This window comes from Dermochelys coriacea, chromosome 5 (genome assembly GCF_009764565.3).
Source record: "Dermochelys coriacea isolate rDerCor1 chromosome 5, rDerCor1.pri.v4, whole genome shotgun sequence".
Taxonomy (NCBI): Eukaryota; Metazoa; Chordata; order Testudines; family Dermochelyidae; genus Dermochelys; species Dermochelys coriacea.
The window spans coordinates 36,552,385-36,624,473 of record NC_050072.1 but is presented as its reverse complement, the minus strand read 5'-3'; positions in this window follow the sequence as shown (position 1 = coordinate 36,624,473).

Below are 72,089 nucleotides of genomic sequence, written 5' to 3'. Positions count from 1 at the left end.
GGGTGTTCTCATTAGTTAGAGAAGTGCCTAATCCTTTTTTTAATCCTACTAAGTTTTAGGCTTCCGTGATAAGTGTGGCAGTGAGTTCCACAGGTTACTTAAGTGTCATGTAAACAGAAATTTCCTTTTAAATTTGTAGCCTTTCAATAGTAGTGAATGTTCCCTTGTGTTAAGAGAGTTAACAGCACCTGATTTAGTTTTACCATTAATTATTTTGTATGCTATATCTTTATTAAGATAGTGATCAAAGCACCATTGATTTCTATGATGGCATTTTAATCAAGTGTTGTCTCTCCAGGGCCTTATGTCACCAAAGATTTAGTTTACTACTTTGATCACCACTGCATATCTGATAAATGACTTCTGGTTGAGCTAGACTATGTGAGATCAATGAAGGAATCACTTCATGAAATTCTGTGGCCTGTATTATGCAGAAGGTCAGACTAGATGATCATAATGGTCCATTGTGGCCTTAAAAAATCTATGAATTTTAATGACAGTTTGCACATAATTGTTAGCAGCTCAATCATTTCATTCTTAAACTTCTTGAGAACTTCTAGAGGAATACTAACTGACCCTGGTAACTTTTTCTTTAATTTCTCAGTTTATTTTGACCCCTCTTATTATAACATTTCAATCTTTGATAGTATTGCATCTTTATTACTTGAAAAGAGTAGGTCTCTTTAGGTAAGACACCTCCATGATGGAGTCTTATGAATTTTTAATTTTCTCAGTTTTGACTTTAAGGTCTTTTCCTAATTTTTTTGAAGTCAGTCACTCTCCTTTCTGAAGTTTAGTTCCTCTGTGCTAGTTTTTGATCGGATCCCTTCCCTGATGTTGTTGAATTTTTAATTATATTATGGTCATTATTACTTTGTGGCTCAGATATAGCTACTTTCTGAATGAGCCCCCATGTGTTAATTAGATCTCTGGAATTTTATCATGATGAGCAAGACAATGTTTGCCTCATTAAAATAAAAATGGCGTAATGTGCTTGGATTTTAGTGGAAAGTTGTAAGCACATTTAAATATGAATATAAGAAAGGCCATACTGGGTCAGACAAACGGTCCATCCAGCCCACTATCCTGTCTACCGACAGTGGCCAATGCCAGGTTCACTCCCTCTCGGGCACCTAACAGGTAACGATCAAGTGATCTCTCTCCAGCCATACATCTCCACCCCCTGACAAACAGAGGCTAGGGACCTTTCCCTAGCCATTCCTTACCCATCCTGGCTAATAGCCACTAATGGACTTAACCTCCATGAATTTATCCAGTTCTCTTTTAAACCCTTTTATAGTCCTAGCCTTCACAACCTCCTCAGGCAAGGAGTTCCACAGGTTGACTCTGTGCTGAGTGAAGAAGAACTTCCTTTTATTTGTTTTAAACCTGCTGCCCATTAATTTCATTTGGTGGCCCCTAGTTCTTATATTATGGGAACAAATAAATAACTTTTCCTGATTCACTTTCTCCACACCACTCATGATTTTATATACCTCTATCATATTGCCCCCTTAGTCTTCTCTTTACCAAGCTGAAAAGTCTTAACCTCTCTAATCTCGCTTTAGATGGGACCCACTTCAAACCCCTAATCATTTTAGTTGCCCTTTTCTGAACCTTTTCTAATGCTAGTATATATATTTTGAGATGAGGAGACCACATATGTATGCAGTATTCAAGATGTGGGCGTACCATGGATTTATATAAAGGCAATCAGATATTCTCCATTTTATTCTCTATCCCTTTTTTTAATGATTCCTAACATCCCATTTGCTTTGTTGACTGCCGCTGCACACTGCGTGGACATTTTCAGAGAACTGTCCACGATGACTCTAAGTTCTCTTTCCTGATTAGTTGTAGCTAAATTAGCCCCCATCATATTGTATGTATAGTTGGGGTTATTTTTTCCAATGTGCATTACTTTACATTTATCCACATTAAATTTCATTTGCCATTTTGTTGCCCAATCACTTAGTTTTGTGAGATCTTTTTGAAGTTCTTCAGTCTGCTTTGATCTTAACTCTCTTGAGCAGTTTAGTATCATCTGCAAACTTTGCCACCTCACTGTTTATCCCTTTCTCCAGATCATTTATGAGTAAGTTGAATAGGATTGGTCCTAGGACTGACCCTTGGGGAACACCACTAGTTACCCCTCTACATTCTGAAAATTTTCCATTTATTCCTACCCTTTGTTCCCTGTCTTTTAACCAGTTCTCAATCCATGAAAGAATCTTCCCTCTTATCCAATGACAACTTAATTTAAGTAAGAGCCTTTGGTGAGGGATCTTGTCAAAGGCTTTCTGGAAATCTAAGTACACTACATTCACTGGATCCCCCTTGTCCACATGTTTGTTTGACCCCTTCAAAGAACTCTAATAGATTAAACTCAGGATTAAACAAAGACTGCGAATGGCTAGCCAACTACAAAAGCAGTTTCTCTTCCCTTGGTGTTCATACCTCAACTGCTAGAAGAGGGCCTCATCCTCCCTGATTGAACTAACTTCGTTATCCCTAGCCAGATTCTTGCTTGCATATTTATACCTGCCTCTGGAAATTTCCACTACATGCATCCGACAAAGTGGGTATTCACCCACGAAAGCTTATGCTCCAATACGTCTGTTAGTCTATAAGGTGCCACAGGACTCTTTGCCGCTTTTACAGATCTAGACTAGCACGGCTACCCTTCTGATACTCTAATAGACTAGTAAGACAAGATTTCCCTTTTGCCCAACAATTTATGTTCTTCTATGTGTCTGACAATTTTATTGTTTCAACTAATTTTCCCGGTACTGACGTTAGACTTACCGGTCTGTAATTGCCAGGATCACCTCTAGGGCCCTTTTTAAATATTGGCATTACATTAGCTATCTTCCAGTCATTGGGTACAAAAACTGATTTAAAGGGCATATTAATAGTTCCACAATCTCACATTTGAGTTCTTTCAGAACTCTTGGGTGAATGCCATCTGGTCCCGGTGACTTGTTACTGTTAAGTTTCTCAATTAATTCCAAAACCTCCTCTAGTGACACTTCAATCTGTGACAATTCCTCAGATTTGTCACCTACAAAAGACAGCTAAGGTTTGGGAATCTCCCTAACATCCTCAGCAGTGAAGACTGAAGCAAAGAATTCATTTAGTTTCTCCACAATGACTTTATCGTCTTTAAGTGCTCCTTTTGTACCTCAATCGTCCAGGGGTCCCAATGGTTGTTTAGCAGGCTTCCTGCTTCTGATGTACTTAAAAAATATTTTTATTACCTTTTGAGTTTTTGCCTAGCTGTTCTTGAAACTCCTTTTTGACTTTTCTTACATTTTTACACAATTTGGCAGTGTTTATGCTCCTTTCTATTTACCTCACTAGGGTTTGACTTCCACTTTTTAAAAGATGCCTTTTTATCTCTCACTGCTTCTTTTACATGGTTGTTAAGCCACGGTGGCTCTTTTTAGTTCTTTTACTGTGTTTTTTAATTTGGTGTATACATTTAAGTTGAACCTCTATTATGGTGTCTTTGAAAAGTGTCCATGCATTTTGCAGGGATTTCACTCTAGTCACTGTACCTTTTATTTCTGTTTAACTAACCTCCTCATTTTTGCATAGTTCCCCTTTCTGAAATTAAATGCCACAGTGTTGGGCTGTTGAGGTGTTCTTCCCACGACAGGAATGTTAATTATAATATTATGGTCACTATTTCCAAGCGGTCCTGTTATAATTACCTTTTGGACCATATCCTGCGCTCCACTCAGGACTAAATCAAGAATTGCCTCTTCCCTTGTGGGTTCCTGTACCAGCTGCTCTAAGAAGCAGTCATTTAAAGTATCAACAAATATTGTCTCTGCATTTCGTTCTGAGGTACATGTACCCAGTCAATATGGGGATAATTGAAATCTCCCACTTTTATTGAGTTCTTTATTTTGTTAGCCTCTCATCTTCTTTAACTGCTTATTTTCAGGTCTATTTTCTAACCTAGCCGTCTTCTGCTCATACACATTCACTCACTCATACAAACCCATTCCTACCGTATAGGCTGTGTAACCCATTAAGGTCAATGATGTTTCACAATGTACATCAGAGTGGGATTAGGCCCTAAATGTCTAGAAACTTTCAGCTAAACTTTCCTGTCTGTACTAATTTCAAAAACAGTTCTCTCTGTTAATGTTAGAGGAGACGCTGGGTTGTTTTTTTTACTGAGATACTACGAGCCAAATGGGGTGAGGTGAGAACAGGAGCAACCATTCTAAAATAGATAAATTTGGGGGGCGGGAGTGGGAGAAGCCTAAGGAAACTGAAGAAGAAAGCAAACAAGACACCTTCATGTTATAGATGTATACAGCTTTCCTGGGTCAGGGTCCTGACATGTGAGAATGGTAAAACTAAATCTTGTATATGAAAGCTGCTCAAAATATTATACATCTGTGAATGCACTTGAAAGACGTGACTGGACAAGATCAGAAGGGATCCCAGAAACTTTTTGCATCTGAACCACCAAAATCTGTTCATCTGATAATGGGAGAGGCTAGGTTGTCAAGAGAAGAGATTTTTGCATACAAGTCTCAGCATGAAACTTGACAGCATTTTGTAAACTCAGCGCCACACAACTTAGGCCTGGATTTCATTAGATCAGTGGTTCTCAAATGTTTGTATTGGTGACCCCTTTCACATAGCAAGGTTCCGAGTGTGACTCCCCCCCCCCCCCCATAAATTAAAAACACTTTTTTTTTAAAGATATTTAACATTATAAATGCAGGAGGCAAAGTGGGGTTTGGGGTGGAGACTGACAGCTCACGACCCTCTGAGGGGTCCTGACCCCCAGTTTGAGAACCCCTGCTTTAGATGAAATATTTTAAAGTTTGCAGAAAAAAGTCACAGCTTGTCTAGTAAAAGCCTTCTGCTTGTCTGCATGCAGGCTCTTTGCTTCTACAGGGAAAAAGGATGATCTGATGGTTGACATTGGGCTGAGAGTCAGGAAATCTGGGTTTAGTGCCCTTCTCGGCCATAGACTTCCTGTGTGGCCTTCAGCAAGTCACTTAAGGCTTGATCAAAAGCCCATTTAAATCACTGGAAAGACTTTGTTGACTTTGTTTGGAAGTTAATCCCTCTGTCTCAGTTCTCCATTTGTAAAGTGAGAACAATAATACTCTTTCGCCCACACTTTGTCTTGGATTGTAAATTTATCGGAGAAGGGCCTGCCTCTTACTTCGTGTTTGTACAGTGCAGAGCACAATGGGGCCCAGACCTATGTTGAGGCAACTAAATGCTACTGAAGTATAACTCTAACTTTGTCTTGTTCATCTTTTAACAAATAGAGATGGCACCAACAATCCCAATTCTGGGAACTTGTTACTTTGTACAGACTTGTCAGAAATGGGGTAAAACAACACACCCAAGAAATGCAGGCAGACTTCTTCATAGGGCTTGATATGAGGTTTTTTTTTTTTACTGAAGTTTACCTGGGCACTTTCTAAACACCATTGTGACAACAATCTTTAAATAAGACACTCCTGCACCATTGTACAGAGTTTGGTAAGCCTCCAAAAATAGAGCCATTAGTCTTGTCAATTATACATTAGTCTGAATTCTGCACAAAAAAACACTATGCTCTTGACTTTTCCATGTGGAACAAATGTTCTAAATGTTACAAATTTCCTTGTGCTTAGCCATCAGCTTGTCTAGTCATATGATCACCCAAAGGTTATTGTAATTAACCCTTTGCATATCTATAGCACCTTCTACCTGAGGAACACACAGAGCTTTTAACTGTCTCTACTTACTAAATTGTAGAGATAAATTAGTAGTATCCCCAATTTACAGAGTAGACAACAAAATTGTACAACTGAGTATAAGGAATGCTGCAGGGCTGCCATGCCCTACTTTAGCATTTATTGTTGAATTTCAACATGCACAAGTGTGTTCTGAAGATCTCAACATAGATGTCCTCTGTCTGTAAAGTGCCCTGCTTCTTTATGGGATGTTTGAATTAATATGAAACAGTGTAACTTTCAAAAAGTGCACATTTTTTAATGTGTGCTCTGAGTTTAGTCACACTTTCTTTATCTGAAAGGATTTAGCGGGTGAGAAGCTGTGGGATGACTCCATGTTTGCAGTTCAGTTACTCATTGTCCATGAATGGTTTAGAATTCAAATTTGTATCCAGTTTAGGGTTATTCTTACAGGTTCAAAGTCTGAGTTCAAAACCATTCCAGGGTTGCTTCTTGTGTATGTCTTCTGATGGCACAAACAATTAATTAGATTTCAGAGTGGTAGCCGTGTTAGTCTGTATCAGCAAAAACAACAAGGAGTCCTTGTGGCACCTTAGAGACTAAAAAATTTATTTGGGCATAAGCTTTCATGGGCTAGAACCCACTTCATCAGATGCATGGAGTGGAAAATACAGGAGCAGGTATAAATACATGAAAAGATGGGAGTTGCCTTACCAAGTGTGAGGTCAGTCCAATGAGACAATTCAATTGACAGCAGGATGTCAAGGGAGGAAAAAACTTTTGTAGCGGTAATGAGTGGCCTATTTCAAAAAGTTGACAAGAAGGCGTGAGTAACAGTAGGGGGAAATTAGTATGAGGGAAATTAGGTTTAGGTTTTGTAATGACCCAACCACTTCCAGTTTTTATGCAGGCCTAATTTGATGGTGTCCAGTTTGCAAATTAATTTCAGTTCTGCAGTTTCACTTTGGAGTCTGTTTTTGAAGTTTTTGTTAAAGAATTGCCACTTTTAGGTCTGTTATTGAGTGACCAGAGAGATTGAAGTGTTTGCCTACTGGTTTTTGAGTGTTAGAATTCCTGATGTCAGATTTGTGTCCATTTATTCTTTTGCATAGACTGTCTGGTTTGGCCAATGTACATGGCAGAGGAGCATTACTGGCACAAGATGGCATATATTACATTGGTAGATGTGCAGGTGAATGAGCCCCTGATGGTGTGGCTGATGTGATTAGGTCCTATTGTGTCCCTTGAATAGATATGTGGACAGTTGGCACCAGGGTTTGTTGCAGGGTTTGGTTCCTGGGTTGGTGTGTGTGTTGTGTGGTTGCTGGGGAGCATTTGCTTCAGGTTGAGGGGCTGTCTGTAAGTGGGGACTGGCCTGTCTCCCGAGGTCTGTGAGTGAAGGATCTTCCTTCAGGATAGGTTGTAGATCCTTGATGATGCCCTGGAGAGGTTTTAGTTGGGGGCTGTAAGTGACTGCTAGTGGCACTCTGTTACTTTCTTTGTTGGGCCTGTCTTGTAGTAGATGACTTCTGGGTACCCTTCTGATTCTGTCAGTCTGTTTCTTCTCTTCACCAGGTGGGTATTGTAGTTTTAAGAACACTTGATAGAGATCCTGTAGGTATTTGTCTGAGGGATCGGAGCAAATGCGGTTGTATCTTAGAGCTTGGCTGTAGACAATGGATCATGTGATGTGGTCTGGATGAAAGCTGGAGGCATGTAGGTAAGGCTTTGAGATGAAATTGTGAGGTAAGCCATCCTAACAGTTGATTCCAACTTGCCACTCTGACTGGAGCCCCCTGCTGCCAAACAGCATTTGGCAGGTGCAATAATTGGGGCATTGCAACCATAAGGTTGTAGCACTAGCACCCTGGAGTCATTGGCAAGTCTGCAGAGGATGGCAACTCTCGACTGTATTTTAATGCATGTCTTCCAGGGCTAAGGTTCCTTTTCAATGGTGACAAAATTTTGCTAGTTATCAGATTTCAGCCCAAAATAATTGAAAGATTGAGAGAGAGAGAGAGAGAGATTACCTGATCCCTTGAGATTTCCACCCTCTTGGAAACTCATTGAAACTGGATCCAGGAAACAGCTCCCTTCCACCTATGGCTCAGACCAGATGCAGAACTGTAAAAGTGGTTTTGGATCTGGGGATTCAGACCCAATTCAGGCTCCTCTCAAATAACAAATATTGGCCAAAATTTCCAGTCTTGGGTGCCTAAAGTTAGGCACCTGAAGCCATATTTAGGCATATGGGGCCTATGCTTCAGAGGTGCTGAGAACCCAGAGCTCCTGTTGAGTTTGTTGGGAGTTTAACAGCACCCATTCAGTCCCTTGAATGTCTTCATTCTTATGTATAATGAACTGTTTTGTTTTGTTCTCCTAATTTAGTGTCATTTTGACTGAAACTGTCATTCTTTGCTTCAAAAACCACAACAGTGTGGAGCTCAATCACCTACAGAATCTGTTTTGTCATAACAAAAGCAGTCACATCTCTGTAAAGACAACTTTCATGATCCTGCTGCACTTGCCTTCTGTGCTTACCTTCCTAGATCATAAAAAAATAAATCTCAGCATAGCTGCAGGCATTTGACTGCTGGAACAGAGGGCAGTTTTACAGAGCAAACAGCTGCAGGAAGAGTTTGGGAATGGATGTTATCTCTCAGTGGACAGGGAGGACAGTCAGCAGCAAATGGTTGAATTTAGCAGAGTATGAGAGTAAAGTGCAACTAAACCAGGAGCAGCAGAAGTGTGCTAAAAGTGGGGGGGGCACAGGTACCCAAACCGTGGCCCTGCCCCCATACTATGCTGCCCCCCAAAGCCCTGCCCCCACACCACCCCTTCTCCCTGAAGCCCTGCCCTCATGCCACCCATTCCTACTGAAGCCCCGCCCTCGCACCATCCCTTCTCTACAAGCCCCCACCCTGTCGCAATGGCTCTTTTCCCCCCAAAACTCCACCCCCACTTGCTCCTCTCTTCCTCTCTGCTCCCGTCCCCCCATTAGTCACCCTTGGGGTCTGGTAAAAAGTGGGAAGGCCCTGGCTCCCTGTTCTGGCACCCCGACCTAAACTGTGTCCCTCAAAATAAAGATACATCGCAGCCAAGGTGAGAACTAGCAGACACTTAATTATTTAGGCCCTGATTCAGTAAAGAAGGTAGGAATTGCCACACTGAACCAGTGTCCTGTCTCTGATGATAGCCAGAGCCAGATGCTTGAACTTATATCCTATTGGAATTAGGCCCTCTATTAGGGAGAAGATGAGGAGCAATCCTAGGGGAGGAAGTGAGACCAGTTTTTACTTTGCTTGAAAATATTTCTCAAAAACCCATTTCAAAAGTAGACCAAGCAAATTGCTGAAGAATATTCTCTGTTGCTGGTTTCACTTAAATGCTTGAACCTGTATAAGGCACAAAACAGACAGTCCTTTCTCCAAATAACTTTTAATCTAAACAAGACCAGAGACACCAGGAATCCTAGAGGTGGAAATTATTAGCATTGATTCATGTATGACTGTTAAATTGCAGGGAACAATCCTGCCCTAGCAAGGAGAATGAATACGTTGACCTAATAGACCTAACTTCTAAATTTTTTTTGTGCTCAAAATTTGTACCCTCAAATAACTAAGCACAAAATTTTGCTGCTGAAACTGAGGCCACAAAGACTATTAACTACCTGTTTGTGCCTGTAAGTCGGGTAGCCCTTTGCCATGTACTCTCATTCGTGCCCAAATGTTGTGGGTATCAAAAGGGAGGCTGGTTAAAGCCCTTTAAAAAGAAACAACAAAACCTAATGCGTTTGTCCTCTCATTTTGGCTGATACTTCAAATGCCTCAGATTCAGCTTAGAAGCAGTAAAATGAAAAGAAACCTGAAACTGTGGAAATGTTCAGTTAAAATAAGTGCATGTGGGAAACTTGCTCTTCAGACAGGCCTAAATTTCAGATAAACTTGTAATGCACCATGAATTTCATGCTGTGATGAGTCATCTCAGTGGATGCTTAGCTCCTCCCTCTCATTTTTAAAGTTGATTATTATTGGGCGCTGGCAAGCAATCTGGAGAATTTCTCATGGCCCTGTATATATCTATCTGATGCAATCGGACCTGGATACTTGGTGCTTCTTTTGTGATTGTGAATTGTGACTTGACATGACATCTTTTGACAGGATGCAAAGTGGCAGAATCCAGTGCAAAGTCATGAGCTCTGTCTACAAATTGACCTACACCCTGTCCTGCTAAGCATTACAATTAAGATAAAACAAGAGGCACAGCAAAAGGAAGTGCAATGCCGAATCAGCTATAATTTGGACTGCGTGCTTTAGATTAGAGACCCTCCTTTTGACTTATGGACATAAGTAACATATGAATAATTCCCAGAACAAGTTAAAATTAGTTCGGGCTGTGTGTTTTCTAAATGTATCCCTCTTATATGCATTTACATTGAGCATGTCTCATTGTAATGCTGCTAGCTTTTAGTATCCCAGATGTTTTCTTGATTACTGAGCACATATTTAATTGAGCATGAAATCAGACAAGCAGCCTATATTTTCCTTTTTATTTTATTTCTTTTAAAGGCCATTTCAGTGAAACAAAGACCTTACACATTCAGGGAAAGGTGGTACCCATCCCTTTTTTTTTCCTTAGCTCCTGTGGCATAGCATAGAAAAGGTGTTGCTACCTGGTTTTAATAGTTTATATGTCTCAGACAAGTCTTGCTGATCAGTCTCATCATAATTCCAGAGAATAATCTCATTGTTCTGTTTTAAAATATTTTTCTCCCAGATACTGGATGTTGTGGTCTCAGGTGAATTGCCTTTAGTGGAATCAGAGCCAAGGTAGATTTTATTGGAACAACCTCTGTTGGAGAGAAGTTTTAAAGAGAAAGAAGTCTGTCACGTGTGAGCTTGAAAACCTGTTTTGTTGGACTAACTTCTGATGGTGAGAGAGAGGTATTAATTCATCCACCTTGTCTCACTAAAATCCTGGGACCAACATGGCTACAACAGTACTGCAAACAACAATTAGAGGAATCAGGCAGCCATCATGGTCCCATGCATAAGGAAGCCTGGGACCCAAAGTCTAAAAAAACAAACCAAAAGAGTCAGTCCACATTCAAGGTTGACGCACAAGGCCAAATTCTGATGCAACTCCATTGAAGGAAATGGAATTGCACCATGGCTTAGATTCTGTGCTGGGCCTCAAGGAAGCATGGCACAAAGTGCAGCCCCCAGGGAGTGAAAGGTAGAAGGTGGCTATCCTTGCATCCACCCTGTTCTGGGCTGCTCCAAGTCTGTGTGTAAAGTAGATGAAGCAGCAGCTGTTCTATTTTACATACTTTGATATCCCCACCCACCTGCAGGGCTACCTATTTGCTGCTCCACAGCAACAGAGAATCTCCATAGCAGCAAACACTATCGGGACTTCTCTCCTGCCCCTGCTCCCCTCTGCGCCTCACCCATAGCACATCTCCTGGTATTAGGGCCAGTGAGGAGGCCTACACAATGCCTTCCCTGGGGAAATTCTCCTATGGCCAGCTAAGGGGTTTTTACCTGGAAAGGCCATAGCAGGAAGGAGAATCCAGGAGTCTAATTCCCTGGCTGATTTCTCCCTGATTTGCTCTGAAAGAAAATGAACTGTGGATGACAGGAACATTCCAAATCCACCCAGGCTGCATCATCAAATTTCAGAGCTAATCAGGACAAGATGCACTATTGTACTAGAGACCGATTTCATACTTTCAGTCTAGGGATGTATACACGTGTCTCAAATGTATAAACTATCATTCTTTTTCCAAGCATGGCTCCTGTTCAAAACTACAATATTAATTTGAAAGGTATTAAATGTTTTAATGTTGTAATTGTCTGTCATGCTTGTATTACCCCCAGTACCACTGTATCTAAGCCCCTCACAATCTTGTACTTATCCTGACTTCCCTACCTGGGAGGGGTATTGTGCATTTTACAAACGGGGACTCAAGGCACAGACTAAGTGACTTGCTCAAAGTCACACAGGAAGTCTGTGGCACAGCAGGGAATGTTGTGACATTGATTAAGCATTAACTTTATGCTCTGTTCTGTAAAACTCAGAAGAGATGGTTTGTTTTGCTAGTACTACTGATCACCTGTTTTTGTTATCAGGAGTTAGCATTTTTCATCTTCAACATGCTTTACAAATATTTAATCCTCACAGCACCCCTGCAGGGTGGTAAGTACTAACCCCATCCTACAATCAGGGAAACTGTGGCAGAGAGGTGTTAAATGATTTGCCTAGAGTGTCAGGGCTAGGTCATGGATGGCCTGTGGGCACAGAGTGAGCTGCTCATTATCGAAGCTGAAGGTCAGAGACCAATCCAGGGCCAGGTCAGGTCAAAACCAGAGTCCATAGGCGCTGACTCCATGAGTACTCCAAGGCTGAAGCATCTACAGAAAAAAATTAGTCGGTGCTTAGCACCCACCGGCAGCCAGCTCCCCCATTCTCCCCCCAGAGCCTCTCGCCCACTGGCAGCCCCCCCCAATCAACTCCTCCCTCTCCCTCCTAGACCTTCCGGCCTTGTGCAATCAGCTGTTCCTCAGTGTGGAGGAGTGGGGATGGGGCATGCTCAGGAGAGTGGGTGGAACTGGGTGGGAAGAGGTGGGGTGGGGGCACAACAGGAGCAGGAAGAGGTGGGGCAGGGGTGGGGCTTTAGGGGAAGGGATGGAGTAGGGGTTCAGCACCCCCAGGGAAAGGAGGAAGTCAGCACATGTGCCAGAGTCCATTACCAAATCGAAAGCATGAGGCAAGAAGTGGGGTTGGGCCAGGCCAGGGTATTTCGCTGGGGTTAGCAATGGTCTTAAGCCAGAGACAGTAAACCAGGATCAGGGTTGGGAGCCTAGCCTAGGTTGAGAGCTGGGAGTCTTGGATCAAAGCAAGTTGCAGAAATGAGCAGAGTCTAAGGCAGAAGCACACCGGAGTTGTGTGTTGCTCAGACAACTCCCAGAAATGGCTTCCTGATTTATATGGTAAGTGCCAGCCAGTCAGGGAATCAGAGGGCTGCTGCTCATGCCCCTTACGGTAGGACTTTCTGCAGGGTTCAGCCTCTCAGTTCTTCTTGGCGGCAACCTGCCTGGGGGCCCAGTGGCAAGGTTTGCAGGTGCCACTTCCTCCACCATTCTAGTCTGTTTGGTTCTTTCACAAAGACACAGGAAGTCAGAATCAGAGCTGGAATTAAAACTCAGGAATTCCACATCCAGAACTCAGAAAATTAGACTACACAACTCTGCTAACACATCCTATTTGCCATAAAAAAAAGTTACATCTGTTTACACTAGTAAATATGTTCCCCCAAACAGAAATTCCATAGTGTAGGTAGCTAAAAAAAATCTGTTATGCTATCAGCTATTTATTTTAATTGAATTCCTGCTAGTCAAAGGTCTATCAGGTTTAATTAGAAGCAAAATGAAATCTAGCTCTCTCCCTCTCACATTACAGTATATTGAATCATGTCATAAGTAGAAAGGAAACCATGTAACAGGAAAATGGTAACAGAACACACTTGTGTTTTATTAACTCAATTTTGGTTCAATTTGCATATACTGACTTTAAATCTATTGCACTAGTCCCACATGGGTTTATGATCAACCCCTGGGATTCTCAGCCAACCTTTTTATTAAGGCTATTGCTGCTAAAGATCACACCCACTGCCTATTTACATAGAAATTGTGAAATGGCTAGCGCAGTAACTATAATTCTCCATCCCTAAAAGAAAATAAACCTACAATACCACACCACAGACCTTTGCAAACAACCAGGGGTAGCGAGAGACATAAGGAAGTTGCTGTTGTTCAGAGCCAATTTTCAAATCAGGTAAAGATCATATTGTACCTGACCTAAAACATGAAAGGCAATGTTTGTGCTGCCTATGCTGAAGGGCTTCCTATGCAAACAATTTAGCATATAAATTTCACACACATACTGGAATACTACAACTGTGCAAAGGCTTTGGTTCACCTTTCCAAATAGACCTAGCAGAATACAATAGCGCTATTCTAATCTGTACTTAGATTAAATCTGAGCACTTCAAATCAGACTTTTCCTTTCATTGAATGTCAACAATAAAATCTCTCTACAAAACACTTTCCTGCTTTACTCAGCAATGGGCTCTTACATTTCACTTGCTCCATTTTTTATGAACACGCCCTAATCAAAAGATCCACTTAATACAATGTATTTCTGAACGAATAGCACGTGTGAGAAAATCTGTCTTCCCCAAGCAATATAGAGTTGGGGAAGATTTTAAGGTAAGCTTTTTAAGTGCTGGGGGCCAGATTCTGATCTCCTTTTTGGCTGTGTCCGGCCAGAGTAATTTCATTGACTTCTGTACTCCAGATTTACATAACTGCAAACAAGATCAAAATGTGGTCCTTGGTATTTTGCTTTTTGAAGAAATCTTTCACATTGGAATATTCAGAATTCTGCTTCGATTGTTTTGCTGTTTGTTTCTCTCACACCATCTCCAGCCAACTGCTACCTTAGAATGCTTTTGCCTACTTGGAAAATTAATAAAAACGTTCCCCTGGAAAGGGTCTCCTAACAGACTGCTTTTCACAAGGCTTTAACTGGGAGAGTCTCAAACTTTTGCTTCTGCAGGAAACAGCTTGCCTAGTTCAAAGGGTGGGGTCCTCTATCGTTTCTATAAACATGTGGGGCGGGGGGAAATAGACACAAATGCCAAAAGACAACTTTAACCCTCTAAGTTCAAACCTCAAGGTCAGTGAAAGGTCACTTATGTGACATCACATGTGCACTGCTTAACTCGGTCACTTGGCAAGTATTTTTCTTTGTACAAAAAGTTTCAGATAGTGTCAGTCATTTATTTAAAAAAAAATGCAGTTCACGTTGCTAATCATGCAATCAGAGAGAAGGAGCATTCTGAGTTGTTATAATCTGTAAATTATTAGGTTCCCAGTGGTTCTGGTAAGGCACAAGCGTATACATTGAAAAAGCTCTGTCCCCCTTCCCGGAACCTCACGTAGACCATATCAAAGTTTTTGCAAAGGCATCCCTGATACTATTGTGCTGCAAATCCTGTCTGAGCCAACCTTCAAATATTTATGTAAACTGAAGTATGTCTGGAAAGAAGTCAAAACAAAAGAAAAAAAATATGCCACACAATCTCATTCCAGCATGCCCCACCCTCTTCATTTGCATTCATGCTAAACCCTCTCCAACTGGCACCCAACTGTTAGGGGGTGGCTAATTAGTGATAATTGAAGAGCCTATTTCTTTGAGTGCAGAGATGGCCCTAATGTCTTGCCAAGCAACAATTTAGTCTGGAGCTTTCAGCAGTTGTGAAATGCATTAGCAGCATTTTCTTTTCGTTTTTAAGTTACTGAAAATAAGTGCAGTAGATTTGGCCTTATTACTTGCTTTTACCACCGATGCTTTTCTAAAAAGAGCCAGAAGTTGGAAACTTTGTTTTATTTTAAATTCAAATGAAAAGTTAGTACTTCAGCCATAAACAGACCAGTTTGTTTGTTTGTTCTCTCTCAGTGCACTTATGCACATGAACTAAGGCTGAATATACTTAACAATTTGCAAGCCCTTTCTGTTAAGCCTGTTAACTTTAAGATATCTTTGAGTTAAAGATGCCGCTGTATACCCCAGTCGTGAATTGTTACAGTGTACTCCTTCTCGATGAATCATGGAAACATGGTCAGCAGGTCTAGTTCAGATAGTGTTGCCCAGTGTGCAGTCATATGGGGCTCCATTGTGCCAGGGGCAGCTGAAATACTAGTTTGATATTTATTGCTCATGCTCTATTGGCATATGCCATGGAGTACAAGCTGTTTCATGCAGCCTGAGAGCTCCATAGTGATAACTTGAACCCTGGGAGAATCAGGATGTCTCCTTCCTTACCTTGGTCTGGTTGGCCATTGCAGGCTTTCCCTTTTGTCTTCTTAACAGGAAGCCTCCATCCACTCTTTCCTTTTACAGATACGCTCAGTAGGTCTGGACACATTCTATATTCTTCCACCTAAACCCCTCCTTCCAGTTGGCAGGACACAGGAGCTTGGGATAGCTGGGGAGGAGGCGATCACCTACTGAACTTCATGCCTTGCATGGGGCCTCAGATTTGCTTGGAGTGGCCTAGGGTAGATTTGATCCAACTATCCCTGAAAAGAAAGATGCTACACTGCTAGGAGGAAGAAAAGACATCTTAGCTCTTCTGGTCTATCTTGCTGCCAATGCAGGATTATTCAGTTTGCGTCCCTAGTATTTTATCTAGTCTAGCTTTAAATGTCCCAAATAATGGAGATCCCACAACAATACTGGGGATACTGTTCCACAATTGAATGGATTTCAATATCTGGACATTTTTCCAGACATTTAATTTGTTTGTTTCAACCTTTCCACCATAAGGATGACCATCACAGCACTACCATTACTTTCTACTCCTGCACCCTATCAAAAGGAAAAAAAAAATCACTCAGCCCACATAGTTTTGAACTCCCCCACCTCCCTCCCATCTCAAGGACGACATGCCAGAGACTCCATGAAGTCCACCAGAGACTTTGCTATTACTGCTGACTTGACTTTACTTGGAAGGTGCTCAGATGCTATGGTGGTGAGTGGCAACATAAAAAGATGCCATGGACAGGCATTCTTTGAGTTTATAAATTCTGTTGTTCCATCACCAGTCATCCATTGTGGACAATCTCCTACAATTATCCAATTCAACACATTATAAGAGAAAGTTCAGGATCAAGCTCCAGGTTTGTGTGTCATGTCTTAATCCTCTGAGCTAGATTTATCCCAATTCTGGTAGATATAACAAAACTGTAGCCACCAGCAATGAAAATGACATTGGGCAGGGTTCCCTCACCCTGGGTTCTTACTGCAAACAGTCCTCACACATTTGCCACTGGTGGTAAGTTCAACCCCAAGTGCCTTATTTACAATATGCTTTATAAATGTTTTTCCCCCACAACATAAGACTTCCCCGTAAGTCTTTACCTACTGATAAAGCACAGCACTAGAGACAGGAAGAGATCTCACCTCTGAGATTCTGGGCTTCCCTGGCCTTTTCTTCCGGATCCTCCCTTCCTCTCCTGTCTCTCTTAATCATCCACAGCTGATGAGCTGAATCCTTTGCTGACTGAACCTTTTGCTACTTATTAATTATCCCATCACTTTGGCTCCTGTGGGGACTCTTACCAAGTGCCCACAGAGTAGTGAATCAGCCTTAAACTACTCAATCTCTATCACAGGAAGTAAAAATCAATGACAAGGAGAAGTAGGCAGCCCACAAGAAGTATTGGCGGAAGGGAGATTTCTCTAAAATATTTCTAAATGTGAATAGGGTAGAAATCAGCAGGAAAACATGGAGGGAGAAGGAGATTGTTATACTAAACGTGCATTAACTATAGGCTAAAATGGATCCAAACTGGGAATCTGCAACTATAAGTCCAGTATGTCTTTATAAATGTTAAATCTTTTTTTTCAGACATCTTATTCTGGAATTCGGCACTACAACAGCATTACTGAAGTGGAATTAGGCAGGTTTTAAAATAACTGGTTGTAATGTTAACCCTTCTTAAATGTGGGGTGTTTTGTTGCCAGGTGGGTTTCCCTGAGCTTTGGAAAAGCAATGGAATTATGACACTAATAACTGGCTCAGTGGAAATCCTAAAGCGGGACCCTAAGTGGCTCAGGGAAGTTGGTACTGTGATACAGGGCATGATTCTTTACTCCATTACTTCAGTCTTACCCTGCTGTATCTCCATCAGCTGTGACAAGAATGTTTTCTAAAAGGGATAGGTAGGGTTCAAATGTAATCCATATGGTCAACTGATGTTTCATAGATATTTCAGAATGATTGGGTTACAGGAAAGGCACACTAAGTATACCTACAACTGATTATCCTTGCTGTAGAACTGTGATTAATTTCATAACTGCAAACTAGTGAAAAAGATGTATGTACGATTAGGAGCACCACTGTTCTTAGGGACCACACTGACACTTTTCATTTAAAGTAAGATATTGGTTTTGCTCTCGAGTAGCCTACACTCAAGAATCTGAATAGAATCAAATAATTTCTATTGCGTAAATTGGGAGATTACAGAATCCTAACCCTGAAGCAAATTGTATTTTCTTTGCAAAAGTCTCGGACACTTAAATTATCAGAAGTGCAACAAACAGCAGAAAGATTAAATGAACGAAGTATACTCACTGAAGTGGGAAGTAGTCTCCAAAATTGATAGATCCTTTCTCACCTCATGTAGTTACAAAAAACTTGGCTAGCCACAAGACTGTCAGACACCCCAGTGTTAGTGAACAGATCTGGGCCCATTTCAATGAAGATGACTCTTCTCTCTGAAGACAGTGGAAAATGAGGGGGCACTAAACCATTTTAATATAAAATTAAATTAAATCTGCCAGCAACCAAAAGGGGCTTATGTAGCTCTCAGCCCATTCATGCAGCTCTTCCATGCATGACGCTAGAATATAATAAGGTGCAACAGAAACTAGTTTTTCCTATTAGGAAAGTGGTGACTGAGGGGAGGCCCAAATGCCACTGAGATCTATAAGAAGGTCTTTCCTCTACCTGCACCTTTTAATATAGTTATATATCATCCAAGCACCACAGAAGAGAGTACCGGGACATGAAGGTGACTTTTCATAAAAACTCTCCTCTGCTTTTCATTTGGCTCAGTCAGGCCATTCCTTATGTGCCTCTGTCCTTCTGAACACCTGGACACAAGGCATTCTGGTATTCATAACATTTCATCTACTTCTACACCAGGATACTAGGCAACCTACATGAGTGACATTTTTGGGCAGAGTGGCAGGGGGGATGGGACATCGTTAATAACATATGGCATCAAAAGAGTAAATCCTTCACTGACCTAAACCTCAAACTGATACTAAAACAAATTTTTTCTTTTGAATTCAAAATCTACCTCACATAGGCAAAAAGAAAAGGAGTACTTGTGGCACCTTAGAGACTAACAAATTTATTTGAGCATAAGCTTTCGTGAGCTCACTTCATGCTCAAATAAATGTGTTAATCTCTAAGGTGCCACAAGCACTCCTTTTCTTTTTGCGAATACAGACTAACACGGCTGCTACTCTGATACTTCACATAGGGTGACCAAATTTCCCGATTTTATAGGGACAGTCCTGCTGTTCAGGACTTTGTCTTATTTAGATGTCTATTCCTGCCTCTTCCCCCTCCTCCCCCCCCAATTTTTCACACTTGCAATCTGGTCACCCTAACCACATATATCCTCCTCCCTCCAACCCCCCCTTCCCCCTCCATTCACATGAACTTCTTCTCTTCTTGACAAAATATTAGAATCCAGTAGGGAACAAACCATGAAGTGACCTATGTGATCTTTTCCACACAGCTATACGTTGATGATAAAGTCTTTTTAACTTCTCATCTAATGGAAGTCTCTTCTCTCCCCACCTCACCTCACATGGCTAATTTTCTGCATTTCACTGGACCATTTCCATTTCTGCTCTGCCACTCTTTTTAGATAAGGGGATCCATATTCAAAAGAAGAGTCTGCCATTGAGCTATACAATGATATTAACCTATATATGCTAGTTTATTTTTAGCTATTCCTTAATAAAGCCTAGCATTTTACTTTTTGGACAGCTACTGCACATTGAGTTCATGTCTCCACTGATCTATCCACAATAACCAATAGGTCTCCTTCCAAGGAAGAGGTAGAAATAGAAAGTAGTGGTACTGTTCCAAGCTCTACCCCTAAACTAGGCTCCATCAGTCTGAGATGTGAATATAAGATGCCACTTACAGCAGATTGTGTAGACTTTCCTTGGGCTTGGCTCCCCCCTGAGAGTCTCAGATGTCCCTCTAAGCTTTACACCTTCCCTCTGGCTTATTGGTTCCAAAGGACACACTGGAAAAATTAATTATACTCTCCCAAGCTCCACCCATTCATGACCCCAAAATTAGATGCCACACATGATCCTTTATTCAGATGTTCATAATATGATCTTTCTTGTGTGCTTTAATCAGAATTAAATCAGTACATGTTATTTAAATGATCCTTGTTAGGCTCCCATATTATCCCACTTTTGAGATAAATGAGGCAGTTCGCACCTCTCAGAGCTATTGTTTCAGGGTGCCTGCAGATTCAGGAAGACAATGTTGTATCAGTTTGTACACAGCATTTTGAAGATTTTATTCAAATCCAGAAGGGTTAGAGACTTTTTTTTTCTTCTTCCAAATGAAAGCTTACGTTCTGGAGCACAAGATGTCAACCTGTGAGAATGCCCTATCTCATCAAGCTACCACAAAATGGCCCAGTTTGACCTCAGTACCAGTTTGACCTCTATACCTCTGGTCTACATTACAGAATTAGGTCAATGTAGGGCAGCCTAACTTTGTAAGCGTCTGCACTAAAATGTTGCTCCCACTGATGCAACTCGCCCACTACACTGACTTAACTCCACCTTCATGAGAGGCATAGCACTTAAATCAATGTAGTTAAGTCAGCACAGTGTCAGTGTAGACACTGTGTTGCTTACATCAACTGTTGTTGCCTTTCTGAAGCCTCCTACAGTGCCCTTCTGCCTTTCAGAAGCTGTCCCACACTGACAGTTAAATCGGTGCAAATGCTTCTGCTGAGGACATGCACCACCGACACAAGGAGCGTAGTGGGGATATGCAAAAGAGACTTACTTGCTGTGGAGGCTGTATGTCGATGTAACGTAGGTTGACATAATTTTGTAGTGTACATACAATACAATACAAGCAATAACTCATTCAGAAAGAACGCTGAATGCACACATCACAAGTGGTTGAATACAAATGTTGCAAAACAATTATTTTAAAAATATTTTAGTCTTTGAGCCTAGGGTTCAAGGCCTCTCTCAGCTTCTGTTCTGTCATGTCAGAAATCATTTGTAGAGATGCACATTCAGATTGGTGCCATGCCACTGTAGCACTTAAAAGCTTTTAAGGGGCCCATTGCTGTCTGGTTTTGAGTACCTCATGTCCTTCTGCAGGTCTTGATGAAAAAGTTGTAAATTCTTATGTGCAGCTAAATGCTGCTTAAAATAAAACCATTGCCTTTTTACTCCTAGCAGCAAAAATAGTCTCTCTTGGTTGTCTAATTACTTCCCATATTTCATATTTCTACTTTTAATCTGGAGGAGTGCAGAAAAGTGTGAACTTTTCAGGGTTGGTTTTTACCCATATGCCTAAAACTTAAACTCCCTAATGAACGTAAAATCAGATTTGGTTGCAGAAGCTAAGTTATTTTGTCAGTTTTAACAATGCCTGTAAATTGGTCTATTAAAATATGCTGCACTAGTGTGCTGTGGATAATGCAGGCAAAGTGAAAAGTATAACAGAATAGTGAAATGATCTTCCTTGCCAGGTGTTTTCCAAAGATAAAAGCTACTTTATCTTCCTGTCCTGGCTTCTGAGCAGTTGGGATTCTGAAAGTGGTAGGTGCCTTGTTGGAAGGGAAACAAGTCTGCACAGGCTTAGGATATGCAGTGTCTGTTCATGCTGAATAAAGATGGCTAAAGCAGTAGTCATAGCCATGTCTGCTTTCATAACCCCAGCTAAAACAGCTTTCTCTCTCAGCACCTATTCTCAGCAGCTGGAGTCTCTGTGTTTGCCAAGCACCCACTATCCCCAATTCTGGCATATACATGTATCTGTCTTGCCTGTGTGCCCAGAATGCACAGTACGCAATCTTTGTGCTTGTGTGGTCACTTGGGAATCATTATGCTCATATGGTCTCCGCCACCTGCTTTTGGATATCAAAGAAGATGCTTTGCCCACTCAAGGTGCCCTTATAACCTTCAGAGTTATACCAGAGTTGAGCAAATACCACTTATACCAGAGTTGAGCAAACTTTGCTGTACTGCACATTATTATTTATTTCTGTTACAGGACCCCAGCCAGGGATCAGGCCCTATTTGTATTAGGCCATGTACAAACAAGTAACATAAAAAGGCCTTGCTCCAGAGAGCTCACAATCTAGAATTTTGAAAACACACAACAAGTGAACAAACAGATGGAGGATAGAGGGTGAGAGGACAAGCTGACAGTATTTTTACATTTACATGTTAGTTACAGGTGATTGCCAGATTACCCAGTGCCAAAGGGTATTAAGGTGGGCATTTCAAGATACAAATGTGAAGTTCTTCTGTGTGTTTCATTTTTAACACATGAACCGTCTCTTGAATATATTAAAGGTTATTGACAGGGATATTTAGATAGAAAAATGATATCCTTATGATATGTATTGGGACAGGTGGCCAGTTGTGTTTTTGGGGGGAGAGGGAATGAGTGGAAATGAATTCTGGGTAAAATTTATCCTAAAAAGATTATAAGCACTTTTCCTTGTAAATGGCCAGATGGTATGTCACATAATTCAGATTATAACAAAACAGAATTAAAAATAAATAAGACTCAAAGCCATGTGTATGGGCTATGGTAATGCGAGTTTTTCACTGTGGGTTACCTCATCCTTTCTTCCTACTCTTTGTTAAAAATCATTGTCGCATCTGGTCTTTCATTACACTGTAAACTCTTCAGAGCAGGGATTTTCTCCTACTCTCCGTTACTGTGGAGTGCCAAGTGTAGGGCCCTTGGCACTTCCGTTATACAAATAAATAACAGCAACATCTTTATATGGTAAGAGTGAAAATTGCCAGAGGAGTTGGTCCCTTTAAGAAAATTTAGCTCAGCTCAAGGGGAAAGGGATTTCTCCTTCACCTCACTTAGTGGAGGACTCTGCATTCCTGCCGTATTATAGCAAATCACAGCTCACATCATGTCTTTTAGATTTCAACAGGTTCATTTGGTATAATAAGACATGACAGGCAGTACAGTTCTGGTCTATTCTGACATGCCTCAGCTGATGTTCTCTGCAAGCATGAGTCCAAAAGCTGAGTGACTTTAAACTACCTGAGTAGAGCAATAATCCCCTCAAAATGCATTGCCTGAAGTCATGATTGCTATTGTAAACTGGGAGTTTTTAAATAAAGCTATAGATAATGGCTGGGCCAGTGCATTTACTGAACACGACTTCACAGAAAACCGATAAGAACCTCAGTTACGTCGTGAGTTTTAAAACTATTTCTTAAGTAACAATGCAGACTCATTGAAAACATCTGTACTTTATATCTCTATGTAAACAACCTTCTGCCCTAAGAGTGAATTGACCAGGAGCCACTGTCTCACCCCAGGGCTTGATGGTCAATGTGACTACATTCAGCCAAATAACAATCTATGCTAAGCAGTTGTAAAGTTTTTGGGATTCACAAGCAGTTGTAAAGTTTTTGGGATTCACAAACATTTTTATGAACACCCAGTGATTGTCTGAATACCTGTGACTAACAAACATGTGATAATCACAAATCATATTAACCTGAACTTGCTTTTATTTGTGAAAATATTTTTTTTCAATATATTATATATATTACATTGACCTCTATTATATCCTGACCTTTTCTAAGCTGAATTGGGATGTACTGAAGAAAAAAATTCACTAATATTTTCACAAATAAAAGCAAGTTCAGGTTAATATGATTTGTGATTATCACATGTTTGTTAGTCCGACTAAGGTCGGGATATAATAGAGGTCAATGAAATCATGAATGATGTGGAGAAAGTGAATTAGCAAGTGTTACTTACCCCTTCACAAACACAAGAACCAGGAGTCACCCAATAAAATTAATAGGTAGCATGTTCAAAACTACCATAAGGAAGTATTTCTTCACAAAATGCATAGTAAACCTGTGGAACTCATTGCCAGGGTATGTTGAGAAGGCTGAAAATATAACTAGGTTTAAAAAAAAATTAGATAAGTTCACGGTGGATAGGTACATCAATGGCTATTGGCAAGATGGTCAGGGACACAACCTCGTGCTCTGGGTAGGTATTCTTAACTTCTGACTGCCAGAAGCTGGGACCGGACAATAAGGGATGCATCACTGAATGATCTCCCTGTTCTGTTTATTCCCTCTGAAGCATCTGGCGCTGGACCCTGTCAAAAGACAGGACACTGGGATAGAGGGACCATTGGCCCTTCTTAATTACAATGACTCAAATTTTTTAGGGGAAAAGGGTTATGTGCCCATCAGAAATTTTGCCCCTACTGCTACAGGAACATATGTAGAAATGGGGCTTGAGTGTGCCCTGTGTGAAGCACCCTTGGCCCAATCTAGCAAAGCAGTTGAGCATTTGCTTAAGGGCTTGCTTGTCCAAGGCTAAAGACTCCCTTGGTGCAAATGCAGGGTGGATGCAAATGTCATCAACACTGGTCCTGCTAGAGACATTTTCATTGTGCACTTATTGGGAGCAGTATTGGGTGAAGTGAGTTCAGAAGCAGGAGTTCAAGTAGGGTAATACCCTCCAGTACACAGTACCAGCAAGAAATTTTTAGCAGGTATGGGGTACTGGAAAGACTTGGAGCTAGCCCCCGATCCCCCCTGGAGGTGGGAGGGGGACTGCGCTCTGCTCCTTAAAGGAGCAGAACATGGCTAGGCAGGGCATTAATCCTTTATATGGCTTTAAGAGCGCAACACTTTGTTTAAGTTTGGTAGCATATGTATTATGCTGTTACATTGGTCAGGAGTCCTTAATGGGGGGAGAAGGGGACGGGGCGGACAGAAGGTGTTGAAAAAGTGTGTTTTGATTCTGTTTCTCCCCCTTGGTCTGAATTATCCATGACATCCGTACTGCATCACATCAACTCCAAATCATAAGCGGAATGCCTCTGCTTGCACTGACCAGAGGATGTTTGGATTCTGATGTCAGCCCAGTTCTGCAAGCCTGATGGGAATCAGGTGTTGTCCCCAGTGTACACAGAATTCTTCTTTGCAGCCAAACTAGTCTAACGTGCATTTTGTTAACTGGGACTGGAGCAGCAAAACAAAGAAAAAAATGCCTCCTTTTCCAGCTTTGTGGGTAAGAGAACTATAAGTGACGATTATAAGGCCGGACACTGAGGGCCTTAAACCAGCTGCCTCAGGAATCTGCCAAGCACTTTACTGAAAATATGTTCCTCATCTTAGCAATGGAGCTAAGACATCACACATCTACCCACCTTTATTCAAATGAAGCTCCTTCTGATCTGACAGTCCCCGCATTGTCAGTTTCATCCAGAACAATTTACAAACTTAGAACCTAATGCTGTAAACCCTTAATCATTTGATCAGTCCCATTGAAGACAACGGGACTATTTGCATGAGTATGGACCATTTTTGTGGTAAGAGTTTCAGGAGTCTGTTCTGTTCATATAAAGGAAGTTGAATCCCCCATTGAAATGCAATGTTTGGGTATAATACCATAAAGCCATTTAGGATACAGTTCTACTTAAAATTTGTCTTTAAGTCATACATATGCTGAAATGGCTCCTCACCCAATTCCCATATTCCATATAAACAAACTGAATACTACATATGTGGGGGGGGATGAGTCATTAAACATGTTGAAAAGGGGGTGCCGGAGGGGATGTGGAGAGTGTGGGAGCCCCAGACTGGGCAGAGAGCAATCACATGGAGGATCACCAGGGGAGGTCACGCGCCCCCTGCCCTTGTGTCCCTCACATGAGTGCAATACTGGCAAGAAATGATTTCTATTTGCACCACTGTTCAGAAGCAAACCCAAGAGACTCTCTCTTTGTGGGGAAAAGAAGTGATTTACTCTGTTGTACTCTTGGTACATCTGCTAGGGCATTGAGTGGCTGATTCAAGCAGTGGCATTGATGGAAGTCCCAAAGAAGATTTGTCCCGCCTTTGTGCTTGGAGATGGGGGATGTTATGTGTGAGGGGAGAGGCATTGTATCATGTTCACTACCTCCAATATATGGGGTCAGGAGACATTTCTGATACTAAAAAAGGCAACCCATGAATGAGGATGTGACATCAGCCACTAATCAAAGGTCACTGGAAAAAAAGAATTCTCCTTCCAAGTAATTTATAAGAACCAAAGGAAAAAGGGGATTCTGATCTGATAACACAAGTAATTGTGAGAACCTGATAAAAATAGAATATATTAGTTGGGGGGGGAGCTAGTTTTAGCCTCTAGAGAAAGATAAATAAAAATTCTTTTGAATATTATGATTTTTAAAAAATGCTATGCATTTAAAAAAAATCTGCTTATGAACATATGACTCAATCTCACCATAAAATGTGGAACGAAGAGCCCGCCCAACTATTAAGAGAGATTCTGAAGAAAGAAAGTTTGTGCAGCTAACACAACATAAAGCTTGCCAAGATCATTTTGCTCTAATTCTCTTGTCAGCAAAGCCACTTTACAGAACTATTAACTCGCGATTTGTTTACTCGATTTTTTCCCCCTTCCTAGCAATTTCATCATTCTGCTATTTTTTGGGCCTCTTTCCAGTCCCAAAGCACTAAGAAATTCTGTTGAGAACACAATAAACTAAAACAAATCAATGCATGTGAATGGCAACAAATGTCACATTGCTTATCTTGCTCTGTGAAACACTAAGCAGCTGCTGGCTTTTAACAAGGAGGAAAAACAAAGCTCTGTTAGTATTCCTGTGCACACTTTGTTATTTCACTTAGCAGCTGATTTTGGAAGAAGAAAGAAACAAAACTGATCTAATGTCTTTCCTCTCAAGATCAACCCACATCCTTCCTAGGGCAGGAAGAGCAGGTGAATAGGACACAGGACATTTGGCACTTCTGTGGCTTCAATGATGTGGTTTATTCCATAGTTTTAATGAGAACAACAACAGTTACAGGGCTGTGAAAATGCCGTTAGTTCAGCAGAGAAAGGAAGATGAGAGGCTCAGCTATGGCATCATGGTATAATTGTACTGAGTTAAAAACACTTCTAGCAGAATAAGGGAACTGTATTCCCCACCTTGTAGAAACAATTTAGGGACCAATCATCTCCTCTTTAGGTGTGTGGTTTGTCTACACATGGAAAAGGGCAAGTTGCAAGAGGCTCAGTTAAAGAAATGCAAGATATACTGAGACAGAGCAGAGCCAGTTATAAAACAGGGCAAGCAGCTCAGTGTGCATTACGAGCACAGGTCACAAGCTTCAAAGAGATTGCGTCAATGAAGAAGGAGGCTTGTCCATGAGAGGCCAGCACTGTATGTTTCCCCCCCTTTCTGCCCCATTGTTGAAATTTACTCAGAACCAGTGTGAAATGAGGGTTCTCAACCTTTTCCATACTGCAGTCCTCTCTTCCATACTTGGACCACTGCAGGATTCTCCTCCCATCTAGCAGGGATCTAATCAGGATCCACCACCTATTTAGCAACCCGGGAAGGATCCCTGGAATCTGTCCACGACTCCCAGTTGAGAACCCCTTGTGTAAAGTAGTCTAAGGAAGTTTAAAGCTACAGCCTCTGAGATGGACCCCAATGTGTCTGTGAGAAAATGACTATGGTTCACACAAAAGGTTGCTGTTATGCTCCATTAATAATAGCAGTCATGGTGAGGGAAGATAAGGAACCAGAGACCAGGAGTTTTTAAACCACAGAAGAACACTTCAAGAGCAAAGAACCTTGATCTCCTCCTCCCCTGACATATATCAAAGATTTCTGTGGAGAGAGGGAGGCTGTAGGAGATGAGTGTAGGCCCATGTATGAACTTTATAGGCCATTATTCTCAATACATAACCCTAGCATGATGGAACTCTGTTTGTGAGCCTTGGTACTTGCATATGGGCAGACAAGTAAGATGGTTGTGACCAGTGTGCTATGGTACAAGCACATAATTATTTGTACTACTTAGCACCTAGGAACAAGAATCATAGACCAGGACCCCATTGTGCTAGGCACTGTACAAACACAGAACAAAAAAAGACAGCCACTGTCCCAGTGATCATGATTTCACATTACTGTGTGACACAGTGATAAGCTGCTGTTCTATCTCTGCCCACCAACTACATGACTATCTTTTTGAAACTGCTACATGCTGATGTTTCAACATGGCCTAGGAGATGCATACTTCTATGGCTGCCTGTCTCAGCCATCACATCGTACTTGGGTTGTGTGAGCGACAGCAGCCCAATGTGACAATCTTTCTTTATTGCCTTTGCATCTGGAGCAGGTCAGTACCTGTAATGATTAGCAATGTAAAACACCCCTTACTGCTTTGGTTGTTTCCTTTGGGAACTGTAGCGACACGATGACTCACCAGTGCGGCAGCTCCTGCTGGTGGTCTCAGGAATTAGCTCTTCCAGCCCAGAGCACCCTCTCCAGGCAGGTGTCTGCCTCCCAGACCCCGGTGCCCCTTACCTCAGAGTTCTGCCCTCTGCAGTACCCCCACAGTTTCTGGGTCTCCCTTCCCCAGGGAACCCCCAACCCTCTATCCCCACCTTGCCTCAGTGGCTACTGCAGTCCTCATCTAGACCCCAGCTCACTGGGGCAGACTGCAGCCTGAAAACCACGCATCATCGGCAAGGGGGGTTGGACCAGCTGCCTCGCCTATTCCCAGGCTACCCCTCTGTAGCCCCAGTACCTTTCCTGGTCTTTAGCAAGGCCTGCAGCCTGGGGGGTTTCTAGGTTGGAGCTCCCCAGCCCTGCTCCACTCTTGGTACCCTGCTCAGCTCCCAGGAGCCAGATCCTTCTCTCCCTATAGCTAGAGCAGGGGTCTCAAACTCAAATGACCATGAGGGCCACACGAGAACTAGTGCATTGGCCCAAGGGCCGCATCACTGACACCCCCCCTCGTTGCCCTCGGCCCTGCCGTGCCCCTTCCCTGCCCCCATTCCAACCACTTCCCTGAAGTTCCCACCCCAACTCTGCCCCGAGGGAGTGCAGGAGGGGTACGGGGTGCAGCAGGGGGTCAGGGTGCAGGTGTGGCAGGGGGCTCAGAGCATGGGATTGGGGTGCAGCAGGGCTGTGGGGTGCAGCAGGGGGCTCAGGGCAGGGAGTTGGGGTGCAGGAGGAGTGCCAGGTGCGGCAGGGGGCTCAGGGCAGGGAGTTAGGGTGCAGGAGGGTTTGGGGTGGCAGTGGCACACACCGGGGCCAGGGCAGGCTCCCTGCCTGCCATGGCCCCTGGCGCCACTCCACTCTGCAAAGCAGCCAGAACCATGTCCCTGTGGCACGGGGAGCGGGACAGGGAGGGGGCCAGGGCACAGGGCTCCGTGTGCTGCCTTGCCGCTCCTCCAGGTACCTCCCCCGAAGCTCCAATTGGCCACAGTTCCCCATTCCCGGCCAATGGGAGATGCGTGAGGTGGTGCCTGGAAGCCATGGCAATGCACAGAGCCCTCTGTCCCCTCCCCGGACCGCAGGGACGTTGGGCCGGCCACTTCAGGGAGCGGCGCGGGGCTTGCGGGGGGCAATCCCGCGGGCCAGATGCGGCTCGCAGGCTGTTGTTTGTTCACCCCTGGTCTGGAGATAGGCTGCTTGGCGAGCCGCATGCAGCCCGCGGGCCATGTGTTTGAGACCCCTGAGCTAGAGAGAGACTGTTTTTGAGCTCCTGGCTCACAGCCCTTTTATAGGGCCAGCGGTGGCCTGATTGGGGCGTGGCCCCATCTGTGGCTGCCTTCCCTATCAGCCTAGCTTTTTCTCTCAGCCCCAGCCCTTGCCAAGGGCTGGCTTTAACACTTTCCGAGACGGAGCGTGGTGACTGCCCTGCTACAGGCACCTTTCTGTCAACTTTTTTGAGGGTTGCGTCACTGCCCCGGACAGTTTTAGGGACATGATGCACACCATACAGCACTAGCCCTGGTTAACTATGTACATGCATTGTTGAGTGAACTCTATTGGCTGCTCAAAGATTCCGTTGCACTTCTTGGACCAGGTACTCAGCTGGTGTAAATTGACGGACTCAAGTTGATGGGGGCTATAGTGATTTCCATCAGCTGGGGATCTGGCCCCTTATCTTCTGAACACTTTTCAGTACATCTCTTTTCCTGGAATGTCTTATGTACTGCAGGGAACAATTGGGCCCTAAAGGCATGGAAGGAACTGAACATCTCCTGAGAGATGTTGAATATGAACTCAGGTCTCAGAGCAGTCACTTTTCAGGAGTGCTCAACAGCCTGTGAGATTGGGCCCTTATGTAAATGTCAGATAATAGTTAATCTGCTACACTGGATGCACTTAAGTTTCTATTAGTTTGAAAAAAGAAAAGGAGTACTTGTGGCACCTTAGAGACTAACAAATTTATTAGAGCATAAGCTTTCGTGAGCTACAGCTCACTTCATCAGATTATGCTCTAATAAATTTGTTAGTCTCTAAGGTGCCACAAGTACTCCTTTTCTTTTTGCGAATACAGACTAACACGGCTGCTACTCTGAAACCTGTTATTAGATTGAAAGTTTCTATGGTTCTTTCAGTATTCTCCATATGCAGCTGAAGTCAATAGAACTACTTTCATATGTCAGTGTTTGCATCAGCGACTTACCAGTGAAAGCATGGAATGTTACTGATTTATTGTGAAACATTCTTGCTTTGTTTGCTACTCTCATCTATAACTGTTCATAAATACTGAAAATAGCAATAATAAAATAGTTAAAGGAATATGGTCTGTGTGTATCTGGACTTGCATTTGAGGTTGTTCATTGTGTATGTATGTTTTTTTTCATGTTTGTTTTGTTGTGTTTATATTTTTGAGATTACAAGAGAAATAATGGTTTCTATTTTGGGTCATAGTATACATTATTATGTTGTGATGAAATATACATTCTGTTATACTTGATTAGAGTAATATTTATTATAGTCAATGTAAGATTTATGATGTCTTTAACTATTGATTTATTTGCTTTAAAATGCTGGGGTGGTGATGAACAACCAAGAATTACACTGTTTTCATTTAAAGAAAAGGAGTACTTGTGGCACCTTAGAGACTAACAAATTTATTAGAGCATAAGCTTTCGTGAGCTACAGCTCACATCCGATGAAGTGAGCTGTAGCTCACGAAAGCTTATGCTCTAATAAATTTGTTAGTCTCTAAGGTGCCACAAGTACTCCTTTTCTTTTTGCGAATACAGACTAACACGGCTGCTACTCTGAAAACTGTTTTCATTTAGTAACCTTATCTGGTTTTTAAAATTAAGAATTCTGGGTTTGGAACCAATTAGAAATATATATTGGTATGGTAGAAAGCTTCTACTGGCATGAGTTTGGGATGGCCATGAAAGGCAATTACAGTATGGCATTGCAGTTTTGAACTGCTTTTCCCCTCCCGCACTAGATGTGGATTTAGAACAAGATATTGTATAGCCTCTCAACAACAGAGGGATGTAGCAGAATTTAAACAAAAGCAATGTGGCATTTTCTTGCAAATGGTCTCAGTAAGTATGCTTCTGCCAACAGCAACATAAATGAAGAAAGACTTACAAAACTGGTGTAAACTGAGTCTCTGGTTTGCCTAATCACATTGGAAAATTGTTCAGTATCAGCTCATTGCGGTGAAGCTATTACCCTTTGAATGCCAGAAAGGTCAGCTGGGGTTATCTGATGCATAAGTACTGGCTGCACAAATTCCTGGAGCAAGCTTAGCTCCTGCTCTGTGCTTTTTGAAACAAAAGTTCTTAGGTCTTTGTTTATGAATCTGCCTAGTATGATTCAACCCCTTTCTCTTCCTTCTTTTCAGATAGACTGTGAGAACTCTGTGCAGATGAAGATCTCAATGTGTTAATCAGATGGAAAAGGTGTGTTGTGCAACTTCTTTTCATGTACAGTATTTTATAAGAAATTCAAGCTATATCTGGAGTAAGTTGGTGATGTGGATTAGAACTCTAAATGAAGATGGGCTTGTCTAAAATCTATATTATAAACCTTTTACATTGTATTCTTCTTGAGTGCTATTTTTCAGTATTTTTGGAGTCACAGAATGCCAATTGTAAACAAAAAGAATATTTAACAATATTAGAGGGAGGTCTGGTCTAGTAACTTAAGCACAGGTCAGGAACTCCTCCTGACTTCTTGTCGTGAATCTGACACTGATGCCCTCTGTGAATTGGGCCAGTCACTTAACCCCTACTTCAGTTTCATTGTAAGATGATTGTGATAATATTTAACTACCTTATGGGGAATTGTGAGGTTTTATATTAGTGAAGGTTATTTTTAGGAGCTACATGCTAAATATTATCATCTATGTCATTGTTAGGCTGAATAGCGCTTGTGTGAGGTACGACCAGAATATGACTATATTATGCAGACTATAGTCCAGGGGTGGCCAAACTGCAGCTCGTGAGCCGCATGCAGCTCTTTTACAGTTAAAGTGCAGCTCGCAGAGCCCTCCAGGCTCCCCCCATTCTCTACCTACCAGACTGTTGGGAAGGAGGCATGGGGCTTCTGCCCTGCGGCAGGCTCGTGGGGCTTGGGGTTTCTGTCCGAGATGACTGGTGACTGCTGAGAGTGGGGGACACAATTTAAAAGTTTGCCCTCCCCCAACAGTTTGAGTCATGCCCCCCCAGGCATACCCCCCCCCCTTACCCTCAGCGGCCTGTCCCTGCAGCTCCCAAGTGTTCGTTTTGCCTAGAGTCGCAGAGGCAAACAGCTGGGAGCTGCAGGGAGGGCCCACTGCTTTAGCTCCAAGGGAAAGGCAGCAGCAAAAGCAATGGCTCACCCTACAGCTTCCAGCCATTTGCGGCTGCCTCTCCCCACGGCCACAGCTCCCAGCTTGACGGCTCCAGCAGCTGCCATGCAAGGAGGGGGCCTGGAGGCACCAAGTGAGAGAGCCGGGCCAGCAAACCCTGGCAAAAATCTTGGGGGGGACACATGAAGGGCCATCCCTAGCCATTTTGGTGCCCTATGCAGCCCCCCTGTGGGGGAGCTGTGTGGGGCCCCAGGCCTCCAAGGGGGCGCCGGGGGGAACTGCCCCTCAGCACTCACCAGCAGCATGGCTGGGAGCCAGAGGAGCCGAGCAGGCTGGGTTGGGCCGCTACACTTACTGCCGCCGGTGAGTGCGGGGTCGGGCCTGTCTGCAGGCAGTGGGGTTGGGAGGCTGGGGTGCAGCAGGGGCGGGAAGAGGTGGGGCAGGGGCGGGGGGCCATGGGGCAGGGGCAGAGCAGGGGCTGGAGCAGCATGCAGCTGCGTAGCAAATTTCCTGGTGCCCTACGCAGCTGCGTGCTTTGCGTATGGGTAGGGACAGCCCTGGACACATGACCCCACCTGCCCCCCTCCACATGTCACCCCCAGCTTCCTCCAAGCAGAACAGGGGTCTAGGTGCTTCCGTCCCAAGGGGTGTGCCGGACGGAAGCTCAGGGCTTCAGCAGAAGCAGGGCTGAAGCCCCGAGGCCCAGCAGGCACCCTGGCTCTCGAACTTCTGAAGATTGTTGTATGTGGCTCGGACAGTCAGTAAGTTTGCAATAGTCCAATTAATGGGCTTTGGGACAAAACACCACTAATTCTTTCCTCATTATAAGCCCAGTCTTAGTCAGGAATAGTTCTAGTGAAATCAGTCCTATTCACGTGAGTAAGGTGATAGGATTTGGCCCTCATTTATTCACAATCTACATGAACAAGTAATAATATATAATGTATTGTTTAATGTGCAAAAATTCATTAAGTATGAACCGCTTTAGGACTGGCTTCTGTCTTTTGACTGTTCTCAGATTCATACAATATCAAATTGAGAAACAACAGAGCATTAGCAACTGTGTATTTTTGTTGCTCCAGACTAAACAAAAAAAAGAAAAGCATTTAATCACGTTCAGATGAAAAGGTTTAGCTGTTCTATTCTGAGCCTCAAATACTGCTGAAAGGATGTAGTTTAAAAAGTTCAAACATGTTTGAAATTGGGATCCCCTGACTATTTACCATAGCAGCACATCTTGTTGGTCCTCAGTGGGTGACAATTAAACAATATTGAGGAACGAGTTTGTTGGAATCCAGACAATGAGTGTTTCCTTTCAAGTGCAATTGGTTCTTTCCAAATAGTTACGTTAATTACAGGTCTCAAGAATTTTTGACGATGTTATGAAAAGCCGTTTTACTGTGAGAAAGTTATTAGGTTTTGTTTTTCCTTTCAAGCTAATTATAAAATGTTGGCAAATGTGTGGGATTATTACAGCAACTCTATCTAAGTATATTTGGAAATGGAATGAATTCATTCGCCATCTCATTTATTACCTTATATAGAGGAGGTCTTTTATCTCTTTGATTTTTGCTTATCACAGTTATTTTATTCTTTAATCTTATCACTTTAAAAGTGTTTTTTTCCTGTGTCTGGTGCCTCGCTGACAAGATTTCCAAGCTTAATTCTCCTTCCCTTTTAAAGTTTATGGCACTAAACCAAAGTGTCTTAATCTAAAAAGCTCTATGTGAGGATCTGCCCTACTGTCAGTGTTGAAGTCAATGGAGCTATTACAATTTACACCAGATGAGAATCTGCCCCACTGGCTCTGCACAGAGTTAGCCTGGCAGTGGGTCTGTTGGACTTTCCTACCGCATTGTTCCAGAAGCCACTTTGTTCTCTAATGTGAGTGCTGGGTTTATCTATCTTGCTGATAAGAAACCAAAATTAATGCACATACCGCTTCCTACCCTGGCTAGATGGGAATGTGAAAGAGCACTAGTGATTCACCTCCCAGCTGAAAGAACACATTTTCCCTTTCCTCAATAAACTCAAAGTCTGGAACTTTGAAGAAACCACAGGCCACCAGCCTTTTTTAAGATACATTATGAAGAAAAGATGATGGATTATTTCTCTAATAATACAGTTCTCAAATTCTGCAGTTCTTTACTACTTGATGGATATTTACAGGAGTAAAACAGGAAGCCACCCACCTCAGGGTTAACTGCTCTGAACCCAGAAGTGACTAAAAGTTGTTAACCACCTCATAGGGCTATTCCATGGCCTGTGCAATGACTTAGTGGTTTCTGTCTATTTCCTGGTGGACGAGGGTCTACTTTACAAAACCCACCATCTTGACTGAAATCCTTGTTGGCAGTCTCAGCAGAGATACCAAGGGTTAAATGGACACTACTTAATGGTAACGTCTCTCTCACGCTGTTCCCCCAAGTAAAGTTAGAGGTACGTTGACAGGGCAGTACCAACCAAATGTTGCTACACTGCTGCCTCTATTCCTGTGTATGCATAAAGGACTTCAGCTTCCAAAGCTGTCATTCCAGAGCTTTTAATGAGCACTAAATTCTGCCAAAGCAAAATTAAGTAAATAAAATAAAATACAAAGGATCAGCATGTGAGATTGAAATATAACAGCATATTAGAAAACTCACCATGAGTGTGATAATGTACTTTGTATCATTTGCAATGGAAAGCATTCTGAAATGGAGAATTCATCCTGTAAATTGATTTCAGAAATTTTTTTTCTACTTCTTGATGAGCTGCTGTTAATAGTGAATATCTAAGTGAAGTTCTCATTGGCTCAGCCTCCCCTTGGTTCAGATATGTGGCTGGTGGCCATAACTATCAATAACATCAAACTGTAAGATAACTCTCCCTACCCAATTGTTTGTAATCTGTTCATGCAGTATCATTCTGAACATCTTTTCTTTAATTGTTTGGCAAGAGTTTTCAATACCAGTAGTTCTTAACTGTACAGCTCCTGATCTTTGATTTGAGGCTCTTAAGCACTACTATCATACAAGCAATAGCAATCTGCTAAATGTGCTTAAAGAATGGTAAATTCCATTAAAACATCTATTCCTTGTGGCAACTGAAATCAAAGCTATGCTGCTAATCAGACTGTTGTACCATTGCGGGGTTACTAGAACTCTGGATATAAAAACACGGAGAGCCTGTGAGAAATTTCCTTAATTGGGTTTCACAGCATTCAGAACTTTTAATGCACCGAGATATGTACAGCTCTTGTTTCATTGCACAGAAAGCTTAGAATAGACCTGGGAGAACTTCAGCTTCTGCCAGAGATCTGAATGTGCCTCCCTCAGATTAAGACACAGTGCAGAATCATCTCACACTGGAAGCAGAAGTCTCAATTTAACAACACTGACATTGCCCTGAAAAACTCTGTAGTCTTGTATGAATTAGCTGTGGCAGTAGGCAAACTGCTGTTCATTCAATGGTTTCCTGTCTGCTGTCCGCTATACAAAGATCATGATTTGTAAAGGTATAGCTTCCTCTTGGACCCGTAGCTACTGTAGGTTTTGGTGTATATCTGCAGAATAGTTATAGGGCATGATCAAAAATTATTGCAAACATTTTAAACTTTTTTTCTTTGCTTTTCAGTACATCATTACTAGTGTGTTTGAGTGGGTTTTCAAGCTTTGCACTGGGCCCTAGGTGTAACTCTGAGGGAATTCTTGTGGCTAAAGTCTCATGCAATACATGTATCTGACAAACAAGCTGAACAATGCATAAGGATGGTTGAAGTAAACTATGGGCCTGATTCTCCTCTGTTGTTACACCAAGGTGGCTCAAATGACTTCTAAGGACTTATTCCTGATTTACACCAGTGTAAGTGTGAGAGGAGAATCAGGTATGGTTTATTGGAACAGCTCTTTTTGGAGAAACTCTTGATTTGCATCCATGAAACCCAATTAGAACTAGTAGAATACTGCAAAACATTACTTTCCATTTCTAAACAAATTCACCACCCCTTTTGTGTTCATTTTCCATCAATATTCCAATGAAAATATTTGTTGCCAGGAATTATCCCCAAAAGAGTAAATATTGCTGACCAGTCAGTGAATTTTGAATTTGTAAATATGAGTATTTGCAAATATGAGCCAGAAACTTGATTCCATCAATTAAGCACCAAATCAAGGAGCTTAAACTAGCTATGTGACCTTGCCCTATGAACCCAGTTGAAGTCTTGGATTTTAAATGTCAGATAGAGCAATGAATTGCTAGTGAACAATCTACAGACCAATCTGGTCCATGATTAGGACTCCTAGATACCAAAATAAAACAAATAATAAATAATATGAATTATTCACAGAAATTATTTGATGATAAATAATAAATACATTTGAGAAAATCATGAATTTCTGGTAGAAATACAGAAAAAGATGTGAAATTCATCAGACAAAAAATTTATTATTCACCAAGCTTTCCCCACCATTGGCTCATGGAATAAGTGTGGTAGCACCACTCAGTAACAGCAACAACAACATAAAAAAAGTTTCACATCCTTACTGAGGCTCATATCAAGGAGTAACAGTGTGTCTATGACAGCTTCAATCACCAAAGTTGTTTCTAATCAGTTTGTTGGACCATTGTTACAAGAGGTGAGAGTTAGTTAAATACTGATTTTACTGAAAATAGAAGAGAACAAAATCCACAGGACAAGCAAGAGATACAGTTAAAAAACAAAACCAGACACGGTGGTAGTCAGTGTACTGCATAACGTAAGTGAACAAGTGAGAGGCAAAGGGAAAAAGGGTGCCTACATGCATGCCAGGTCATAAAGAACAAAGAAATGTATGATTCAGGCTAGAAATGCAACCCAGACAATACTAACAGAATGGACATTGTTAGGGAAGATGTAAGATGTTGATTAAATGGAAATATAAAAAAATGAAACAAGAATTTTTTTAAAATGAATCCAAGTTTGGTCCACCAGTCCACTACAACGCAAAAGCGCCAATCAAAAAGGGTAAGAGGATTTCACATTGCTTAAAACAGGGCTGAATTTAGCCCATATTTATTTTTTTACTATTTGTATTACAGTAGTGTCCAGAGACACCAATCAGCCCATTGTACTAGGTGCTGTGGCCAGGATTTTCAAAACCAAATGAAGATTGAGTGTCTCCATTTTTTGGGCGCCTATCTTGGGACATGGTAAATGGGTCCAATTGTCAGAAAGTGTGGCGCACCCATTGAAAATCAGATCTTTAAAATGTCCGCTGTTGAGAACCCAAGTCATTGGTCACTTTTGAAAAATGTGAGCCTGTGTGAATATATAATAAGAGACAGCCCATGTCCAAAAGAACTTACAATCTAAAATGCAACAAGCTGAGATAATAAACAAATGGAGGGCATGAGAGAGGAAGAGGATAAGAATGACAGGATGACGTGGTTACATATACTACCTCTGTGCACCAAACTGCATTTAGGAATTGCTTTTTAATATTAAAGACCCTGCTCCAAAGCCCACTGACATCAATGAATGCCTAATAAACAGGCAATATTAATTACTGGAGCTGGTCAAAAAAATTTAGACAGAACAGTTTTCTGTTGGAAAATGCTTTTGGTAAAACTTGAAATGTTTCATGGGAACCAATCAATTTCATCAAAACATTTAATGGGAAATTATCAAAGTGTTTTGTTTATCATTTGTTTAAACTTTTATGTACTGAAGTATCAAAATGATAACATTTAATGAAATCTTTGATAAGACCAAAGTGAAATATTTTGAAAAATTCTGAGATTTCAACCCCAATCTGGGGTGAATCAAAATTTCAAAATCTCAGAATTTCACATAGGACAGAAATTGTTTTCTGACAAGCTCTATTAATGATGGCAATAATCTATGGTGACCCTCAGTTACCAGTTTATGTAGGCATCACAATAGAATTTGATCTTGAAGAGGAATTTGAAGGAATTGCATTGCAGATTAGTTTAAGAAGAGCTTTCCATGTATATGGGGCAGCATAGATAGGGTGATCATAGGGAAGGGCTAAGTTATGAATGGCCTTGAAGGTTACTGAGGGCAACATAGACTTATAGGGCTAGAAGGGACTGCAAGGGTCCTAACCCCCTGCCAAGAGGCAGGATTTGTTGTGTCTAAACAATCCAAAACAGCTGGATATCCAGCCTCCTTTTGAAAATCTCCACTGAAGAAGCTTTTACAATCTCCCTAGGCAGTCTGTTCCATAGTCCTGGTATTCTGACAGTTAGGAAGTTTTTTCCTGAGATTTAATTGAAATCTGCTATACTATAGTTTGAACCCATTGCCTCTTGTCCTGCCGTCTGTTGCAAAAGAGAACAACTTTTCTCCATCTTTTCTGTGGCAGCCTTTCAAGTATCTGAAGACTGCTACCATTTCCCCCCTTAGTCTCCTCTTTTCCAAACTAAACATACCCAGTTCCTTCAGCCTTTGCTCATATGACATGCATTCCATCCCTTTGATCATCTTTGTCACTCATCTCTGGATCCATAGGCGTCAACTTTGTGGGTGCTTCGGGGCTGAAGCACCCACAGGGAAAAATTAGTGGGTGCTCTGCACCCACTGGCAGCCAAGCTCCCCCCTCCTTGCCTCATTCTCCCCCCGAGTGTGCTGTGTCCCCACTCCTCCCCCTCCCTCCCAGCGCTTCCTGCCCCCCAGCACCTAACAGCTGTTTGGCAGAGCTTAGGACTTTCCAGGAAGGAGGGGGAGGAGTGGGGATGCAACGCGCTCAGGGGAAGAGGTGGGGCGGGGACTTAGGGAATGGGGGTGGGAAGGGAGCGTGCAGGGGCAGGAAGAGGTGAGGCAGGGATGGGGCCAGGGCAGGGGAGGGGTCAAGCATCCACCAGGCACAGGGGAAGTCGGCGCCTATGTCTGGATCATTTCCAGTTTCTCTACATCCTTTCTATACATTGGTGCCCAAAACTCGACACAGTACTCCAGCTGAGGCCTAACCAGTGTCAAGTAGAGCAGTACTTTCCCCTCCTGTGACTTGCATGCCATGCCTCTGTTAATGCATCCTAAAATTGCATTTGCTTTTTTATGCAACAACATCACATTGCTGACTTGTGTTGAGGTTTCGATCCACCACAACTCCCAGATTGTTCTCAGCAGTGCAGCTGCCAACCCACTTTCCCCCCATTCCGTATTTGTGCATTTGGTTTTTCTTCCCTAAGTGCAGCACCTCACATTTGTCTTTGTTGAATTTCATTTGTTGTCTATAGCCCAGTTCTTCAATTTATCTGAATTTTAGCTCTATCCTCCAAAGTATTGGCAATCCCCCCTAGCTTTGTGTCATCTGCAAACTTAATCAGTATGCTCTCTATTCTACATCCATGTCAACATGTTAAACAACACTGGACCCAGAACAGATCCCTGTGGAACCCCACTTGAGACCTCCCTCCAATCCAATATCATTCCATTAATATAGTTATATATTATATATTATATATTATATATTATATAGGCAAGTAACTATGCCTGTAGTGGCTGTGGTGCAGAAGGACAAGATAGTATAGGCAGTCAAAAGAGTCAGGAGAGGGCCAAATGAGATCATAGCGACAGGCCAGGAAGACGACCCTAGCAGCAGTGTTTATATTTGAATGGACCTGCCACCTCATATATTGTACATACATGAATACAAAACCAAACACACCATAAAATGCATGTTGCCTGCATAAATACTAGCTGTAATATGTAATAAATGAATCAAACTCCTTCATTATCTTGCCTTTTTTAGGTATCAAGCAGTGTAAGAGTTATATTGTTCATCTGGTGTCCTGCTCTGTGAGGTACTGAGAATCCTAAACAAAGATTATCTTTCATGGAAACTGAGGGTATTCACAGGATATGACCCCTCCTTTCCCTGTAGGACCCTTGAAGCTGACGGTTTCTGGCCAAACTGTCTTGGGAGTAGGTTCTTGGCTTGGTGACATTCATACAGTTACAAGGCAAATAGAGTTGTTACTTGTAAAGATGATATTTTCCCCCCTCCTTTTTGTGAAAAAGTCAAAGACAAAGGGGAATGGAGCTTGCTTACTTACATATGCCCAGGTGACAAATTGCCCTCACTTTAACTATGAGATAAGATCTCTGACCCTCACCCCCAGCAAAGTACTGTTTGAAGACGAGCCCTTGTACTTCTTTTGCCATGGTTACTACATACCTGAAATACGATGATCTCTCATTTTCTACTTAATTACAAGGTGCTTACAGTGCCCATCTTTAAACAGGTTATCTATAGTCAGACAATTAATCAGGCAGGCCACAGCTGAGGGGAATAAGGTGGTTTAAGTAATCCCCGGACTGAATAATGACAGATCCCAGGAGAGGAGGAACAACAGGCAGGGATAACGATAGAAAGTTGGTAGCAGAGAGGGGCTGCAGGAAAGTAGTCTGCTGTTACTCCTTGGGGAGAAGGGAGCTGTGTTTGGGGATACAGAGGCAAGTAGCCTACTGTTACTCCACAGGAGGAAGGAGTTTTGGGGCTGGCAAACCCAGAGAAGGTGGGAGGACCATAAGGTTAGGAAAAGCTCAGTGAAAAGCTCTGGGATGGAACAGACTTTGGCTGTTGACTAGAAGGTCCCTGAGCTGGACTTGGCATAGAATGTGGACGGGGTTCCCCAACAAGCTACTGGGGAAGTGGCACTGGCTAGGCAGTGAATGGGAAGCCTGCCTGAGCCAGTATGTAAGAAGAGACCTGGATACCCTTGAAGGGGAGGACATGTGATTTGGCTGTAGGGCTAAGCCATGAATGCAGAATATTCTGCCTTGCCAAGAGCCTGGAAGAGAAGACAGGCTGTGCAGTGAGCAATGGGAAGGAGGTGGTGGATTTAGAACCAGCTAATCCTGAGAGCTCCTCCTAATCCAGGAAGAGATGCCACTAGCAGTGAGCTGACCTCCATGACAGATCTATGAACTCAAATGCAGTCTACCAGCTTTGGCTCTATACTTCTTCCATATGCACTCCTGCTTGTAACACTCTCACTGGGTCTACACTAGGAACTTCTGCTGGTGGCGTAATGGTCAGTATCGGTGTGATTTTTTTTCTCTGACATTTCTATACCAGCATAAACCCTTGTGTAGAGATGGTTATACTGGCATAAAAGTATTTTGCTCAGAGGATTAGTAAAAGCAATACCACCAAATGTACTTTTTTGCCAGTATAAATTGCATTTACATTAGAAAGATTTGCTGGTATAGCTATGTCAGTATAATGATACCGGCAAACATTTTCTAGTGTAGCTTAGGCTTCTAAGGAGTTTAATTGGTTTCAATGAACCCAGGATAGTGTGGATGGAAAGAATGTTCTTCCATAACATCCACCTCCTTTTTATTATTATTTATTATTAATAATAATAATGTTAGTCCTTTTCAACCTGGGTAGGTAGTCAAAGTTTGGGGCCCATTTGGGAGCAGAAACTTGTATTCTGGTATTTTCTTTGATGCAGTCTTATTTACAAAGTCCTGCTTCTCTGAATGCTGGAGAAACTAAAACTATGGCAGATCTTCCTTGCTTACAGCCCAAAGCCTCTTTAGCCCGAACAGACCCAAAAGCTCTCTCTAGACTTCTCCCCTGGTCATGCTGTGCTTGCAGGCTGCTCTTTGGCATTGTTGCCGTCTTCTGAGTACACCTCCCTACTCCCACCCCCGGACAGAACAATACCCAGTGGAATCCTCAGCTCACATGTGCTAGTTTCTTAGCAGATTCTGCTAGGCCTGGTTTTAGGTGTGTCCCTTTAGCTACCTCTTACAACTATCTTAAGTGAAGGGCACATTCACAAATCAGTTTCAATGAGGTTTTAACTCGGCCCGTAACAAGGTTTAATGCTGCTCATAATAAAAAAATAAATGAGCAACCATATGCAAAGAGCAACATAATAGGACCATTTTCAGACTTAAGTGCAACCTAGAGTAACTAAGTATAACAAATCTACAGGATACATGTATCTTGGAGGGAACTGAGCAGGCAAGAGAGACTGACATATTAAAATATATAGCAAAAATGTATTTATATTAGGCCTGAATCTGCCCAACTTCCTGAGTAATCCCATCGGTTCATTACGACTACTTACAGAATAACATGTTTCAGAGTAACAGCTGTGTTAGTCTATATTCATAAAAAGAAAAGGAGTACTTGTGACACCTTAGAGACTAACAAATGTATTTGAGCATAAGCTTTAGTGAGCTACAGCTCACTTCATTGGATGCATTCAGTGGAAAATATAGTGGGGAGATTTATTTACACACACAGAGAACATGAAACAATGGGTTTTATCAAACACACTGTAAGGAGAGTGATCACTTAAGGTGAGCTATTACCAGCGGGGGGGGGGGAGGAGGAGGAGGAAAACCTTTTGTGGTGATAATCAAGGTGGGCCATTTCCAGCAGTTAACAAGAACGTCTGAGGAACAGTGCGGGGTGGGGTGGAGGGGTGAAATAACATGGAGAAATAGTTTTACTTTATGTAATGACCCATCCACTCCCAGTCTCTATTCAATCCTAAGTTAATTGTATCCAGTTTGCAAATTAATTCCAATTCAGCAGTCTCTCGTTGGAGTCTGTTTTTGAAGTTTTTTTGTTGAAGGATAGCCACTCTCAGGTCTGTAATCGAGTGACCAGAGAGATTGAAGTGTTCTCTGGCTGGCTTTACATAAAGGAAAACTATTTCCCCATGTTATTTCTCCTCCCCCCCCCAACTTCCTGCTGGTAATAGCTCACCTTAAGTGATCACTCTCCTTACAGTGTGTATGATAAAACCCATTGTTTCATGTTCTCTGTGTGTGTATATAAATCTCCCCACTGTATTTTCCACCGAATGCATCTGATGAAGTGAGCTGTAGCTCACGAAAGCTTATGCTCAAATAAATTTGTTAGTCTCTAAGGTGCCACAAGTACTCCTTTTCTTCTTACAGAATAAGATACTATTCAGCATGAATGATGGGGGCAGAGCTGGGTCTTTATTTGTATGTATTGTATATGTATCGTGGATATGAAACATTGGTTTGTGGTACAAGAGGTGGGAACAAAGCTGTATCTCATGGCATAGGAGGGCCATTTCTTGACTGTCACATTATAAAGAAAGTCTCCCAGATGAACTAATGTTGTTTCAAACATAAAAACATGTGGGTAACTTATTCTACTCTGGAGATTGTATTATAGTCATAGTGGCTTTATCATAAGTAGGGCTGGGAGAATAGTAATACATTTGTAAACATCTGAAAGATTTCTAATTAGAGTTTTGCTTTGATCACATTTGCACCTCATCTTTCCCTGTTTGCAAAATATTGGTGTGAATGATGTTTTGTTAGTACAAAGTGAATTTCAGGCCAGTCTCCAAGATTAGTTTAGTCAAACAAACAAAACAAGTGTCATGATACAACAAAATTTGTTTTGGGCGGAGCATCTTATATACCTCAAAACCACCCTCAGACCTAGATGAATAAAATCATGGTAAACTGTCCATTTTGTCTTCCCTCAGACTCCTTCTGGATAGAATGACCTTATCTTCCTGATTCAGCAAATTGAAATTCCCTCTTTGTCTTGTCTCCTGTATCCTTTGTTCTTTTTATGTTATGTCCTAATGTCCCTCATTTTATTTCATAATCTTCCCCACCAAGCTAGCCCACCAAACTGTTGCAGCATTGTTTCTTGTAAAGACAGTATTTAGAAATTGTTTGTAAAAGTTATTTTTGGCACAAGGCCATACAGAGCAACTGTAATTGCCACTTCTCCAAATTCCGGGAGGTTCTTGGGACTTTCTGTCAGAATACTGGAAAATAAAGCCAATGCAGCTGTTCTCTGGAAAAACCACCATCACCTTGTTGGAGGTTCCATAACTTCTTCACTTACAGGCTCATCCATCTGAGGTTACTTTTAGGTCTGTGCACATCTCTGTAAAATCCCCATTATCCCCTTATTATTTAAGATCATATTTGTCCATTCACTCTTATGGAGGCAGTACAGCAAACATTGTACCAACTTTTATGTTCTACCATGTATCCAGTTTTGAAAAGGAAATGAGCGCTGAATATGGCCCATTATATTTGTACGGCACATGCAACTACAAATATATTATCAAGAGATTGGGCCAGGTTCTGATCTCTTACTGAAGTAGGTCCTAAATAAAGCTAGTTGGGCATTTTCCAACAAAATATTTTTGTCAGAAAATACTGATTTATTGAAACCAAAACTGTTCATGGAAAATGATCATTTTAATGAATATCCTGATTTGAAATTTTTTTGGGGAAAAATAAATTTTATCCCATTTTGACATTTTCAAATGAAAAGTTTCAGTTTTGTTGGTTCATAGGTGACGGCTTCAAAAGTATAATCAATTTTTACTAAAAAGATTAAAATTAAAATGAAGTGATTTGAAATATTTGTTGTGGATTATTGGTGTTGACCCAATCCAATTTTTTATTGGCGGGGGGCAGGGTAGGAAGAGAGATTTTTTACTTAGTTTTCTAGATTTCAAAAAATAAATAAAGCCTGGGATAGGGAAGCCATTCCCATACAGCTCTTATCCTGAATAACTCCACACAACTCAGCTGAATAACTGCATTTACACTGGTGTATAAGTGCAAGAAGAATTTGGCCAGACTGAATTCTAAATACAATTTAATACAATTGTTGACCTTCTGGAACCATTTCACATAGATCTGGCTAGACTTGCTGTTGCCTAGACATTATCTCTAGCAATGAAAACCCTTATACTGGTGAAAGCAGCTGTGTCATAGCCTCGCTCCCACTGAAGTGCCTTTCTGCTGCAGGCCGTGGCATGACAGGTGAACCTAACTCATTTTCCCTCTTTCAGATCACCAGTAACTTCACATAAGCTTTCTTGCCTCAATAATGTCCCTCGGTGGGTCAATTTATTACCAAAATATAGTGTAAATCCAAAAGCATAACCCAAAGTCCATTTCCCACCACAGTGCAACCAGTCATTAAAGCTTAAGACATCTCATCCCTCGATGCCCTGCATAACATCGCCTTCAACCACCCTGGGACTCTGTTAGTCTTCTCCTCTTCTTGGACCAGAACAGCCACCCCAGCCCCTCTAACTGGAGTGCAACCCTGCTCTTCCCACCAGGAATTCCCACAGCTCATCTGCTGGGAGATCATCTTAGTCTGGGAAGCAACCCTGTTTCTCCTGACCCTCTCATGGTTCCTCTGCGTTCAGCTCTCTGGCCTCAGAGATGTCAGTGGATCAGCCCCTCTTCTGGTGCCCTGCCTTCAGCTCTCAGCTCCAACTTTCCAGCTTAGAGACAGGAGGCAATTCCCTCTGCTGCACCTCTTGCCTTCAGTGCTGTTGCTCTGGGTCTCTGGCTTGGGGATGTTAGCCAGGAAACCTCTCTTGCTGCTCTCCTTGCATTTCAGCCTTTCCTCGGGAAACACCTTCTGCCTCCTGCCAGGACCTTCCACAGTCCCCTAGGGCCTGGCAGCTCTTATCTACCCCTGACTCCCACTCAGGCAGTCAGATGCACCGGGTCTCTTTGCTGCTCGAGGCCCAGGTGTCCTCTTAGTTGGCCAAATTAGAGAGTGCTGATAAGGCACAGGAGCAATAGCCCTGCTCCCTCTTAAAAGGAAAGCGTCACCCTTTGACAAGCTGCTTTTAAAAAAATAAGGAGCTGCTGTGACGTGGTCCCTTACATGTGATGTGGAACTGTGCTTGTCTCCTTTGTTATTTGAGAATAAATATACAATTTGGAATCCAGCTAAAGTCTCTGAAATGTAAATACATTGAGGTACACTAAGAAGGCTACAAATAGGCTTACACAATTAATAATTATAATAAAATTAGACTGGCTCTGATAATGTAAACGTTTTAAAGTCCCATCAAAACACAGTTGGCTTGTCAAGTTTGATGCTGTGAATAGAAAGCATTTTGGGAAAACAAAGATATAGGCTCCCTATTTCTCTGAATGCTGACATCTTTCCTGAGACAAGTTAATGATACTGGACCACCCATGAGCTTAGAAAGTCAGAGTTTAAAAGTTCATTATTTTAAACTAAATACTAAATCCTGCGAAGCCTTATTCATGTTTATGTTAACACAATACTTCCTTATAGTTCCTTACCTTTCACTTTTCACTTTTTTAAACATTCAGCACATGGGAAAATGATAGTCATTGGTATCTGCATCATTGATGAAGTAGAGGTATTGTCTGACCATGGAGGGATAGTATTAAAATATAGTATCAGTAAAACTGATCCTGAAATGTGGTTACACCCAGTTACTCAAAGGTGTTTAGGTCCCCGTTGGGAGGTAGGCAGCGAAGTACCTTTGAGGAACTGGGCCTTAGTGCCTCCTATGACTTTGGATCTAATCTTATAAGGTTCGGGGTGCCTTTTCAACTCCCAATTAAGGAAGTGGAGCATGTTTGACCCTCAGTGGTTAGAGTCAATGCCATGTACAGTACAGAGAGAACACAAAGAATACATTTAAATCTACCAATAGAGAGTTAACGTAAAACAATCAGGTCTGAATGAAGTATGGCTTCACAATACAAGTATGTTTGACCACTGCAAAAAGTGCTGCTGTTGACTGATCAGATCAGTGGTTGTCATGTGGTGAGCCTCTCCAGCACACACACTTGTGGGCCTGCCAGTGCATGGCACTCAGCACCCATTGGGTCTTTTCAGACAGTTACCCAGACTTGATTAGTTCCCCTTTTGCAGGGTCTGGTTTCTTCACTCATTGCACAGAGGTAGGGTTGCCAGGCATCTGGTTTTCAACTGGAATGCCTGGTTGAAAAGGGACCCTCGTGGCTCTGGTCAGCACTGCTTACCGGGCTGTTAAAAAGTCTGGTCATTGGCGTAGCTGGGCTAAGGTTGGCTCTCTGTGCAGCCCCTGGAAGCGGCCAGCATGTCCGGCTCCTAGGTGCAGGGAAGGCTGCTGGGGCTCCGTGCGCTGCCCCCTGACCCCGAGTACCACTTCTGCACCTCCCATTGGCCGGGAACCGTGGCCAATGGGAGCTGCAAGACGGTGCCTGTGGCCAAGGGCAGCGTGCAGAGCTGCCTGGCCACCCCTGTGTCTAGGGGCTGCAAGGACATGCTAACCACTTCTGGAAGCCATCTGAGGTAAGTGCCGCCCAGTCGGAGCCCACACCCCATCTCGCACTCCAACCCCCTGCCCCAGCCGGAGCCCTCTCCTGCACCCAAACACCCTCCCAGAGCTCCCACCCTGCACCACCTCCCATGCCCCAACACCCTGCCCCAGCCCGGAGCCCCCTCTTGCACCCCAAGAGGGGGCTCCCCGGCCCCCCTTTCTCAGCCTCTAAGACTCACTGCTATAGGTTTGTTTTGTTTTTGTTTTTTGCAGTACAGACATGCACTTGTGACCCTGAAGTATCTGCAAGCATTTGCCCTGCTCTGAGGGAGGAGGCAGCATTTATGCTGATCCCCTTCTCCCAGCTCATTCCCAATTGGTTGGAAGGCAGGGGAGATAGGAGCCTTGCCTGCCCTGTATGCAAGGCTGCTGGCCCCAGGCCCTTAAAGATACAGTTACAGGATTTCCTTCCAAGCACCATTCATTCCCAGGATCACGTTCTCCTTCTCCACATCCCCTTAAGTCCTTATACTGGACCTTTCAAACCTTCAGTGGGCCATGCCATGTGCCAGGATGGGCCGACCACTAGGCACTACTGCTTTTATGGAGCAGACTACTCCACCACAATGGCCTATCATGTTAATGGCTGGTGGCTATCGGTAATGTTATTGTGTTGAAGCTTTCCTCCTGTATAATTAACTGGGTGCTTCACTGTAAGAATCTACACCATGGGACTGATTTCAAGAAGGGCTGAGTACTTATTGTTTGTGTTGAATTAATTTGGATTAGGGGAAGGGCGCAGATCAGTAACTTTTGAAAATCAAGCCCCATTGTTATTTCTCCAGCCTTCTCAGTTCAGCCCCTCTCACAATCACTGCATCTAGAAAACAAAATAAAAACTGAGAGAAATGAGTTCCTTCAGAACATATTCTTCAAACATGTATTAATTTCTAAAAAGGTACAAACTCTCAAAAGTGCTCCTTCTTGCTGTTTGTTTTTCATTCTCTCACTGCTCCCTTGGCAGCTACACACAAGAGCAGCACATCAGTGGAGGTAGCCACCTCTCCAAGCTTTTTTTTTTTTCTGGTCATGAAATTTCCTCTTTTTTAGGCCCAGTGCCCCCAACACACACCCTGCCCTCTGCCTCAGTGATGTCTATGGAAGGTTTTAGAATAACTTTTTTTATTTGACCAACCCCAATGTCTTACAAAGTAAACTCAGTACTGATGCTTCTTTAGCCTAGACTGGCTGTAGTCTCTGTCTCAGTCTCTGCAGCTCACTCCTGTCTGTGAAGCATACTAGAGCAGTGGTTCTCAAAGCCAGTCCGGCACTCGTTCAGGGAAAACCCCTGGCGGGCCAGACCGGTTTGTTTACCTGCCGTGTCCACAGGTTCAGCCGATCACGGCTTTCACTGGCCACGGTTTGCCACTCTAGGCCAATGGGGCCTGCGGAAAGGGCGGCCAGCCCGTCCCTTGGCCTGCGCCGCTTCCCGCAGCTCCCATTGGCCTGGAGCGGTGAACTGCAGCCAGTGGGAGCCGCGATCCGCCAAACCTGCAGACGCGGCAGGTAAACAAAGCGGTCTGGCCTGCCAGGGGCTTTCCCGGAACAAGCGGCAGGCCAGCTTTGAGAACCACTGTACTAGAGTGTCCTGTAAATGTCCCATTGACATGTAACTTTTTATAGAACCTTTTCTGCTCTATGCCTATGTCTAGACAGAAAACAAACCACCATGGAACTGTCTTTCCCATAGTTACCTGGAAAAGTCATGGAAAGGAGAAAGGAAAGCCACCAAAGAAGGGGAGAGGAGGCAGTAAATAAGAAGTTCTAGCAGTTTTCCCACAGACTGTTAAAATATATATGTATATAAAGTATCCTGGAAGGCTGCTCTTTCTGTTCATGCCTTGCCCACACAAATTCAGAATGGTGCAGTGTGATGGGGAGTGCTCCCCACATTGGCCTTTCAAGAGCTGAATTGAACCAGGTGAGCCCAATCAGCTAATTAGGCTGCAAACAGGGTGGGGTCCTGCAGGTCTCTGTCCTGGGTTCTGTTCAATATCTTCATCAATTATTTGGATGATGGCAGAGAGAGTACAGGTATAAAGTTTGCAGCTGATACCAAGCAAGGAGGGATTTCAAACGAGAGAAATGGTCTGAAATAAATAGGATGAAATTCAATAAGGAGAAATGCAACAAAAATGATTAAAGGTCTAGAAAACATGGCTTATGAGGAAAGATTGAAAAAATTGTGTTTCTTTAGTCTGGAGAAGAGAAGACTGAGGAGGGGCCAATACTGTCTTCAAGTACATAAAAGGTTATTATAATGAGGAGGGTGATAAATTTTATCCACTGAGCACAGGACAAGAAGTGATGGGCTTAAATTTCAGCAAGGGAGATTTAGGTTAAACATGAGGAAAAAATTCCTTATTGGAAGGGCAGTTAAGCACTGGAACAAATTACTAGGGAGGTTGTGGAATCTCCATCACTGAAGGTTTTTAAGAACAGGTTAGACAAACACCTGTCGGGGTGGTCTAGATCGGGTGGGCAAACTATGGCCCACGGGCCAGATCCAGCCTGCCAGTCATTTTAAGCCAGCCCTCGAGCTCCTGCTGGGGAGAAGGGTCTAGGGCTTGCCCTGCTCTGGCACTCCAGCCAGGGAGCAGGCTCGGAAGCCGCTCCACGCTGCTTCTGGAAGCAGCGGCATGGCCCTGCTCTGGCTTCTATGTGTAAAGGCAACCGCTCTGCATGCTGCCCCTGCCCCAAGCGCTGCCCCAACAGCTCCCATTGGCCGGGAACTGTGGTCAGTGGGAGCTGCAAGGGTGGCACCTGCAAACAGGGCAGCACACAGAGCTGCCTGGCCGCAGCTCTGCATAGGAGCCAGACTGGGGACATGGCCGTTGCTTCCAGGAGCCGCTTGAGGTAAGCGCTGACCAGATGCTGCACTCCTGAGCCTCTCTCCGCTCCCCTGCACCAGCCCTGATCCCCCTCCTGCCCTCCAAACCCCTCGATCCCAGCCCGGAACATCCTCCTACACCCCAGACTCCTTATCCAGCCCTACCCCAGAGCCCACATCCCAGCCAGAGCCTTCACTCCCCCCCACCGCACCTTATTCTCCCACTGCAGCCCCGAGCCCCCTCCTGCACCCTGAACTCCTCATTTCTGGCCCCTGGAGCCTTAACCCCCTCCAACCAGAGCCCTTCCCTCCCTCCTGCACCCCAACCCCAATTTTGTGAGCATTCATTGCCCACCATACAATTTCTATTTCCAGATGTGGCCCTCGGGCCAAAAAGTTTGCACACTCCTGGTCTAGATAATATTGAATCCAACCTCAGTGCAGGGGATTGGACTAGATGACCTATTAAGTTCCTTTCCAGTCCTACATTTTTATGATTCTATGAATGGGGCTGAAATAAGTGTGTATGGGCAGCCTTAATTCTGGCACTTCCTAAACTTTTCTGCATTTGACTTTGCAACCTTAGCCTTCTTTTAACATGATCTTTTTTGTATGCAATACAGGATAAAGAATAGGGAGAGGACAACAGTGAAGAAGTGTTCACATGAAATATTTATCTCATCAGCGTTATCTATATGCAGTAATGAGGGGCACAAAGCATCAATGTAAAGGACATTTACTTAAACTTCAGAATGGGTGTCCACCCTCCCTGACACTTGTGATTCAGATCCCTGGGTGCAAGGCTAGCTTCTGAGTCCAGTGATGCTACAACCTTGGATTTCCCAGGGTGGTTTTTTGCTTTGTTTTTGTTCAATGCTAACCTCAGTTGTCATTTCTAATAAGGTCTGGGTTTGAGTGTGGCTGGCCATACATATATACATACAAAGGGCCAGAGATAGCTTTCCCCCTCTTGCAAGAGGGGCTAATCACAATGGGGTGAAGCCATTGAAGTACTGCCCCTAGTTAGTGCTGCTAGCCAATAAAAGAGGATGGGGAGCAGAGGTGTCATGTAGCCCCACCTACCCCTTTAGCTTATGTCTACACAGCAACTAAACACCCGTGGCTAGCCCAGGTCATCTGACTTGGCCTTGTGGGGTTCAGGCTGTGGGGATGTAAAATGATGGTATAGATGTTGGGCTAGAGCCTGGGCTCTGGGACTTTCTTATCTCACGGGGTCCCATATCAAACTTCTATACCACAATTTTACAGCCCAGTAGCCTGAGCCCCATGAGCCCAAGTGAGTTGACCCAAGGCAGTGCGGGTGTTTAATTGCAGTGTAGACAGACTCTTACATACCAAGCAGCAGACCTGGCCCTGTGAGGAGGACAGTGCATGTCGTGATCTTTCTAACGGTGGCAGAACTGCTGTTCTGGCATGCTCTCCTCAGAAAAACTCTGATGCAACTCAAGCAGATCTCCTCCATTACAATACGGTTCATCCACACACACCTCGTCAGCACAGGCAGTAGCTTAAAACCAATTAGGCCCTACATTTCTAGCTCTTTACATTGTGAAGGTCACTCTGAAAATGTAAAGTGATTGCTAGGGTTGAAAGTCTGTCAAGGCAGGGGTGCTGAAACAATTATGTCTAGTGGGGGATGCTGAGACCCATTGAACCAAGCTGTAAGCCCTGTATATGATGGAAACCACTTCAAGGATTGATGCTGCACCCCCCAGCACCCCTAATTCCAGCACCCTACGTACCAAGGTGATTTTTTCCCAACAATCACAAACAATTTTTTCCCAACAATCCACTGTCCTCCCTCCCTCACAGCACTACAGCTTTCCAGACACATGGGGCCCACAAGGTTCATGGCCATGAGTCCTCCCGCTTGGGGGAAAAGTCCGCACAAGAGTCCTCTCACTGTCCCACTTCTAAATTGAAAAACTGTGTCTACAGGGAGAAGCAAGTCCCTGGTAGAGGATGCACATAGTTGCTCTAATTATGCTTCCTTATTCTTACTTTCAAATTGTCTACTTTGAAGCAAATTGTCCTACAAAGAAACACTAGAATTCTGAGCCTTGTTATGTTCAGGGTGAAGAGTGTTCACTGTGATTGGCATTTTACCAGTATCTGCATGTGATTTGTGTTATCTGCCCCACTTTTCCCCTGCTGACTACCTACTTTCCCTGTCACTTTTTTTAATGCTCTGAAGGCAGTAATTGGCAGAGTCCTGTGATGTGAAAACAGATCCGGGTTTCAACATGTGGTGCCCTTGCCACAGTTCAGAACATTTCCCCATCTGCCTAGTAACTTTCAACAGCTAGTGTAGTTTAGTCCAATCATTTATTTACATCTTAAAATTAAAGGGGTCAACCGCATCCTTTTGTGCTTCCATTTGCCATAAGCTGAAAACTCCTTTGATTGAACAGTAGCAAAATGCTGGAGTCCGAAGAAGAATTGTTAAATAACTAAGCTGGCACTTTAATACAGATTTTTTAAAAATTAGTCTGTTGCTTTTAATAATAACCGGAATATTCTGTTCTGTTTGCCAGTTTACTGCAATAATGTTAACGACTTCATGGTGAAAAGCTATTCTGAGAGTTTCTTAAACAAAGCTTTAATGATATATGGCTGCCAAAGTTAGCTACTTCACAGCTGTAATAGCACATTCTAGGCTGTGTGGCAGCCAAGCTGTCTTTGTTACTGTATTAAGTGAGGTGTGAGTGCCTGGAATGCTACAGTAAGCAAGGAACCATCGTGGGTGGCAGCTGCCTTCCCAGAGTCCTTGAAAGGCTATGCTGTGATAACTTGATAAGGGGTCTGCATGTGTTAGAGGGCATGACATCCACAGAAGGCTGGATGACTAGAGCACGGACTTTTTTGGACTCCAAACTCTCAAACTTTACAGGAATTGGATGGAAAATGTGAACCAAATCAAGGTTTTTCAAAGAGTTCTCTGATTATTTTAACACAGATAACCTTTTTCCTTTCTGGTTCAGTTAATATGTTTACTGTGAGATTATTATATTTTTAAAAACTGCCATCAGTTTCCCAAGAATGATGCAATTTGTTTGGTCAGAAATCCCACTAAGTCCTAAATTGAGGGTTCATTCTTCACAACAGGCCCTCACTCTGCTCCCAATGACACTGGTATAAATCAGGAGTAACTCCTCTGAAGTCAATGACCTGGTGTAAGTGAGATCAGAATCAGACCCCACTGCTTTTATTTTCGATCTTTACATGGAGCTAAACAGAACCCCCTTGGAGGTAGCACTGCAATTTGACAAATACAAATGGAATCCCAGCCCCCTTCTCACCATTTAAACCGTGTATATTTTACAGTGTTCTTCTTGGTGTCAGCCACAGGAAAACCTTTTTATATAAAGGAAAGACACAAAATAAGCTCTCCTCTTAATGACACACTAGATTCACCATTTGTGATGATAGCGGATAGACCAGCTTTTCATTAGATTTAGATTTTGCTGTGTTTCCATTTCTTCAGTAAGAGGAAGGAGATTTTTTTTTAGTTAAGTGTATGGTTTTTTATGGTTTGTGTTAATCTCCAATGGAGCTTATTCTCCCCTCATTCACACTGGTCAGTGGAATTATACTGGTGTAAGGGAGATGAGACTCAGGGCCCATGTATTGTGTGAATATTAGCATTCCGTTGTGATGAGTAAACACACTATCTATAGGGCAATTGCAGGTACTGTAGCTGCACTTTCCAAATAAATGAGAAGTCTGATTTTAATTCAGGTCTTTGTTCCTAGAATTGCAAATTATTCAGAACATCTGCAGTGTGTGCCAAAATGAGATGTGTATTGTCACACGCTGATATAATATTTTAAGGCTATATTCTCATCTTTATGAATATGCATAACCTTCAACAACATTAATGGGAGATAATAGAATTTCCTCTTAGTGAGTCCTTGTAACACAAATTAATACAAATTTGTATATTTTTCTCTTGGAGCACATGTCTAACTCCCACTGGTGTTATTGAGTTTTGGGAGCATATCAAGAGGAGAATAAGCTCCCTTATGATTGGCTTGTTGTAAGCTATTAAGTGATTTTATTTTATAATTATATCAGGGATACAAGTCAAGTGTGTCTTGCCATGGGATAAACAGACATACTGAACATGGCATCAATATCAGCAACATGCTTTCATGCTAAGAACTGGAGACACATGCTTTGGACTGTAGTACATTTAGCTGGGGGCAAAATCTGCCGTATTCCAACTTGAAGAGCTTTCAGGCAAAAGCAAGTACTGCCTTGTGCATGATTACATTTGGGTCTTCAATTTACTATTTTGAAAATTGAGAATACAAACCCACTCTCTTCTTCCTCTCCAGCAGATGAGAGAAAATCATAAGCCCAAAGCATAGGTACATTGCCTTTCTCAGCCTCCATTACTTTCAACAGCACTTCAATTCTTATCATATGTAAATTGGTATCAAAATGATCACATCCAGACTGCATATACAGCAGGAAAATATTTCAGAATGTCAGCAGAGATTCTACTGTTTACACTGACTGAGAGCTAGTCAATAGAAGTTTCAGTTATATTTACATTTTAGAATAACTTTTCTAGAGCTCTACTAATCTCATTATTAAAGAACATGATGTACTGAGTGCAGGGCCTCTGGTTTATTTCAGGATTCTGCTGACAATATACAGTGACTGAAGATGTTGACATACAATGTAAGAGTGAAATGATAATGAATGGATATAAGATAAGCAGACAATAAGACCAAAGAGATAGGAATAAACTTTCAAAGTTCATCAAAAGCAGATCATACCCTCAGTATCTTTTTATATCCCTCCATCTCCAATACTAACGTAGTCATACTGCGTACATTTCAGAGAGCCAAATTTTGTATTTGCAGAAATTCCACACAATTTATAAAATTGATCCATGCTTCCTGAAATTGTTTCTATTTTAAATGTAGCTAATCTGGTGCAAAAAGGTATATGTTCCACTTGCCTTTTTCACATCATATCCACGGAAGCTGCATTTGTAAGCACATGATTCAACAGTTATATTGACCCATGTTGTGACTTGCAAGTCTAGTTGAAAATAGCCTCAAGGCTCCAAACAATTGGGACACACTCAGTTCATCTCTCTGAGCTAATGTTGCCAACTACACATTAGTATTGTGCTTCCAGCAAAAATCTATGGATTTTGAAGCTATTTCTTTTTATGCATGATTAGAAAACGCAAAGATGAAAACTTCTTTGCACACTCCTCTGTGCTTCACAAAAAGACTGAGTCAGTGGAGAAGAGGAGACTTGCCTTTAAATTCAGATTGATGTTTATCATATATAGATTTTTCAATGGAAATCAGTGTAATAGTATATGCAGAAGCTGAGCTGCAATTTAGGATTTAGGGCCATGGTGACTAGCTAGCATGCCTCCAAGGGCATTCTGCCTTGAGTTAAAAGAATACAGGAATGAAATGCTATTTCTGTACACTGCAACTATTACAGATTATTATGGCATAGAAACATTTAGCTTGCTTGGTAGTAACAAGACAGATATGTGTCAAGGTGCTGCAGTTCAACAAAAGTTCAGGTGGTGTAGTCACATACATGTGGGATGTGGTATCAGGGTGTAGAATGGGCACAAAATAAGGATGCGATGAATCTTGGATTCATATTAGATTCATGTTGTAATCCAGCCATTTGGAAAGTATTTAAAATCAATCAAAATTGTTCCTTGGACAATTACCAATAGCAAGTAATCATTGGGGATGTGGTGTTTATTCAGATTGCTGTTGGGTGCCTGCCTTGCATGTTTTTCCTGTGACAGAATCATAGGACTGGAAGGGAACTCAGTAGGTCCAGTCCCCTGCACTGAGGAAGAACTAAGTATTATCTAGACCACGCCTGATCACTGTTCCTTCTAAGCAGTGTGCATGTGTGTGCGCACACAGATTCTAAACCCCGCGCACATGATGAAACACTGCGCGCACAAGAATTTGCACAGAAGCACAACAATTTGCACAGAAGAAACTTTTTGCACGCACAGCCTGCCAAAAATTAGAGGGAACATTGCCCCTGATGTCTTCTAGAGGGCATTTGTCTTTATTGAATTTCATCCTGTTTATTTCAGATAATTTCTCCTGTTTGTCAAGATCATTTTGAATTCTAATCCTGTCCCGCAAACCACTTGCAACCCCTCCCAGCTTGGTATCATCTGCAGACTTTATAAGTGTACTCTCTATGCCATTATCCAAATCATTTATGAAGATATTGACTAGAACCAGACCAGGACAGATCTGTGCAGGACCCCCCTCCCCGCAAACTCCCCATCCAGAAGGCTTGTTACCCTTTATGGATATTAGGTTGATTTGACATGATTTATTCTAGACAAATCCATGTTGATGGTTAGTTGTCACCTTATTATCTTCTAGGTGCTTAACAAACTGATTATTTGCTCCTCTATCGGTATGTCTACACTACGAAATTAGGTCGAATTTATAGAAGTCAAATTTTTAGAAAGCAATTTTATACAGTCGATTGTGTGTAAAACTTAAAACCATTAAGACCATTCGGTCGGCGGAGTGCGTCCACAGTACCAAGGCTAGCGTCGACTACCAGAGGGTTGCACTGTGGGTAGCTATCCCACAGTTCCCGCAGTCTCCGCCGCCCATCGGAATTCTGGGTTGAGATCCCAATGTCCAATGGGGCAAAAAACATTGTTGCGGGTGGTTCTGGGTATATGTTGTCAGGCCTCCATTCCCTCCCTCCCTCCGTGAAAGCGCCTTTTTTCATGGAAAGCGCCTTTTTTACCCATGCAAATGCCATACCATGGCAAGCATGGAGCCCGCTCAGCTCACCATCACCGTACGTCTCCTGGATGCTAGCAGACGTGGGACTGCATTGCTACACAGCAGCAGCTCTTTGCCTTGTGGCAGCAGATAGAGCAGTATGACTGATAGCTGTCCTCGTCATCTCCTGGGTGCTCTGGCCGGCCTTGGTCCGGTCGGTCAGGGCGTCTGGGCAGACCTGGGTGCTCCTGGCAGATCTTGGGGAGGTCTGTTGGGAGCGCTTGGGTGGAAATGGGTGCTCCTGGCAGACCTCGGTAAGGTCTGTCAGGGGTGCCTGGTCGAACATGGGTGCTCCTGGTAGACCTCGGTAAAGTCTGTCAGGGGCGCCTGCACATAAATGGGAGTGACTCAGGTCATTCTCTTCTTTAAGTTTTGTCTAATGGAGATTCAGTCCTGCCTGGAATATTGGCAGAGGGATAGATCTCCCAGCTAGTAGCACCGTCTGCTGCCAGCCTACCCCTCCCTTCCTCTGTGAAATCAACAGCCGACAATCGTTTCGCGCCTTTTTCCAGGCGGGTGCCATATTGCTGTCAGCATCGTCATCCACCCGCCTCTTCTGATGCCACTCTGCTTTCCTACTCACACCATACCACGACAAGCATGGAGCCCACTCAGATCACCACGGCAGTTGTGACCACTCTAAACACCATGTGCATTATCATGCAGTATATGCAGAACCAGAACCTGCAAAAGCAGGCGAGGAGGTGACGGCAGTGCGGTGACAAGAGTGATGAGGACATGGACACAGACTTCTCTCAAAGTATGGGCCCCTGGAATTTGGCCATCCTGGTGGCAATGGGGCAGGCTCATGCTGTGGAACGCTGATTCTGGGCCCTGAAAACAAGCACAGACTGGTGAGACTGCATAGTGTTGCAGGACTGGGGCGATTCCCAATGGCTGCGAAACTTTCGTATGCGTAAAGGCACTTTCATGGAACTTTGTGACTTGCTTTCTCCTGCCTTGAAGAGCCAGAATACCAAGATGAGAGCAGCCTCACAGTTCACAAGTGACAGCCCTCTGGAAGCTTGCAACGCCAGACAGCTACCAGTCAGTCGGGAATCAATTTGGAGTGAGCAAATCTACTGTGGGGGCTGCTGTGATGCAAGTAGCCAACGCAATCAATGAGCTGCTGCTATCAAGGGTAGTGACTCTGGGAAATGTGCAGGTCATAGTGGATGGCTTTGCTTCAATAGGATTCCCTAACTGTGGTGGGGCAATAGACGGAACACATATCCCTATCTTGGGACTGGACCACCAAGGCAACCAGTACATAAACCGAAAGGGGTACTTTTCAATGGTGCTGCAAGCACTGGTGGATCACAAGGGACATTTCACCAAAATCAACGTGGGGTGGCCGGGAAAGGTACATGACACTCGCATCTTCAGGAACTCTGGTCTGTGGGAACGGCTGCACCAAGGGACTTACTTTCCAGACCAGAAAATAACCGTTGGGGATGTTGAAATGCCTATAGTTATCCTTGGGGACCCAGCCTACCCCTTAATGCCATGGCTCATGAAGCCAAACACAAGCACCCTAAACACTAGTCAGGAGCTGTTCAACTACAGGCTGAGCAAGTGCAGAATGCTAGTAGAATGTGCATTTGGATGTTTAAAAGCGCACTGGCGCAGTTTACTGACTTGGTTAGACCTCAGCAAAACCAATATTCCCATTGTTATTACTGCTTGCTGTGTGCTCCACAATCTCTGTGAGAGTAAGGGGGAGACGTTTATGGCGGGGTGGGAGGTTGAGGCAAATTGCCTGGCCACTGATTACATGCAGCCAGACACCAAGGCAGTTAGAAGAGCACAGCAGGGTGCGCTGCACATCAGAAAAGATTTGAAAACCAGTTTAATGACTGGCCAGACTACGGTGTGAAAGTTCTGTTTGTTTCTTGATGAAAATCCACCCCCTTGGTTCACTCTACTTCCCGGTATGCCAACCACCCTCCCCTCCCCCCTTTGATCACCGCTTGCACAGGCAATAAAGTCATTGTTGTTTCAAATTAATGCATTCTTTATTAATTCGTTACACAAATGGGGGGATAACTGCCAAGGGAGCCCGGGAGAGTTGGGGGAGGAGGGAAGCACTGGATGGGGTGGAGGAGGAGGGGTGGATGGAAGAACAAGGCCACACTTCAAAACTTATTGAATGCCAGCTTTCTGTTGCTTGGGCAGTCCTCTGGGGTGGAGTGGTTGGGTGCCCGGAGGCCCCCCCACCGCACTCTTGGGCATCTGGGTGAGGAGGCTATGGAACTTGGGGAGGAAGGCAGTTGTTACACAGGGGCTGCAGCGGTGGTCTGAGCTCCTACTGCCTTTCCTGCACCTCAACCATACACCAGAGAATATCAGTTTGATCCTCCAGTAGCCTCAGCATTGCATCTTGCCTCCTTTCATCATGCTGACACCACCTCTCCTCTCGCTCGTCCCTCCTCTCCTCTCGCTCGTCCTTCCTGTCCTCGCATTCATTTTGTGCTTTCCTGGACTCTGACATTGTCTCCCTCAACACATTGTGCTGGGCTCTTTCAGCATGGGAGGCCTGCATGAGCTCAGAGAACGTTTCATCGCGAGTGTGTTTTTTTCAGCTTCTAATCTTTGATAGCCTCTGGGATGGAGATGATAGGGGGAACGTTGAAACATTTGCAGCTGCAGGAGGGAAAAAAGGGAGATTAGTTTTTAAAAAGAGACATTTTAGAAAACAATGGGTAGACTTTTTCATGGTGAACCAAGCTGTTAACATTACATAGCACGTGTGGTTTCTTTACAAGGTCGAATTTTGCCTCTTATATCAAGGGCCTGCCTGTATGGTGTGAGAGATCACACACGCAGGGCCAGTGGGCAACAGAATTCGGCTTGCAGGCAGACATGGTAAGCCACAGTCTTTTGGTTTCTTTAACCTTCCTAACATGTGGGAATGGTTTCAAACAGCAGCACCCTCATTTCACATACCAAGCACCAGTTGGGTTGGCCCTTTAAAATGGGTTGGCCGTTTAAAAGTATGGGCTGTGGTTTTTGGGTTAATGTGCAGCACAAATCCAACTAACCCTCCCCCCCCCACACACATACCCAATTCTCTGGGATGATCACTTCACCCCTCCCCCCACTGCGTGGATAACAGCGGGGATGATTTTTGTTCAGCCACAGGCAAACAGCCCAGCAGGAATGGCCACCTCTGAATGTCCCCTTAATAAAATTCCCCTATTTCAACCCATGTGACCATGAATGATATCACTCTCCTGAGGATAACACAGAGAGATAAAGAACGGATGTTGCTTGAATGCCAGCAAACACCAGGACCTTATGCTGCCATTCTTTGTTATGCAATGATTCAAGACTACGTGCTGCTGGCCTGCCGTGGTAAAGTGTCCTACCATGGAGGACGGAATAAGGCTGCCCCCCCCCCCCCGAAACCTTTTTCAAAGGCTTGGAGGTACATCCAGGAGAGCTTCATTGAGATGTCCCTGGAGGATTTCCGCTCCACCCCCATAGAAGTTAACAGACTTTTCCAGTAGCTGTACCGGCTGCGAATGCATCCCAAGTCTTCAGGGCAAATTAATCATTAAACACGCTTGCTTTTAAACCCTGTATTATATTTACAAAGGTACACTCACCAGAGGTCCCTTCTCTGCCTTCTAGGTCCAGGAGCCCGCCTTCGGTTGGTTGGGAGGGTACTAGATCCAGGGTGAGAAACAGTTCCTGGATGTCGTGGAAAACGGTTTCTCCTCTTGCTTGCTGTGCATCAACTTTCTCCTCCTCCTCCTCAAAATCCGCATCCCTGTTGCATGAGAGTCCATTGACAGAGTCCACAGGGCTGGGGTAGTTGTAGGGGCAACTAGAATGGCATGCAGCTCATCATAGAAGCAGCATGTCTGGGGCTTTGACCCGGAGCAGCCATTTACCTCTCTGGTTCTTTGGTAGGTTTGCCTGAGCTCCTTAAGTTTCACGCGGCACTGCTGCAGGTCCCTGTTATAGCCTCTGTCCTTCGTGCCCTTGGAGATTTTTTCAAATATTTTGGCATTTCGTCTTTTGGAACGGAGTTCTGACAGCACAGATTCATCTCCCAATACAGCAATCAGATCCAGTACCTCCCGTTTGGTCTGTGCTGGAGCTCTTTTTTGATTCTGGGACTCCATGATCACCTGTGCTGAAGAGCTCTGCATGGTCACTCTGCTGATGAGCTTACCACACTGGCCAAGCAGGAAATGAAATTCAAAAGTTTGCGGGGCTTTTCCTGTCTACCTGGCCGGTGCATCTGAGTTTAGAGTGCTGCCCAGAGCGGTCACAATGGAGCACTCTGGGATAGCTCCCGGAGGCCAATACCGTCAAATTGTGTCCACACTACCCCAAATTTGACCCAGCGAGGTTGATTTCAGTGCTAATCCACTCGTCGGGGAAGAGTGCAGAAACTGGTTTTAAGAGCCCTTAAAGTCAGAAAAAATGGCTTCATAGTGTGGACAGGTGCTGGGCTAAACTGATCTAATGCTGCTAAATCCAACCTAAACTCATAGTGTAGACTAGGGCTTAATTTCCATATGCCAAGGTTAAGCTTACTGGACTACAATTCCCTGGGTTGTCTTTATTCCCCTTTTATAGATAGGCACTATATTTTCCCTTTTTCAGTCCTCTAGGATCTTTCCTGTCCTCCACGAGCACTGTAAAATAATTGCTAATGGTGCAGAGATCTCTTCAGACAGTTCCTTAAGTATTCTATGATGTATTTCATCATGCCCTGCCACCTTGAAGACATCTATCTTGTCTAAGGGCTTATCTCCACTTATCGTGGATCGATGCTGCGGCTATCTATCCACCGGGGGTCGATTTAGCAGGTCTAGTGAAGACCGGCTGAATCAACCACCGATGGCTCTCTTGTCGACTCCGTTACTCCACCGGAACGAGAAGCATAAGGTAAGTTGATGGGAGAGTTTCTCCTGTTGACCCAGTGTGGTATAGACACCTCAATAAGTCTATCTAAATTACATTGACTCCAGCTACGTTATTCATGGAGCTGGAGTTGCATAACTTAGGTCGATTTAGCCCTGTAGTGTAGACCTGCCCTAAGTAATTCTTGTTCTTTCTGTTTTAGCCTCAGATCCTATCATGTACACTGATGTTGACTATGTTAGCCATCTAATCAGAGCTAATCTAATTTTTATTGTGAAATCTAAAACAAAAAAGGCATTTAACAGTTTGGCAATTGCTGCATTTTCTGTTATCGTCTTCCCCTCTTCATTGAGTTTAAGGCCTACCCTGTCCCTGGTCTTCCTCTTGTTTCTAATACATTTATAAAATGTTTTCTTGTTACCCTTTATGTCCCCTAGCTAGTTTGGCCTCATTTTTTGCCTTGGCCTCTATAATGTTGTCCTTAAATGCTAGTGGTGTTTTTTATATTCATCTTTCATAATATGACCTAGTTTTCACTTTTTGTATGACTCTGTTTTCTTTGAGTTTCAGGTCATTGGAGATTTCCTGGTTAAGCAAGGGTGGTCTCTTACCAAACTTCCTATCTTTCCTGAGCACTGAGATAGTTTGCTCTTGTGCCTTTAATAGAGTGTCTTTTTAAAAACTGCCAACTCTCCTGAACTCTTTTTTCCTTAGATATATTTCCCACAGGATCTTACCTATTCTCTGAATTTGCTAAAGTCTGCCTCCTTGAAGTCCATTGTCTTTATTTGGCTATTGTGTGTATACTTTATGGTAGTCTTTGATTACATGATCACATTCTATTTTTTCCACATACCCACTGCCTCATTCAGTGCACAAGATGGACAGTGCTCCCTGAATGGATAGCTATTCAATATTTCTTTTTATCATTCAGTGTGTGGCCCCAGGTCTTATTTCCTGCACACTATTAAAACACTGCCCTGAGTACAGAATGATTAATGTCCTCCTGCTTTCATCATAGTATCTGAGGGTTTCACAAATATTAATGTATTTATTTTCCCAGCACTCCTGTTACCAGATTTGCCTGTTACTTTGGGGTATGCTCATTTATTAGGGTTACTCTTCTGGGGGTGGTTCTGTAATTCTATCAATGTATTGTTTGTGTCACTTGTGTTCTTATACGGAGCTCTACTTCTCCCTGCTGCAAGTTCCCTCCCAATAGAGATATCCTGCAGGACCCAAGTTCCCCAGGGCTGGGTTCCTCCAGCCCCAGAATCAAACAAACAAACACACACACATATTAACAGAGTGTGTCTGAGTGGACTGGGTCCATCAGCACTCCCAAGCTGACCCCTGGTATGTCCCTGGACTCAGCAGGCTGGGTCAAACAGCACTTCCAAGCTGCCACCCTCATATGCCCCTAGACTCAGAAGGTTGGGTCGAGCAGCACTTCCAAGCTGCCACCCTCATATGTCCCTAGACTCAGCATGTCCCTATCCCCACTTTCATGGTACAATTGTTCTGGTAGTAACCCACTTGATGAGCAAACCCCACAGGATTTTTTGGCACTCCAAGGCTTTTTAGCTTAGGTTCGAGGAGCAGCGTTGCTGCAGAGCAAATGCGGAAGCCAAAACACAAAAGAGAGAGAGAGGGAGGGAAGCAACCAGCTTAACCATAAAAGTTATTTATTGCCAGGTAATAACCATACAAGGAGAGCCAAACAAACAAAACAGTTACAATATTAAATCTAGCTTAAATTTGATTACAAAAGTCAGGTTTAGAAAACTATACCTGATCATACAAGTCAGGGTTAGAAAGCTATACCTAGAGTAGGAAAAAAAAAAAAAAAACCAGAGAGAGAGTTGGGTTCTCACCACTCTGTGAAGCTTGAATCAATCGGGGTTCCCAGGTGGTGGTGGTAACTGAGGGCTTAGAGTGCTGGAGACAGGCAGAGCCCCCAGCATGATCAGTCAGGAGAAGATGAAGTCCCAATGGAACTGATGCAGATTTTGGATCTAGGCATCAGACGCTTACTTGAGAGTGGGTAGGGGTTTTTGTAGGGAAAGAACAATGGTTCAAGGGAGAACACTAGATTTGTTTATGGGTAAACTGATGGCTCAAGGAAGCATACCAAAGTTGTTTTGTTCAGGCTAGACAATAGGAACTGATCATTCCTGACTATCGGTGGTGTTCCTTCAAGGGAGCTCAGAGTGCAGTTAGGGAGCTTCAGTATTTTGGATACCAATAAAGGATTTATTACTAGAATTGATCTGATAACTACTGTGCTGAGTGTGTGTGGGCATGGGTTCATTAACATCTGGAGCAGAGATACCCCATCATGCAGTGCTTCCCTGCTTTTCTGGTCCCAGAGTTCAGTGCGGTTCTTGAATTGGAATCTCTGTTCTCCATTCTATATGCTAATGCCTTCCTGTCCCAACTTCAATGCAAATGAGGCTAGGGGAGTTGCCTTAATCCTGTCACTCTTGTCCGATGTGGTTTAGGTGTGTCTCCCACTGCCTTTTCATTGCTTTTTGTAAGTGGCTGGTGAATCTTGCCCATATGCTCAGGGTTTAGCTGATTGCCATATTTGGGGTCGGGAAGGAATTTTCCTCCAGGGCAGATTGGAGAGGCCCTGGAGGTTTTTCGCCTTCCTCTGTAGCATGGGGCATGGTTGACTTGAGGGAGGCTTCTCTGCTCCTTGAAGTCTTTGAACCATGATTTAAGGACTTCAATAGCTCAGACATGGGTGAGGTTTTTCATAGGAGTGGGTGGGTGAGATTCTGTGTCCTGCGCTGTGCAGGAGGTCGGACTAGATGATCAGAATGGTCCCTTCTGACCTTAGTATCTATGAATCTATGAATCTATAAGTCTCTCTTTTGACCAGTTTTGGTTCAAGCAGAGGCTGGGGGGTCCTTCATGAGTCAGACAGGCTGGATACTGCACCCTGATTCCCCAAGAACACAGATCTGAAGGTAACACTACTTTGAGAGAAGGTGGTATTGTTATCCCCCAGAGAGGAAGGATGATCTGCTTGCCTGGGACTTGGAAATCTCTGGTTCAATTCTCTGCTCTGCCACAGACTTCCTGTGTGACCTTGGGCATGTCCTTTAGTCTCTCTGGCCTCGATTCCCCACCCATAAACTAGGAATAATAGTACTTTCCTACCTCACAGATTGTTGTCAGGCTTAGGGTGACCATATTTCCCTAAACTGAAAACAGGACACCGAGTAAGAGATTGTCAGTGCTCCGGGGAGTTTACTTACAGTATGCAAAAAAGATAAGGCAGTTTCATATATTTTTTATATATGTTCATATATTTCATGGTTTCATATATTTTACTTAAAACTCAGTAGGTTCTGGCATTGTTCTTTGTCTTGCCATTCTTCAGGGTGTGAAGCTGCTTGATACCAGTTGTATTTCTTTGATGATGCTATTTTTTTGAGGATTTTCTTGTCTATCAGCAACTTATCGTAGAATGCAGTACAATCTAGAGAAAAGTTAACTTGCTCACACAAGGCAGCCTTCATGGTGGCGACGTTCAGACATGATTTTTCAGGAGACCACACATCATTCATAATTGAAAAGGCACGTTCACAGGCAGACACAGCACGAATTCCACAGCCTTGGCTAGATCTGTGTATTGTACTGCATTACGATCCATCTCTCGAAAAATCTTCTGCCACCTTTCAGTGACAGGCGTTCTCTGATGGTTCCAGTCTGAAAAACAACTGGAGACAATTGATTTTGCACTGGACTACTCATGAAAGAGATGATTCTCATCCAACTTATTTAAGGTGGGAATTCTGGTTTGGCATGCAGCGAGGCTGTCTTGCATTTGCTCCCACTACAGCATATTCTTCACCAGAGCCCACTCAAACTTTTCAGTGCACTCAAAGGCAGGTCTCTAGTGCTCTAAGTAGGACAGTCATGTTGTGTAATAATTGTCAGCTATATCATAAAACTCCTTTTCTTTCATTTGCCCTCATTTTACAAGCGTGCAGTAGATTTTTCACTTCTGTTGTGACAAATCTTTCTCCAGGCCTCTCCGATAAGTTAACGTGCAGGGAACGTATTTGCAGTGCAACTTCTGTCACTGACAAATTGTTTTTCTCTATCATCTCTGTTATGGTTTGGACCATGGCCGTTTGTTTGCTGGCAAACAGAAGCCACAGTTGAGTGGCAGGATCATCAAAGAGCTCCCTTAGCAGTGTCGGGCATTTATCTTGAGAAAAAAAATACACTTTAAGCCCATCAACAATAAACCAAATCCTGTATATTGCTGGTCCCAATGAGAGGAATCACGTGCTGCCATGCTTTAGTAATTTGGTATACTCGATTTCAACAGATCAACAGAAGTCTTTCAGCTCTTCAACACACACCCTGTAGATATGAAAGTATTTGTAAACCTTTACAGCAAAGCTCTCCACATCTAAAGGAAGATAGTCAATTACAGTTTGGAGGAAGTTGTGCACAATATGTGTACCACACCCAATAGCAAAGATATTTTACTAAGTTGGCCTGGAGCTTTTGCCACAAATTGTTTTTCCCACAATATCTGGCACCCCCAAAATTAGTATTGGTGTTGTCTGTACAAATTCCAACAATCTTGTCACTAAAAGAGTACTTCTCAATCACTTGCTGGATGAATGCACACTACATATCAGATGTGTCTCTAGGTAGAGACGTAAAGTCAATAATTTTTGTGCAAACTCCACTCAGTGGGAGAAAAATACCATATAAGAACAACAAATAGTTTTTGCTTCATTTTGTTTGATGCATCCACACTAAGTGTAATAAAGGAACACTTGTCCAACTCAAGCTGCACTTCTTCAATGGATAAAGGGGCTAAGATGTTGCAAATGATTGCCTCAGATTTTGTATGAGCAGATGAAAATGTAGTTTGGTACAGTTTCCTAATTAATTGTGATGTACGGTCACTAGACCAGAAACTGTGTCCATGCTGCACTGAATGATAAGCAAACACTCCCCCCGGCAAAAACCTTTTCAGCTTCTGTTCTTGCCTCAGAAAAAATCCTGAAACACTCGGTGTTAAACACTTACTCTTATCAGCATCTCTGTGATGTGGAAGGAGGTGCGGGAGGGGATGGAGGGTGCGGGATGTAGGCTCCGGAAAGGGGCTCAGAGCTAGGGTAGGGGGTTGGGGTGTGGGAGGAGGTGCAGGGTGCAGGCTCCAGATGGGAGTTTGGGTGCAGGAGGGGGCCCAGGGATGGAGGAAGGGGTTGGGGTGCAGGAGGGGTTTCCGACCTTTGGCAGGGGGTGCGAGCAGACATGCTTGTTGGCTTGTAGCTTGTTGCTTGTTGTAGCTTGTTGCTTCTTTTTCTGATTGGCTCCCAGCAAGCAGGGGCAAGGAGGGGAGAGAGTCAAGGTGCACAAAATGGGCCCACCACAGTCCCAGACTTGCACATCGGGGGGATTTAGTCACATAGAGTGTTGGGCTTCTTAGGAATTGCCTTGTTTGGGCCTTGTTTTGAAATGGGATTAGCTTGATTTTTGGCTTATTGTGAAAGTCAGGGTGCTTATTTACCGAGTGAAAATTGGCAATGGTGGGTGTGAGGTGTTGGGTCTGGGAGGGAGGTTGAGTGTGGGAGGGGGTTCCCACCTGGGGAGGCAGGTTGGGGTGCAGGCTATGGCCAAACGTCGCTTACCTCAGGTGGCTCCCAATCAGTGGGGCTAAGGGAGGCTCCCTGACTGCCCTGGCTCTGCACTGCTCCTGGAAGCGGCCTTCATGTCCGGCACCTAGGCGGAGGCGCAGCCAGGCAGCTCTGTGCAGTGTGTGCATTGTGTGCTGCCTGCACCCGCAGGCGCCATCCCTGCAGCTCCCATTGGCCACAGTTCCTGGCCAATGGGAGCTGCAGAGGCAGTGCTCGGGGCGGGGACAGTGTGTGACCCTTCCATGATCACACCTGTGCCTAGGGGCCACAGGGACATGCTAGTCACTTCTGAGGGCTGCACAGAGCCAGGGCATGTAGGGACCCTGCCTTAGCCCCACTGCACCACTTACCATACCTTTAACGGCCCAGTCAACGGTGCTGACCGGAGCCACCAGGGTCCCTTTTCAACTGGTTGCTCCGGTCAAAAACTGGACGCCTGGCAACCCAACCAGGGGACATCTCTGGTTTATGCTGCCTGCACAAATCAAGGACAATTGCCCAGTTTTAGTGAAAAAGGAGGGACAGCTAGAACAGAGCTGAAAAAGGGGACCGTCCCAGCCAAAACGGGACATATAGTCACCCTAGTCAGGCTAAATACGTTGAAGCTGAGGTGTTCAGACTCTAAGTAATGGGAGCATATGTGCACTCTAGATTTATTTTACAAAAGGGAAATTTAGGCATAGAGAGATTAAGGTAAGAAGTGCCCCCAAAAAAGCTGGGTTTCCTTCTTGAGATACCTAGTGCTTGATTTTACTTAAAGTGTTATACCACCACCTATCACTGTAGTGTCTGAATACCTTCCAATAAAATTGAGAGCAATAATGAAGACCTTAGTAGATTTCATGGAGTGTCTGGCACTTCTTCCTTTATGGGCTTAGCACTCTGCTTGGGGTAAGATGTTGGTGCTTGGGGATTCTTTGGGGAATTGGTAGGGAATAACAGGGGTGTTTATGTTGTGAGTATTATGGTGGAAAGACTGTCTTAAAGACCCTCTTACAGAGAGGTTTTAAAGTACGTAGCATTATATGCTGAAAGCACAGCACCCATTGACTTCAGTTGCAGATGAGAGTGCTCAGCATTTCTGCAAATCAGGCCCCATGTCTCTCAAGTTGGGCACCCAGGAAATGAGGAACACACAATTAATGACCACCTGTGAAAAGTTTGGTTTGTTTGTGATTTGTCCAGCATCACATAGGAACTCAGTGGCAGAGGTTAGGCTGGTTCTTATGCTGTCACTTGGAAAGCATAGAGGCCATCTAATGTGTTATGCATGTCTGTGATGTTCTGTCCTGTGCCAAATCTGGCATATTATGAGGTAGGATGGGATAGGAAGGACAGGTATCTCACGCCACCAACCATCGTGTTTTAGCTCTTCCAGAGGGTCTTTTCAATCCTACTTTCATTGGTCAAGGTCAATGGCAAAGGCAGGGAAAGTCCAGTTTCCTGGGGCAGCATTCAACTGACTTAACCATGAGACCTTCCTTTCTCTTCTTGCCATGCCCTGCTTCATTCACTACACGCCTCCCAGCGTCTTCAACAAATGAGTAGGGGTCCTAAAGACAATAGCCTCATTCACTACACACCCCTCATTCCCTGAGCACTGTCTCTCCTGCATGCTGAAAGAGTCCAATTATACTTCTTGGAGTCCTTCAGTAACCCCTATGTTACCCTTTCTATAGTCATAATCAAAATGCCTATTCCATTTCCTCATTTTATATGTTGACTTGAGAAAAATACATCTGATAACTCTACCATTAGAAGCACTCTGTTAGGACCATCAAATATATGCAGCAGCTGACAACTTTCTACAAAGAGTTATACACCTTTTATTTTTTAACAAATGCATTTTTTTTTAAAAAATATGGTTAATAGAAATTTGTAGTCCAATCAGAGTATGCTACAGGCATAAGCTGAAAGTTTCATAGAACTGCCAGAGTCTTAACACTTGTTAATGACATGGATAACAAACAGAAAATAGGATCCTGTAATTTAATTTTGAACAGTGATTTATTTGACTTTTAACTTTTCTGTCTCTTACACCAGTTTAACTCCATTGGGCCAGAGTCACAGCTAGTGTAAATCAGTGTTGCTCCATTAAAGTCAATGGAGCTATGCAGATTTAGAGCGATGAAGATCTGGCCCACTGACTTCCTCGCAATAACTCTTCATTTACACTGGTATAACTGAGATCAGCATCCAGACCAAGGCATTTTCCCCACAGGTGTTATTGCTATTTTCATTAGACTCCTACTGATTTCAGAAGTCATCTGTGAGCTTCCTCCTTTGTGCCAGAGCAAGTTCAAAACAGTGAAATGAGTAAATTAACCTTCAGGAGGATGTGCACCCCAGAGGACACAGCTGGGCTTGGTGAACTTCCTTTGCAATTTTCTTCTCCTGAGGTTTGGGAACTCAGAGCTTGCCCCTGCAATTCACAATGAAAGACAGAAATAAGAATGACTTACCAGATAATGACAGATCAATATGTACAGTAATTAGCTTTTCTGTTCCACTCTTTAGTGGAGAGTGACATCAAGGCCAGATCAGGAGAGTGGAAACAGTTGGATCACTGCACACATTTAAACATTAACCCACTAATTCCATTTTCCTGTATAAAATATTGTACAGTCTGATTGTCAAAGACCATATTTAAAAACCAATTCATTGTGTATTCTAATGAGTTTATTTAGTACAAGCATTTCAATTAAAAAAAAGTATAGGCAGAAGCTGTTTACCCAAAGTACCTGATCAGCAGTATTTTTTGTCTATATGAAGAAAGGTCATGTCTCCCATTGTGTGTCAAAAAAATTGATGTCCCTCCTTCTGCCAAATGCTATATTCCTGTCCCCCAACTGTGCACAGATAAACAAGATCTGACTATAGTTGGATTTATTGCTTGTACAAGTAAAGAGGCAAGGCCAGTGAATATTTTTCTCTCTGTGTATCAATAAATAGAGTTAAAGTCTTTGAAATAAGGTGTAATGAGCATGGGCCATGTATTTCATGTCCTGTATTTTAATGCTAATTTTCTAAGTTGGGTGCAATGAGTGCAGCTGGAAAAGCATACCTTTGTGCCCATAAAATGATTGTGTGTGCCATTCTTCATTTTGTGTGCAGAAATGACCATGTGATGGACAAAGATGAACAGGTTTTGGGGGTGGAACAGGTATGCTTGCATCTCATATATGAGAGGGGTGAGCTCAGCTTTGGCAATGTGAATTTTAGGCCCTAATTTTCAAAATGCAGAAACCGTGCAAAAGTGCACCCATGATTGTGGCTGTAGCTACTGCACCCTTAAGGGAGGTCATTGCAAGTACACTAGTCTAGCTAAGTTCCTAAAATTAGACTTTTTCACTTGCCTTTGTGTGATTTACATGTGCAGTCTGGGTAAACTGTAAAGCCCCTCTTTTTGAAAATTTGTCCTGTTATGTCTAATTCTGGATCATGCACGTTGTGTTTCACTATGCTGTGCCTGAGTTGGCACTTCTGTTATAGAAATCCTGGGATTGTGTCAGGCTCAGGCCTAAAAATCACCACTTCTGCTAGAACCCAAGGCATCATGGCTAACCTTAAGAGGTACGCCTAGAAACAAGTCATCACATCCACTGCAACTCTCAAAGCCCTCTTAGGCTGAAGCCCAAGAAAGCTCTCCATCCCTGCCCCTCACTCTAGGAACATGTCATACTCCCAACAGGGAAAACTACCATAAGAAGCATTCCATTAGTTGCCAAGTTCTCTGACTCACCTTTTCCACAGTGAGGGTGAGTCATTCAGTAATCAGCACTATCAATAAGAGAACAAGTTTCCTCTGTCTAACCCTTTAAAGATCTTAAATAACTAACAGGAACAGTCTCTTCAGTAGGAGAAACCTCTATATTTTCCAGGTCTTGGTGTTTCACAGTGTGACGGGTTGGATCAGAAACCCCCTTGGGGCTGCCAACTGATGTTTCAAGACTACTTCTGCCCCTGCTTTCCCTGCCCTCCCAGCTTGGGACTTCAGTGCCCTGCCTGATTTGAGCCAGACCCACTAGCCTGCTGCAAACCCAGACCCGGGTCTGAACCATGTCCCCTAACAGCTGTAGGCTTAAACTGAAAGCAGTTTAAGAAGTGTTCCTGTCTTTAACACTCAGATGCCCAACTCCCAATGGGGTCCAGACCCCAAATAAATCTGTTTTACCCTGTATAAAGCTTATACAGGGTAAACTCATAAATTGTTTGCCCTCTATAACACTGATAGAGAGGTATGCATAGCTGTTCCCCCCCCCCCGGTATTAATACATACTTTGGGTTAATTAATAAGTAATAAGTTATTTTATTAAATACAGAGAGTAGGATTTAAGTGGTTCCAAGTAGTAACAGACAGAACAAAGTGAATTACCAAGCAAAATAAAATAGAACACGCAAGTCTATGTCTAAGAAAACTGATCAAACCTCTCCCTCAGAGGAATTCCTGTAAGCTTCCTTTTATAGACTAGTCTTCTTCTAGTCTGGGTCCAGCAATGACTCACACCTCCTGTAGTTACTGTCCTTTGTTCTGGTTTCTTTCAGGTATTCT